The sequence below is a fragment of the Medicago sativa genome, chromosome 1, assembly GCF_051527215.1.
Source record: "Medicago sativa cultivar Bolivia chromosome 1, Bolivia_mono, whole genome shotgun sequence".
Classification (NCBI taxonomy): domain Eukaryota; kingdom Viridiplantae; phylum Streptophyta; class Magnoliopsida; order Fabales; family Fabaceae; genus Medicago; species Medicago sativa.
The window spans coordinates 18,160,903-18,232,991 of NC_140749.1; the positions used below are offsets into that span (position 1 = coordinate 18,160,903).

Here is a 72,089-nt window from a genome sequence, read left to right on the forward strand (position 1 = left end):
AGGCATGGATTGGATTTATGCTAATTTTGTGTATATAGGTTGCTGAGAGAAAAATATCTTAACGCTCTTGAAAAATTTGACATAAAAGAAATGGTGGCATTTAACATGGGAAAGTCTAAAACTTTCCCACCATGGGTCAGTTTGGATTTAGTGGTTTGATCAAAGGAAGACCACAGTATTATCATGTTCTTTCACCACTAGATTTTTTTCACTTTCTCTTTCCTCCATGTCTCTCACGCAACAGGCCAACACTACCACCACCGGTGACTCTCCTTCAAACACAACAATTTCAACTCTCCTTCAACCATTCTACTATTGAACGTCTTGATTTTGGGAAGATGAAATATGGGTCTTTCTCCTTTCACTTTTTTCCTCAAAGTTTTCATTTTGGTTCAAATTTCATTGTTTTAATGAATTTAGTTTTGTAGGTATTTGATTTTTAGTTGCAAGAATTACAGGAGAAGATGCAGAGTGCTCCTTGTTTCAATTAGATTTACTCTTGCCGTCCTTGTTGCAACTATATTTCTTATTCCATTTCCTTCATCTTTCTTTGTTTTCGTATTAAAATTCTTATCTTTTTTTCTTTTCTGATTTGGGTCTGAAGGGTCTATGTTAGTTTCTTCATTTTTAGAGCATGTTGCAAAAATCAATTTTGAATGCAATGAACTTGTTCATCAAGATGTTGAGCAAGTAAGAATAAGGTTACCCTTAATTCATTATTTTCATGATTTATTGGTTATTGTGATGATGATTATTGGACTTGTGTGGTTCTTGTTGCTGTTTTATGTTGTTCTTCTTCATTGAAAGTGACTGTAAAATTCCATAGGTAGAGGTTGAAGACAATGAAAGTGAAAGAAAAAAATCTAGTGCAGACAGACCATAATAAAATAGGTATTCTTTTTTAATCTAATGGTAAAAATCAACTGACCTATGGTGGGAAAGTTTTAGACTTTCCCATGTTAAATGCCACTTTTGGGATTATTAGACAATGTTTATAAGATGATTCAATGCCTTTTTGATAGAGGACAAAGTTTTCTTCTAATGCTTAGAGAGGATATTGAAACTGGATCAGAAATGAGTGTTATACTAGTGTTGAATGAATTTAAATGTTTTTTTTTCATAACGAAATTACTTCTATACCATCGAAAAGAGAGATAAGATTTTATATAGACTTGGTTCCAAGAGCATAACCTATTTCCATTGCACCTTATCTAATGCTTTTGTTTGAATTGAAGGAACTTAAGACGCAATTAGAAGATCTCATACATAAACACTTCATTAAACCCATTGTGTCTTCTTAGTGTGCACTAATTATGTCGGTCAACAAGAGGAATGATAGGATGCGATTATGTATGGACTACCATCAACTTAACAAACTCACAATCAAGAATAAATATCTCCTTACTGCAGATTGATGACCAGTCGGATCAACTTAGAGGAGCAACGATCTTTTCAAAGATTGATCTACGCTCAAAGTATCATCAAATAAAATAAAAATAAATCCAAACATACCAATAATTTAGACAACATTTAAGATTTGTTACAATAACTATGAATTATTGGTGACGCCGTTTGACGTAACTAATGCTCCACGTGTGTTTATGGATTACATGAATCGAATTTTCCAAATATATATTGATAGGCTCGTGGTGATCTTCATCAATGTTATTCTAATCTACATAACATAATTTAATTTTTGGTTACATACATAACATAATTTAATTGGATGCATGTTTAAAAAAAAGTTGTATATGATAAAAAAATATATACGGTAAAAATTATTAAAAAAAATATTATATAAGATAAAAAAGTACTAGTAATGGTAGTTATTTGTATTTGACCGAAAATCTATTTACACACATAGCCAAAATCGGATTTAACCGATGCGATACACTGAACTTGACTTTTAACGTTCCCAACTTCCGCTTCAACACTCCAAAGCTTAAACCCAGAAACCAAAACGAAAATTGAATGAAAGCGTGAAAATGGATCAATCTCAAAATCAAAGATCAATTACAACAACAACATCACAATCGCGTTCTCTTCAATTCCACCCAGCGCGTGGTCCAATTCTCGATCTCTTCAACCTCTACTTAGGACTTGGAGTAAGTTTCTTTCACTCCTCTTTCTTTCTCCGCATTTTCTTTCCTCGATATTTTCATCTTCCTCATTTTGTTTTCGTTTCTTCAGAGAAACAGTCGTAACAAACCTGATGACTCAATCCGCGAACCACCGTAAGTTCACTCACTGCAACAATGCTCAATTTCGTGAATCGTTTTTTGTTTTTGGTTTTGTATTTTAGAGAATTTGTTTAGGGTTTTGTAATGTGTTTTTGTGAATTTTTGATTTCAGGAACAAAACGCAGAAACGTGTGCATGCGATTAACAGAGAGCTTCCGCCACCGAATGAGCAATTCATTGTTGATTTTGAGCAGCTTCAGAGTCAGTTTCCTGTGAGTTTTTTCTTCCTCGAATTACGGATTTTCGCTTTGTTGTTTATTTCATGCTTTGTGTTAAGTGATGTGAAAGCCTGCAAAGATGGAATTGTTGATTTAGGGCATGTTTGGATTGAATTATTTGAGCTTATCTACTATATATTGTTTGGACTGACTTATTTGAGCTTATCTACTGTCATAATTTTTTGGCGACTTATTTGAGCTTATCCACTGTCATAATGTATGCTCGGATCTACTGACATGAGCACTTGTGAGACGGTTTGGGAGAACTGGTGAAAACAACTTATAGCTTATACGAAAACAATTTAACTATGTTTTATCTTTAGCATATGCGCTTTATTATGATAAGCAATTGTGCTATAAGCTGCAAATTAAGTTGTTTATCCAAACAAGAACTATTTAGGACAACTTATGGAATCAACTTATGATATGTCCATGAACTGTTTTTATCTTATGAAAACAGTTTATAACTTATACGAAAACAACTTTACTTTATTTAATCTTTTGACATATATATAACTTATACATAAGCACTTATATGATAAACACTTAATTAAACTGTTTATTTAAGTAGGGACTTATTCTTCAAAACTGTAGTTGTTGACTAAATCATTAATATTTTGAAAATCTTCAATCATATTTAATGCATGTTCGGATGACTGGTGACATTGGAAAATCACAGTGAACCACCGTGATTTTGTGAGGCTACAAAGTGTATTGTTTGCCAAAATCACCACGAGTCACCATGATTTTCCCAATCTCTCCTCTTATGCAAACCAAACATTCACTTAGTGGTCATGTACAATGTTTATGCGTTTTTGTTATCATTGTTGTATTTATTTATGTTAACGGTGCATTTTAATATCAGGACCATGAGCAATTGCGTTCCGTGACAGAAGCTATTCTTATACCGCTGGTCGTACAGTGTAGTGGTCATGGGCCACGGTCAGACTTTCTGCTTTTTGTTTTACGGAGCTTGTGCGGTATTGGGTGCATTAACTGGGACACCTTTCTTCCGGCCCTTGTTTCTTCAGTTTCTTCAGCAGAAATTCCGGTTGGTCAAACGAGTCAAGCAGTGTCAACAGTTACCTCCTCTAGCTTATCACAGTCGGGAATGCTGCCTCCGGCAAGCACAGTTGCTAATTCTTCTAATTTTCAGTCTTCAAATCCCGCATCTCCATTGACTTCTGTCCATACTATTGGCTCCCCTGCACAGTCATCTATTGAGCCGTTGTCTTGTGCAGCTCTATCTCCTGTAAAATCATCTGATATTTCCTCGGCTGGACAACAGTCTAAACAAAGAGGTAGCCCATCTGTTAGAAATAATGATATCAGTTACAGTAGCCTTCGCCAGCTATGTTGCAAGATTATTTTAACTGGTCTTGAGTTCAGTTTGAAACCCGTGACATATGCCGAAATCTTCAACCATATGCTGAACTGGCTGGTGAATTGGGACCAGGGACAACAGGGAGTTGATGAATCTGATATTCAAAAAACATGGAGACCTGACAAATCCTTAGTTGCATGGCTACATAGTTGCTTGGATGTGATCTGGCTTTTAGTTGATGAGGGAAAATGCCGGGTTCCCTTTTATGAATTATTACGCAGTGATTTGCAATTCATAGAGAATATACCTGATGATGAAGCATTATTTACACTTATCTTGGAGATCCACAGGAGACGAGATATGATGGCTATGCACATGCAAATGTTAGACCAGCATCTACATTGCCCTACATTTGGGACTCATCGGATCCTGAATCAGACAACACCTATTATTTCAGGTGAAGAAAAAGCACACTTGCGCCTATCACCGATCTCATATTTAAGTGTCCTTGGGGAACCATTGAACGGAGAGGTAAAAAATCTCATTTCTATTTCAAGAAACTCAATATTGATGAATGAGACTGTACTTGAATGCTCGGATACTATCATATTCTTCAGCAAACAAGATATTTACAATACCCTTTTTCATCTCTTGTTAAAAATACAAAATAATGACCGTCTTAAAATCAACACTACCTGTACTAAGATTTTTGCTATGAAAGTGAGGCAAAATGGTTAGCCAAGTAACCACTTGATCAACCAGGCCTTCACAACACGTCAAATAAAAAGTTGACTGGAAAGTTGTTTAAAGTAGGGTATCGATTTCATAATTCTGATAGATTTAGTTTGAGTTATTAATAGTTTATTTATGTGGCCCATTTGATGTATCTGTTCAGAACTGTTTATAAAAACGATTGAGCTAGTAAATCTAGTTACCCTGTTTGCTTCGGTTTTGGGCATCAATAAGTTAAATATGATCGTCACGTTTCCACTTACATAACAATATGTATACATGTACTGTGTTTCTGGCTTTTTCCAGATCTACCACACAGATAGAATATTAGTGGCATGGCATTTAGTCACTGTTTATTTCATTTATTTTCATTGAATATATCTATTGAATATATCTATCTATATGATTGATTCTAATGGACAGTCCATTAATAAATTTTCTAATACTCATTGATTTCTCCAATTTGAATGTCAACTATTATTTAAATTTTTTTAGTTTGTCCAATATTCTGCAGTCTTATTCTATCTTGTTGGAATGTTTGTCTTTGAGTTTGATCATAATTTGTCTCGAGTTGATAAATAGTGTCTTGATATTGTCTGTAGGATATTGCAATCTCTATTCAGAAGGGAAGTTTGGACTGGGAGAGAGCTGTACGTTGCATCCGGCATGCTCTCCGCACTACACCTTCACCTGATTGGTGGAGACGGGTATTGGTACTGGCTTCTCCCTACAGGCCTTCAACTCAAGGGCCTACCGCTGGTGCTGTTTTTTCTACGGAGATGATCTGTGAGGCAACTATTGATAGAATCGTAGAACTATTGAAATTAACAAATTCAGGCAATGATCCTCTCTCTCTCTCTCTCTCTCTCTCTCTCTCTCTCTATATATATATATATATATATATATATATATATATATATATATATAAGTTAGGATCCGCTGACACCAAATCTCATCCATTAAATTGGTTTAATGTAGAGGATATTAATTATTCACTTAAAAGTGCACGGTGACATCAAATTTATTTTCCACACCATAGTACCTCATTTTTTTTTCTCATCTTTTCTCTCGCCATATACCATTATTCGCATAAAATGGTTTCTTCTCCCTGATCTTAAATTCTACACAGCCAACTCCTTATTCACTTCAACCAAAGATAATAACTATTGATTCAAAGGGTTTTCTATATCCATAAGTCATGGATTCAGTCTTTCAGATATGCACTTGTTTTGAATGCTTTAAAACAGTTCAAATTGATTCATAAACTCAATTTACACACCTATAATCTCATTTTTATTTGCGACCATTTTAATAAATTTTACAGAAGTTGGGTTTTAACAAAAGGGGATGGATATATATGCATAAAGTTTACGATCCATATGGGGGGAATTAACCAATGGGGATCAAGGTGAAGAAAGAACACCGATGATTGGATTTGGAGGAGAAAACCAAATTTTCATTGTCTTTCAAATTGAGTTTTAGTAATTTTGTGAAAGAAAAAAACAATAATTTGAGTTTCAATAATTGAAAAAATAAATAAAAGCAAGGAATGGAAAAGGATTCGCTAAGTAATGCTCACATGAGTTAATTTCAAAAATTATTATTAGTCATTGATTCAGAAAAGATAGATGGTTGAGATTTGGTGTCAAACTATCCGTATCCTGACTATATATATAATCATAGAACTGTGTGCGCGCGCGCGCTTGTGTGTGCATTACAACTCACAAAACCCATGTTATATTGTCTTGGTGGGATTCAAACACTGATCGCAGAAGTAATGTGAATTCAAGTTTAGGTAGGAATCTTGTGGATACAGTTGTGTTTATTACCTTTCTACTATTAGATAGCTACTTCGCATCTTGTGCTACTTCCTTTTGATCTTTCCTTATCATCTCCCTCTGACATGCCTTCTTTTCTTTTTTCTTTTATAAGATAATCTTTTATCCTAATGAAAATGATTGATTCTAGGAAAGCATGTCTATCACATTTCAGAAGCTAATTTCTTCTGCATTTTGCAGAGATAAATTGCTGGCAGGAATGGCTTGTCTTCTCTGACATTTTCTATTTTCTTATGAAAAGTGGGTGCATTAATTTTGTCGATTTTGTGGACAAGCTGGTGGCACGTCTTGCTGAAGGGGATCATCATACACTTAGGACAAATCACGTGACTTGGCTGCTTGCACAGATTATACGAATTGAGCTGGTCATGACTGCTTTGAATTCAGATTCTAGAAAGGTGGTTAACGTTAAACATTATTATTGTCTTTTTCTTCAGTTGTGGACGAGCAAAATTTGTTACTCATTCTACTTTCCTAATGATGCAAAGAGAGAATATTTTTTGAGGTCTAAAACATATTTTACATACCCGGACTTTTCTAATTTTTCATCCACTTAAAAAAAAAAAAATTAATGCTGGGACTGCTACTTAACTTTGTGTGTTAAATTATTTTCATGAAATTATTCTTGCTGGCATTAGATGTATAATAATGTCCTAGGCACTACATGGCAGGTGGAAACAACCAGAAAGGTATTATCATTTCATAGAGAGGACAGAAGTTCAGATCCTAATAGTCCTCAAAGTATCTTGCTTGATTTCGTAAGCAGTTGTCAAAATTTACGCATATGGTCATTGAACACATCAGCCAGAGAATACCTGAATAATGAACAGCTTCAAAAAGGAAAGCAAATAGATGAATGGTGGAGAAGCAAAGGTAGATTAAATATGACTATTTGATCATTGTTTAATGTATGACAATGTTAAATCACTAGATAATGGTTTGCTGTTTGTTCAAGTTAAATGTGAGCCATAAATGGTAGTGTTTAATTGTCTTCAATATACAACGAGACTATGCATATTTATTTATACAGGAGAAAATCTCTCAAAAGAGGGAAATTTGGAAACAACTTAACAATCCAAGGAAACTATATATCAAATATAACAAAGAGAAGGACTGACTAATAATTATTATAATGTACACTCTTCTTCTAGTTGGAGTATATACATCATATGCATCCAACTTGTTACATATATAATCTATCTGAGGTTCCTATAGGCTATAGAGACTCCATAAAGATATCATCCAGCCAATTGTTGGAGCTTTAAGACGAAGTCTTGATGCCGCCTGATAAATAAAAAAATGGGTTTGGGGAAAGATAAAATACTGATTAGTTATCACATACAAGCTCCATAAGACCTATTTCACAAACCTTCAGCACTTATTTTAAGTGTTTCCGCCACAAAAGTTTATAAATATTGTGAGCCATAATGTGATATTATGCCTCTATATTTGCAACAACATTTTGCTTGCTTTTCCACAAAATTAAGTTTTGCTTAATAATAACACATTATGCCTCTATCACTCGTGGTAGTCAAAATTGCGCTCAAGTCGTAGAATCATATGATTTTATGATCTTGCTGGGGTTGAGTGAGTTCGTGCCGGCAAAATAATTTTCTCCCTTGTCATTCGATCCTTTCTCCCTCATCGTGCAACCCTTTCTGCCTTTTTCCTTATCGCGACTTGCTTCAGTTTGATGGAAAAAATAAAGGGAGAAAACGGTAACCAAAGAGAAGAAAGAAGATGAAAAAAATGGGAAACACGGGTACTGGATTGTTTCTTACCCTTTCTAGATTTTTGTCAACACAGGCCTTGTTTTTGGAGAATGTTAACAAGTGTTCTTAGGGCATTGATAAAGGAATCAAAAGAGGCAAGTTTGTATAGAAAAATGTTGTACTTACTACGTTGACAATTGGTTAACATGTAATCCCGAGAAAATCTTCCCTTTCTGTAGATTCCTTAACCAATGTCTTTTGGACACCCGTTAGCAAGACCCTTTTTTATAATAAAAGTGACAGTTATCTGCGTCACTATTTACTGTCAAGTAATTATGGTGTGTTTTTAAGTATTTTTCTTCATCTATTCATTTTGTCTTCTATGTAAATAATATATGAATTTGTGAATCTGGTAGGAACTTAAGATCTGTGTTACGACCACATGATTTACGATCTTGCATCTCCTCCCGATCCTACAATGGATCTCGATTTTGAGTACCTTATCAATTGCATCACCTGCCCGATTTGCAACTTTGTATCCAACAATACTAATATGATCTTGTTTGTATAAACAAGCCCTTGTCATGTGATCTTTTAATATATCATAGAATTTATTTTGTCTTGTATGTATGTATGTATATATAATATTTGTGAATCTAGTAGGATCTTCTGATCCCTATTACTATCACACGATTTACGATCTTTCATCTCCCTCCCGATCCTACAATGGATCTCGATTTTGACTACCTCGATATCATTTGCATCACCTGCCCAATTTGCAATTGTGTATCCAACAATATTAATATGATCTTTGTTTGTATAAACAAGCCCTTGTCATGTGATCTTTCAATATATCTTATAATTCAAACAACTGTATTTCAATGGCTATCGCAACAACTGATGTTGACCTAAACGGAAACGACTATGTGAACCTTATATAAGAGGAGAGAGGGTCGGCCACAATGCTCTTATACCTAGTTGAATAGTATGAATAATTGTCTTTATTATGTAGTAAATCTCTACAATTAAATATAAGGGGGGAAACAGAGTTTGAATACCTCAGGATTGGGAGCAATATCAGTAATGGCTAACTATGTAAGGAAACTAAATCAAATAATAAAGTAAAGAATATCATATAATTACATGTACAATCAACACTTCCTTTCTGTTTGACTTTTTTTACTATTTTCATGATGTTGAAAGCTGGAATCCCTCCTCCTTTGTACTTCAATCTTCTTTTATTGTTGGATATGATGGTAAATTGGAAATAGTTCATGGTTTACTCTAGTTGCAGCTTAGTTATAGACTAGTAGTATTTCTTTTCATAGTTAACACAAGTATAAGGAAAGTCATCCAGTTATTATCCTACTTTGTGTGTGTGTCATGGTGTAGCTCCTTCTCTCTGATTAAATTTTACACTATATTTTCTGTTTTTCTTTTGCTACATTCTCTCAGATCCTTACATTTGTTCTTTACCCTTTTCCATAGTTTTTGGCAGTTTGCTGAGTGAAATATTGTTAAATAGTAGTTAAACTATTATTCTTGTATTATCTGATTTTATCATTCTAAGAAACCCTTGAATTATCAGGAGACCGAATGATGGATTATATGAATATGGATGAACGCTCAATAGGGATGTTTTGGGTTGTGACCTACACAATGGCACAACCTGCTCTTGAAACAGTAATGAATTGGTTAAATTCTGCTGGAGTTATTGATTTGGCACCAGCAACAAATCTACAACCACCTGAAAGATTAGTTTGTACGCGAGAAGTTAACCCCTTGCCCATGTCATTGATATCGGGGTTTTCGATGAACTTATGTTTGAAGCTGTCTTATCAAATGGAAGATTCTCTGTTTTCTGGACAGGTTCAACCCCCCCCCCCCCTCCTCTCTCTTTTTAAGGATCATTTACCACCATGATTTATTTGCTCTATACTGTCGTAGTATGTCTTTTATCATACTATATCATTTAGACTTGAGAAAGGCCTGATAATACCATTTCAAGCAATGATTTCATCTTCAAAGAATTGGAAAGGAATAATTCTAATGTCCCTTCTTATCAGCCAAAGGAACAGCTCTTTTGATATTTAGCTTCTCTTTGTGTGCAGGTTTTTCCCAGCATTGCAATGGTTGAAACTTATACGAGATTGCTGCTTATTGCACCTCATTCACTTTTCCGTTCACATTTCATTGTAATTTCATTCTCCCTTCAGTGATAACCTTGTGCTACTTTTTTGTTTATATGTCAATATGTAAATTAAAATATCTTAGCTTTATGATTCCATTTTCTGCTTAGGTGAAACTACTTTTGCTCTTAACTTTTGTTGAAATGTTAAACTGGGTACTAAATGTGTGAAGTTCCATGGTGGAACTACACATCTAGTGAAAGTTAGCTTTTAGCTTCGGATATGTTTTTATATTGTGGAAATTAGTTATATGGAAAAATGAAGTAATTGATGTAGCTTGTTGTTACAGTCCACGTGAAATTAATAATAATTATTTGTTTTTGTGGAGTACTGAGCAGACTATGAATCTCGTAAAATTACAATATAGCCTTGTTTTGTCCCTCACATTTTCTTGGTCAGGTCATTACCAAGTCCTTGTCCTTTCCACTGTGGTTTCATGAAGCATTTTGATAAATTTTGATGCCCATTCATTTTTCTTATATACTTCTTATTTGTTTGTTTGCTGATGTTATGATTACATATCATGGAAATGTCACTCGCAGCATTTGGGGCAAAAGAGTCCTTCTTTGTTGAGCAGGCCTGGTGTAACACTTTTGGTGCTTGAGATATTGAACTACCGACTACTTCCACTTTACAGGTGATTGTTTCTATATGGACCGTTTAAATTTCTTTTTTCAAAGATAAGTATATGTTGCAATTGTAAGGAGTCCCTGTATTTTTTTCCCATGTTTGTTCCCTTTAGCTCAATAAGTGGTTTTAAATTTGAACACTACAAGATCATTTACCATTAGGGGTGCACATGGTTCATAGAGGAATCGAGCTTGGATTGTACTCAAACAAAAAGTGCTGAAAACGGCAAGGAAATTGAGAGGACTAAATTGCATCAAATAATAATAATAATTTAAATTAAAAAAAGAGGTCAACATTCATGGAGATTGTTATCGATTTGTAAGAATTTAGCGGTTGATAAGTAAAAGAAGAAAATAGGTTGGAGATTGATTTGGAGTGATGGCGGTGGAGAAGATATAAGAGAAGGTGTATTGATGCGACTGCGAATTTGTGCCATTTATGGGATTTGTGAAATCGGTGTAAACCAATCAAGTAAAATGGGTACACCTGTTTGTGCCGTTTACCGTTCTTGAAGTCATATGAGCTGGTTTGGTTAATTTAGTAACTGACATATGGAAAGGTTTGGTTAGGGGAAGCCAAATATTTTGCACACCCTTATTACCATTACATTTGGACCTTTTTACTCAATTGTGAATTTAGTTTTCAGAAATGGACTTAATTGAGGCTATATATTTCTAGACTTTAATATCTTTTTCATTTGCTTTTGGTCCTTGTTTGTTTTAGTTCCTGTAATAACTGTTAATAGTGGAATTAGTCCTTGTATGATCCATATTTCAGAGACTAAAATCAGTATGATCCCCATTTTACAGGGACTAGAACAATTGTTAACAACTAGTACATAGACTAAAATCAAAAGCGAGGATCAGAAGCAAATTTTCCCATGTTTTAGGGGCTAAAACAAATTTTTTTTTTTACTGGAAATAAAAGCCAAAACTGTGTATTTGCATGTACAAAAAAATGTTCAAACCTATATTCTATTTTGCTGGTAATTAGATATGCCAAAAGTTATGATTTAAATATAAAAATATAAAAAATGTTCATTTTGTGTAGGTATCAGGGAAAAAGCAAAGCCTTGATGTATGATGTTACAAAGATAATTTCTGCTCTAAAAGGAAAACGGGGAGATCATCGAGTATTTAGATTAGCTGAAAATCTGTGCCTGAATCTTATATTCTCATTGAGAGATTTCTTTTTGGTGAAAAGGGAAGGAAAGGTATTTGCTTTGGTATCAAAGTTGTAACTTTTTTTTTTGGGCAAAGAAACTTCTATTATATGCTATTTATTTGAGCCCCGTCATCACTCTATATGCATAACTGGTGTTTTATATCTTGTCTAAATATTCTTTTAACTATTTGCAGGGCCCAACGGAATTTTCGGAAACTTTGAACCGAGTGACTGTTGTAACACTTGCTATACTTATTAAGACTCGTGGGATTGCAGATGCTGATCACCTGCCTTATCTCCAAAACATGTTGGAACAAATCATGGCAACCAGTGTACATACCTGGTCAGAAAAAACACTACGATACTTTCCGTCTGTTCTGCGCGAAGCATTGAGTGGTCGACCGGATAAAAGGAGCCTTGCAATCCAAACATGGCAGCAGGTTTGTTATAGGTGTATTTTCATATATGCAGGCATGCCTTAAGTAAAGAACAAAGGCACATAATGCAAGGTGTGGACAAACTTGTGGGTTCAAATTAAAAAGGGGTATTGATAGGCCCTCAACTGATGTCATGGGCTTGGACAATCAAAACAGGTCCATGGTGTGGAGAGTTTATATAACATATAATAGAAAGGGAGAGAAGAATGATGATGTGATAGAGAGAGAAGGAGAGCAGTAAGTTTGCTAGTGGGAATTCGTTTATATGTGAATTTGTGGAGAGAGGAGAGGTCATGATGAGGGAATCATTTCTGTTAGGCAGAGAAGTTTTCATTCTTTGAAGATAGCTATGCTCTAGTGTAGTATGGGTTGTTTATTCCCTTCTGCATTTCTGTTTTCATCATCAACCATCAATAACATACATTGTCCATCATCTCTGTTGTTATTTTACTATATCTTTTTTGCACTCCAAATTGGGTTTGCAAAAAGATTCTTTGGTCAAGTTTATTTAAGTTCAAAGAATACTTGTGTTTTTCGTTCAGAAGTTTACAAAAATAGCTCTTCCAAAACACCTTTTTAAGCTTAATCTTGTTCCTTGATTTGTCTCACCATTAAGATTTTTTAGGTGCTGTCTAAGAGCCTCTTTACTTCTTGTTTCTCTTTGGTTACTTTTGTGAAATATCAATATAGTAACAACTAGCAGTGGTCCATAAATCTTGCTTAAGAATTACTGTATCTGGTGAATATGTTGTTATTTTTTATATGTTGATATTGTTTCTAAATATGGAAATTAATATTTGAGACATATGTGCAGGCAGAACAAACGGTTATACACCAGTGCAACCAGCTTCTTTCACCTTCGGCAGATAGTAATTATGTTATGACCTACATCAACCATAGTTTCCCTCAGCATAGACAGTATTTGTGTGCTGGTGCATTGATACTAATGCAAGGCCATGCAGAGAACATTAATAGTGGAAACTTGGTATTTATCTGTAACTGCTATCTTTGTCATTGTGCTGGTATCTTTTAAAATTTCCTGCTTTGAAATAAATTTATCTTTGTTAGTTGTCACAAGGAAGTTTTCCCCGACGTGTTTCATTGACACTTATATTCTTTCTTTGTATAAATATTTCCTTTTTATTCCCAAAACTCTCCTAAGTCACTCAAAATGCTTAACCTGTTTTCCATATTGGTCTAGGGACGTGTACTGAGGGAATTTTCTCCTGAAGAAGTGACATCTAACATTTACACAATGGTTGATGTTATGCTTCATCATATGCAAATAGAGCTTCAACAAGGACACTTGATTCAGGTTAACAACTGTGAATGAGGCTTTTTATCTTTCAATTCTGTAAATCAGTATCCTTTTAGCATTTTTTATATAGTTTTGTTTTGTAGGACCTTATGTTAAAAGCCATTGCAAGCCTTGCTTTTTTTGTTTGGACAAATGAGATACTTCCTTTGGATATCTTGCTTCTTGCACTCACCGACCGTGATGATGATCCACATGCTTTGCGTATTGTGGTACGTACATTCAAATTCTCTTTGATTATATATATTTTCTAATCCCTACACCAGTCATGACCTCTTTTTCCAAATAGAAAAATAAGTTAAAAGAATGAGATTGAAAATTTGAGAAAAGTAAGAGCCCATTTACTTTGTGAAAACATTTTCTATTTTCGTTTCCTAAAATTTGTGTTAGTTTTATTTGTTTACAAGGAGAAAAGAGACACTTGAAGTGAACAACTGTCTCGTGTTTCTGGAAAATGGAAATGATGAAAATGTCAAGAGAGCTATTTTCATTATATTTCTAGAAATGCATCATCAGTAACCTAGCATTTTATCTTCTCTCCATCACAATGACCCGCTTTAAAAATCTATTTTCTTCCTGTCAACAAGTAAAACTAAAACAAATTTTGAGAAATGAAACCAAAAATGTTTTCAGAGTTTTTTTTTTTTTTTTTTTTTTTTTTTTATGAATCAAAAGCGAAGGAAGGCATCAGGAGATAACTTGACAACTCAACTAGGTTGGGACCCCAAAGCTACCCCCATCCTCTATCACCATGCTCAAAAAATTTATTAAAAAGGGGAAAAACTATACAAGAGGGGGGACTAAACCAAAACCCTCAGAAAAAACAGGAAACAAAAAGCCAAAATCAAAGCAAGAGACCTAAGGATAACGGAAAATCCGTATAAGTCTATAAAAATCAGCTCTAATAAACAATGGGAAAGCCTCCCACCAAAAACAACATCCAAGCTGTGACCATGATTCGCAAGCTTATCCGCGCAACAATTCTCAGTGGCGTTTTATCCTATTTCTATGTAGTCGATTTCATTAATTCTTTGCATCTTGCTCCGTCTATTTCTTCCACTTTTTTCCATTTAGTTTCTATTTTTTTTACCGAAGAATGTAGATATTATATTTTTGTAGTGAAATTTCATATTTTTCCTCCTCTGTTTCACATCTTGAGATTCAGTGCTATTTCCGCTCCCAAATTTAGAATACCTGAACATCGCATTTATTAATAGAATGAAACAAGTATTGAAAGAAATCATCAGTATATCAGAAGTCATCAATCCCTTTGCATGTCTTGTGGAAATGTATCACGATCTAGCTGAACATAATAGAAAGGCCAAGTTAACATTCTCCTATAAACCAGGGGAAATTAAGCTTCTGTATCTTTCGTCTACGAAGATTAATAATATTTTGGATGTAATTGCAGATTAGTTTGCTTGATAGGCAAGAGCTTCAGCAGAGAGTAAAACTCTTTTGTTTAACTCGTGGGCACCCTGAACATTGGCTATACACAGGAATGTTTAAGCGGGTTGAGCTGCAAAAGGCTCTTGGAAATCATCTTTCATGGAAGGATAGGTACATTCCTTTGAAACAATGAGTTACAGTTTTCTTTGCTGTGATCCATCATCTTTATTTGTCACAGCGGTTGATAAACTCTTTCTTAAAATTGAAAACATTGAACTTCAAACCAAATTGTTGTGTTATTTGATGAAGATCTGTAAATATTCTTCTTGTGGTTGAAGCCATAAGAAAAGAATGAGACAAATAATAAAAGATTGATTAATAGCAAAAACTAGAGAATTATAAGACAAGTGAAGAAAACTTAAAAATAAGACAAGTGAAGTTCAAAATTATAAGAAAAGAATTCTTGTAGTAATATTTTATCAGTTGTTTGTTCTTGTGTTTTATACTTCAGAATTTTTTAAATAAAAGATGAAAACTTAAAAATAAGACAACTAGACAAGTGAAGTTCAAATTTATAAGACAAGACATCCCCATTAAATCATAAAATAACAAGAGAAATTAAAACCAAAGGCAAAAAATGTAAATAAATATTAAAAAGGCAAATACGACATTAAAAAAAAGTAACTTCTTATTTGAAATATCAGAATAAAGAAGTAATAGATAAACATTTATCCTTGAAAATTCTGGTCGTTCTTCAAAAAAGCATAAAAACTCTATATCTTTGTAAAGGCTTGTCCTATCTCTTGTACGATAATCTCAACTAATTTACTCCCTCTGTTCCTTTTTGATTGTCACATTTTGACTTTTTACACAAACCAACACAACAAATATTTTTACTACTTTTGATACAACAATTTATATTTTTCCTATAATAGCCTTAATCATTTAATTTCTCATTTCATATATTTCTCTCTCTGCAATAAATATCTAAGGTTAATATAGGTAAAACAACATTTAATGATGTATTGAACTTTGAAAATGACAGTTAATTAGAAACAAAAATTTTATGCAAAAGTGACAATTATAAAGGAACGGAGGGAGTACATTAAGTAGGGGAACTGTATATCTATGTATTTACGACTCCTTATTGAGGTAGGTAGAATTTCAGAGAGAAAATGGAAGTTGTATTTCTGAAAATTGGAACTAGAACTACAATTAACTTAATGCACTGTTCAGTTGTAGCTTTATATAGCTGAACTTAAAATACACTCACTGATTGATGAGATTTAGGCCACTCTACAATGTGACTATTGACTATTCAACACACATGCACCAAGTGTACAAACTAAAAATTGGGAGATTCAAATTACATGCAGAATATAACATGATTCAATCAAGAAGTAACATATCATGATAAGACTAAGAATTATGAAAATAAGTTGAATCTAAATTTGTTTAGTAATTTTTGAGAAAGCATTCCTAGTTGTTTTTTCTTTTCTTTTTTCGAAGAGGCTCCCAGTTGTTTGTAATGGACACCAAAATTACCGTATAAGCTTTAGCTAATAGTAGGTGCACTTCTTGTTAATTCATCCAGCATTTCTGCTTGCAACGAGAGAAATGAAGCTTCCTTAAATCAATTTTCGATTTAGCAAGTTTTTGTATGTATTTACATTTTTTATTTGGTATTTAAGTATTTAATTCATTTTTCGGGTCCATTACTGAAAAAATTGCATGGACTGATGCTGGCTGCTACAAATGTTCCAGGCAACCTGTGTACTTTGATGATATTGCAGCTCGTTTGCTTCCAATCATCCCCTTGATTATTTACAGACTTATTGAAAATGATGCAATGGATACGGCAGAAAGACTACTGGCCCTATATTCTCCATTGCTTGCTTATTACCCTCTAAGATTTACATTTGTTCGTGATATACTTGCATATTTCTATGGCCATCTTCCTGGAAAGCTCATTGTTCGAATACTCAATGTACTTGACATCAGTAAGGTAATGAACTTCATTTTATTTTGTCAGCAGTTCTTTGTTACCTTAAAGTTGTTTAACTTAAAATTGGTATTACTCTGAACAATTATTGGGCCTGTATTTCTTTCAGATTCCCTTTTCAGAGTCATTCCCACAACAAATAAGTTCGCCAAATCCTGCCATGTGCCCTCCTAATGACTATTTTACGACTCTTTTGTTGGGAATAGTAAATAATGTCATTCCTCCATTACATAACAACTCAAAATCGGGATCCATAGGAGATTCATCAAACGGTGCACAGCGTACTTCACAAAGCAAGCCACCAGCTGTCTCTCAGTCTGGGCCAGCAAATGCTTCAGAGAGTCAAAAGGCATTCTACCAAATTCAGGATCCTGGCACATATACCCAGCTGGTTCTTGAGACTGCTGTCGTTGAAATACTTTCCCTTCCTGTGTCTGCCTCTCAGATAGTACAATCACTTGTTCAAATTGTTGTTAATATACAACCAACATTGGTCCAGTCTAATGATTCTCTCAACGGCTCCTCAAATGGTGTAGGGCAAGGTTCAGCGTTGCCAACATCACCTTCAGGGGGAAGCACAGATTCCATAGGTGCAAGTAGATCAACTCCTTCAACTTCTGGAGTAAATACCACTAACTTTGCTTCACGAAGTGGTTATACATGTCAACAACTGTCTTGCTTGTTGATTCAAGCTTGTGGCCTCCTTCTGGCTCAGCTTCCTTCTGATTTTCATTCACAACTTTACTTGGAGACAACACGTATAATAAAAGAGAATTGGTGGCTTACAGATGTGAAAAGGTCTCTTGCGGAAATAGACTCTGCTGTTGGCTATGCATTGTTAGATCCAACATGGGCTGCACAGGATAATACCTCCACAGCCATCGGTATGGTTTGGCAAAGGGTTGTTTAGTGAAAAATTCCTTGCTTAAATTGAACCATTATAATTTGAATTCCCTATATCACTTATCTGTCTTAATATTCAAAATTGTGACTTATGTTTGACATATTTGCGTATCTGAAATTGTGTCTGACAAAAAGGATCTGTATGAGGTGTTTGGAAAAATACATCACACAGAACAGGGTAAAACTAATTGGACAGTACAATATTTTGAAAATATGTTATACCCAAAATGAAGTTTATGGCTATTGAAGTGTTGCCAACTAACAAATAGATGTTCTAGAAGATATTTATTACCTAAGAAAGTTAACATCAAAAGAAGATAACACTTATGAGATACTAGGATAGAGGAGAGAAACACTGTTACTGAAATTGTATTTTGTATTGAATGAATCTGCCGATTCTTATCCTAATCTATCAAGGACTTAACCTACACAAACTCTGCCGAGTTGTTACAGCTGTCACTAGTAAGGACAGCTGTCGTGGCGCCACTAACCATATTCTGATTATTACGAAGCTTCTTCTGTAATACACTCATAGCACAGCCTTATATTTTAAAAATCTTCGTTATTGTTTCTATGGTGTATGGAAACAATTTAATCATTATACGTAGATGATTATCATTTTCTAAGCATTAAACTCAGCAAGCATCTGAATAGAAACTGAAGTGTTATTATATTGATTTACGGTTACTAGGATATGCTGCTTCCATTGAATCTATGTGAATTTCATTCTATTTTTAGTGGTTAGTTGTGCCTAAAAGGAATCCTGGCCTTTTTTATTACAGGGAATGTGGTTGCTTTGCTTCATTCTTTCTTCAGTAACCTGCCTCAAGAATGGCTTGAAGGAACTAATGTTATCATCAAGCAACTTCGGCCAGTAACGTCAGTCGCAATGTTGAGGATAGCATTTCGTATAATGAGCCCCCTCCTTCCAAAACTTGCCAATGCTCATGCACTTTTCAACAAGGTACATAAAATTATCAATTCCACAGTTTTAATACAACTTGTCTGCTAGGTTGAATACTTTGATGTTGAGAACAATAAATGCTATACAAAGAGTCTGAACCTTCGATGCATGAGAGAGTAGTTTATTTTTGAAGTCATGATAGAACTATGAGTTCACTCGTTTCTGTTATTTATAGTTTATTGATATTGTAGTCTTTTTTGTTTCCCAAATATTTAGCAATAAACTTGAGTCTTTACACATTTGAGGATGAGACGTGAAATTTAATTTTCAGGGATTAACCGAGAAATTCTGTTCTCAAACTCAGGGAACTCAATGATTGAACGAGTTCCGGTGATGAAGAGTAAATTTAATAGTATTAGAGAGTTTTCATAGAGAAGAAGATAAGTTTTGTGAAATACGAGTTGATTCATTCAAGATGACTGACCTAGCTATATAGCTGAGGCAGTTACAAAATGATCCATTGGAATATTCTAGAACCCTTTCGACTCACAAATGACACATAAAGGGCAACCCGGTGCACTAAAGCTCCCGTATACGCAGGGTCCGGGAAGGGGTCCCACCATTTGGTGTATTGTACGCAGCCTTACCCTGTTTTTTACACAAGAGGCTGTTTCCAGGACTTGAACCCGTGACCTTCCAGTCACATGACAACAGTTTTACCAGTTGCGCCAAGGTTAGCAATAAACTTGAGTCTCTACACATTTGAGGATGAGACGTGAAATTTAATTTTCAGGGATTAACTGAGAAATTCTGTTCTCAAACTCAAGGAACTCAATGATTGAACGAGTTCCGGTGATGAAGAGTAAATTTAATAATATTAAGAGAGTTGTCATAGAGAAGATAAGTTTTGTGAAATACGAGTTGATTCATTCAAGATGATTGACCTAGCTATATAGCTGAGGCAGTTACAAAATAAATGACACATCACCAAAACAAATTACAAACTAAAAGTAAAATATTACCACCATAGTAAATTACTGTAACAATACCCTCCCCTTCAAACATCCTTGTCCTCAAGGATGAATGATCACAAGTTCCATGTTTAAGAGGCAAAGCTTTCCATCTGATTAGAACTTTAAGAGCAAAGACACTTCTTCAATTGATCATTTTCTATGTAGAATAGTCATAACAGGATCAATATTAGCAGCAAACTTTCAAGTACCATGCTTAGGAGGCAAATTCCTCCATTTGAGAATAATTTGAGTAACAAGAACACTGCCCCTATTAATCATCTTCCTATGCAACAGACACCAACTTCATGGGTTGAAAGAGTAGCAAGAATCCTTAGTTAAAACGTGGGAAGGAGCATAAAGTGGTGCGGCACATAGTTTCCAAGCAAGAAAATTTGTTAGAGTCCCATATTAGTTGGGAGATGGCCTGAACAAGTGTTTATAAGTGGGGACAGTTCTCACCTCATAAGCCGGTTTTGCGGGGTTATGTTAGGCCCAACCACAAATTATAAGATGGTATCAGAGCCTCCTCCAAGATCCGTTGGGCCACCTACTATCAGGTTTCTGCTATTGGGCCACCCACCATTTATATCCCACGCACCAAGCCCAATAATGCTAGGCGTGAGGAGGTGTGTTAAAGAGTTCCACATCACCAAAAGAAATAACAAACTAGAAGTAAAATAGGCTTAATACATCCCCAGGTCCCTTAACTTATTTTTTCTTCTCACTTCAGTCCTTTAACTTTTAAATGTGTCAATTTGGTCCTGTAAGTTCTCCTCCGTTTACTAAGTTGGTCCTTTCTGTTAACTTTTTTCAAAAAAACGTTAACTTTGTACAAAGTCATGTGACTTTGGCTCAATTCTGTCCGTTCGATCAATCACAAGCATCTAAATACGCCACGTGTCCTGCTCTTTATTCTTTCTTATTTTTTATTTTTTTTTAAATCTGTATCCCTTTTCCAGAAATGATTCCCATCGCCGGCATAGAGAGGTAGCGCACCATCACCGCCACTATTCCTCTACCGCCGGAATCGCCAATTCCTCAATCTTCCAAATAAACCATACCTCCGCCGTTTCTCTCTTCTTAAACAATTCCTCCACCGCAGACGTCATCCTCCGCCTCTTCACTGCACTGTCCTCCCTTCGATCTGCTTCCGGTGGTGCTGGATTTTTTAATTTTTTTTATAAACAAAAAATTAAAGAGAAAAAAAGAAGGAAAGTCGCCGAGAGAGAGAGAGAAGAAACTGCCATTGAAACAGCCTGACATGAGAATTTTGAAAAATGAGAACCTGGTGTGGAGGAGCGATAAGGGCAACCCGGTGCACTAGAGCTCCCGCATATGCAGGGTCCGGGAAGGGGTCCCACCATTTGGTGTATTGTACGCAGCCTTACCCTGTTTTACACAAGAGGCTGTTTCCAGGACTTGAACCCGTGACCTTTCAGTCACATGACAACAACTTTACCAGTTGCGCCAAGGTTACCCCTCGGTGTGGAGGAGCGATATCAGCTAGAAACTCCATTTGGTAACTGATTCTGCGATACCACCACCATCCCCTTTCTTCACCCTTAACAAAGTTCAAAACTTTATCATCAATTTCAGCAACCCTTTCATCAGAAAATACTCACCATCGTTAAAGTTCGAAACTTTATCACCAGTTTCAGCAACCCCTTAATCTTCAACCTTCATCCAACTTCTCATGAAGCTCCCCAATTTTTGATGAAAGTGATGTTACAAATTGGGGATGAAAGTGATGTTGCAAATTGATTGATTGAATCCTACCCTTTGAACTCTTCTTTTGATTTTGAAAAATTGGGGATGAAAATTTTATGGTTTTGCAGAATTGGGGAAAGAACCTTTTTTTTCTTTTTCTTTTTTCCTGATACAAGAGGGAGGAGCATAAACAAGAGAAGAGGAAGAAGGGAACAGAGAAGAGGACGAAGGGAAATGATTTTTTTATTTTTATTTTTATTTTTAGGAAATTCAATAGAAATAATCATATGTTGTGAGTTTATTGTATATCTGTGTGCTCTCTAAATCCAGCCCTTGATTACAAATCTTAAATGACAAGTGGATAAGGGGTTAACAGTTTTTTTAAAAAGTTAACGGAAAGGACCAACTTAGTAAACGGAGGAGGACTTACAGGACCAAATTGACACATTTAAAAGTTAAGGGACTGAAGTGAGAAGAGAAAATAAGTTAAGGGACCTGGGGATGTATTAAGCCAGTAAAATATTACCACCATAGTAAACTACTGTAAGAGAGGAACACCAAATATCGTCATATATAAATAACAAGTTTTTAAATTTCCTATTATTATTTTTGAAGGATTTAACATGGTTACATCAGGATTTGTCAGGTCTTGTCTCAGTATGTCCTTCCTTTTTTATCCATTGATTAATGAAATTATGTGGAGTGTAAATTCAAGTGTGCTAAAGAAGTTTTGAATTTTTGATTTATTTTCAGGTCTAGTTTACCTTTATTCATGGCTCATGGTCTTCTTTATTGTTTGGATAATATTATGCATTTTTACATAATTTATTGGAACTTTAATGTGTCATTAATTTTTTGGGTATTAACTGTTTTATTGTCATCTTCTGAAAAATGTCACAGACCCTATCTATACTCTTGAGTGTATTAGTGGATGTATTTGGAAAAAATTCCCAGACATCAACTGCTGTTGATGCATCAGAGATAGCAGATATCATTGATTTCCTGTAAGTCTTAACAATTTGTTTTAAAACGTCTTACCAGAAGTTATAACAAGTCTTGAAATCCCTATTTTCTGCGTTGCCACTAATTTTTATCACTTGGTGTTCAGTCATCATGTCATTCACTATGAGGGGCAGGGAGGGCCTGTGCAGGCTAGCAGCAAACCTCGACCAGATGTTCTGGCACTCATTGGAAGGGCAGCGGAGAGTTTACGTCCAGATATTCAACATCTGCTCTCACACTTGAATACTGATGTGAATTCTTCTGTTTATGCAGCTTCTCATCCGAAGTTAGTCCCAAATCCTACTTAGGTTCATGAGTATACTACTAACATATCAGCAAATGGCAAGTTCTCAGTCTTCCATAAGTATTAATATGGCAGAATCTGGCCTTTTGTTTTGGTTTAAATTATTTTAGAGAGAAAGGTTGAAGAAAAGTGTCAATTACTCAAATTAGAAATAGTTATTTTGTGTGTGGGTAGATATTTATAGGAGTAATGAAATTTTGAGTTCAAAATTGGTATAGAGAGACAAAGCATATCGTGGATTCATACATTTTTTTGTAGTCATTTGCGTGTGACAGGTGCATCATAGAATTTAGACATTGTAAGAGTCGTGAGTTGTATATAAATTGATGTATTGTATATTTCTTCCCAACTTTGTATCAGAAAATCATTTGTCTGTATTCAATTTCAGTTGACCTTCAGTGTTTCAAAAACGAGTTAGAAAGTGTGGAAATGCCGACAGACACCTGTTACGTTACGCCTGGCAAGTCCTTTTTTTCTGTTAACCAATTCTAAAAAAGGGATGATGATAAGATAAAAATTGGTTACCAAAAGGGATGATGATATTCATTATTGATACACTATGTCTACAGGATGTGGACTTCGATACTGAAAATTGAAGACGATGGCAACATAAAAACAGACTATTACTTTTCCCATTGCGTTTTCTCATGTGTCTTTTTTTTTTTCTTCTAAAAAAATACCTTTTGTACGGATTATATAATCCGAACCCCTTTATCGGGATTTTTTGAATTATAGAATTCGAAACATACCAAACCTAGAAATTATGTTTTAATTGATATCAAAGGTCTATGATGACCATCGTACGATCCCCACAAGAACTGCAAAATAATTTTTGGGATCTTATGTATGGTCAGTAATGGCCAACGATATCATGAACAACTCATGACTTAAAAGATAAGAATTAAAATTTTAGAATGGATAAGAAATGAAGAATGAATGAAAATGTTGAAGGAAGCAAGGCGATATATAACCCTAAAATGTTCCTAGTCCGTAACTATAGTTAAAGAAAACACTTGCAATGTTTAAAACGACAAAAAATGCAATTAAGACACCACAAATTGTCTAAACCTTGGATATAACGTCACATTCCATATATTATGGGATGATTCAGGTTATAATCCAAAATTTTAAGAGAATGATTCAAATTATATAATCCAAACCATCCTAGGTTGTGTTACAACTTGAGTTTTGGAGGATTTTGCAGGGTGCATAAAACATGAAAAAAATAAACGATGTAATTAAACAGGGTAAAATGACATAATAAGATAAAGATAAATGATGATGAAAGAGAATATGTTCCAAAAGGTTATTTTGAACTTGATTCAGTTCCCCTGCCAATTTACATATTTCTATTGCTAGGAAAGCAAGATCAAGTTAATAACAACCTCTTGGTGTTCAGATCCGCCAGAAGATTTTTCATAGTTTTTTCTTTGTTGTGTTTTACAGCAAATGAATCAAACACCTTATACAAGTTGTTGTGCGTCATGGACCAGATAAACTGTCAGTGCAATGTGGACCGCAGAAAAATTATGTACTTGACAGGTTTGGATTATAAAATCCGGACTGTCCTTCACCCTACAAAATACGACTTTTAACATAGGTAATTTAATTTCATCGACATACATCAAATATAGCAATTTCAAATACATTAAAAAATTAAGCGATATAATTCAACAGCGTAAAACACAACATAAGAGATTACATATCATACAAACTAACTTATTCATCTGGTTCCTCCATGCAAGCCCTGATTTCTTCGTATGCCAGAGTCCATATCAAATTTTTTCGAATATCTTCGAAAAATCTTACGAACGAAATGTCCAACTCGATTGGTTCTTTGGTATTGTATTGACCAAATATTGAGAACATGGTTCTCACATCGTTCTCGTTCCTAAGTTTCATTTGGGTAAACTGAACGCTTCCATTTGAGCTAATCGATGGACGTCGATACTCAACACTGTCCACCCGCCTTGTGTCTTTGTGGTTGAAGCGACAGTTGATTTGGTCCAACTGATCCTTCAACCCATACAACATGACATCATTTCAAACCCAGAACAAATTGGGTTTTCCGTGGTGTAGTAAACAACTAGTTTGGTGTTTAGATCAATGACTGAAGTGTCCATGCTTATTTGGTGTGGTTTACAACAAATGAACAAGCACACCAAATTATAGAATTTTTTGCGCGCAATGGATCAGAGAAATTGTCGCTGCAATGTGAACCATGGAAAAATCATGTACTTGACTAGTTCGAATTATAAATTCCGAATTGTCCCTCACCCTATAAAGTACAATTTTTAATATAGTCTTGTATCAGTTTGGATGATATAATCTGAATCAGGTCAAAGTATGGCCAATGACTTGGTTAGCAAAACTGACTCATTCAACACGGTCCACAAATTCTTCACAAATTTTAATTTTATCTCACATTCTCTCATTCTATTTTCTTCTACAATAATGTTTCATTGTTGGCCTTTCATAAAATTGTTTCTTTTATTTTTATCCATGGGTAGTATGAATGGTCAAAAATGCCTCACTCTACGAATTGGCACCCTCCGTTTGGGTGTAAGTTTGCTCTTTTTGGGTCAAAGGTTGCTCATCAAAATCTCTTTCTCCCACCATGTTTAGTATTACCCCCTCCTCTCCCTTCTTAGAACCAGAGAGGAAACAAGCCTTACCTCAGCCTGCGTCCTCCCCCATATTCATCTATTAGAGATTTAGCTTTAGGTGTATAATATTGTAATAATGCTAATGTTAATGTAAATGTACTATGAAAGTATTGAACTATGAATAAAATGAGAATTTGTATCATGCTCATCTCTTTACATTTCTATCTCTTTACCTTGATTTCATTGTTTGTCATTTTTAATTATATAATCTGGTGATTATGTAATATGATGTTCTTGGCAAAACAAGGTTTCAGATCATATAATTCAAATATCTATATAAATAAGTTTGTTATATAATCCGAGTAAAGAGTATTTAAAAAAAAAGTAGGGCGTGTAAGAAACACACAAGATAAAGGCTGTTTGGTAAAATTAGCGGATAACTGATAAGCTAACTGAAGTGTTTGGTAAAAATGGCGGTTCAACTAGATGATAAATGTAAAATGACATAAAGGGTATTCTTAATTCATAATAATATTTAAGTATTTGTAATTTCGTAATCTAAATTTTTCTTTAAAAAATACTTTAAATTTATTAATTTAATCTATCCATTGTATTATATATTAAATTAAATTAAATTTTATATTTATTTTCATTTAATTGTTTCTACTTTATAAAACGATTCAATGTAACAATAAACAAATACCGGACAGTATTATTATTATTATTATTATTATTATTATTATTATTATTATTATTATTATTATTATTATTATTATTATTATTATTATTATTATTATATGTATTATGCATGATAAATGGACGTAAAGTAATTTCATTTATATGAAAATAACGAAAAGTATAATTTCATTAAAATGTAACACAGCTAATGCTGTATTTTTGAAAGATTAATTAGAGAATAAAGAAAATTACTACTGAAAGTATATTGTAAGGTCAATTTTTTTTAAGGTGTATTGCATAAAGAAAATTACAAGGAAAGACAAGAGAATAAAGAAAAGGGGAATTAGTCACTTTAGTCCCTGAATCGGAAGGGATTCGTCACTTTAGTCCCTGAATGCAGATAAATTGCAAAATAGTCCCTGAATGTAGACTTTGTTAGTCAATTTAGTCCTTGAATGCAAACTTCGTTAGTCAATTTAGTCCTTTAATGTAGATTCCGTTAGTCACTTTAGTCCCTGAAATTGACCATGCAGGGACTGTTTTGCAATTTCTCTTCATTCAGGGACTAAAGTGACGAATCCTCTCCCATTCAGGGACTAAAGTGACTAATTCCCCTAAAGAAAATAACACTAATAGAGTAATGAGATATTGTTCCAAAAAAACGAAGGTATATTTTTTTGTAAAAAAATAGAAGGCCAGCTGGTATATGTATTAACAAGGGCTGGTAAGATACCAGAATATTTCCCCCCCAAAAAAAAAAGGATAGTAGTATTTATTACATAGCATATTATAATAAATTGTAATGAATAAAAATGGAATTTAAATGAAATAATAAGGGTAAAAATGGAAGAAAAAGTGAGAAGCTATAAGCTATAAGCTCAAACACTATTTGGAATAACTTCTGAAAAATAGCTTATAAGCTCGTGAAATAAGCTATAAGCTCGTTGTAAAAAACTGTTACCAAACAGAGTTTTTTTTGTCAGACGAACTTATAAGCTATAAGCTAGCTTCTTAGCCTTACCAAACAAAGCCAAAAAATATAATAATCTAATAACAATGTTCAATTTCGTCTCCCAATACATTAGCCTCATTCCAAATGAGGTGATCACCTTGTTGACTGAGAGCTGTCGACTAGCTCCAATGACTAGACCCACAATCATCATCAATCTTAGACTATGTGCAATGGTGCTGTTGAACCTGACATTAAACAAGCAAAAGCAGTCCAATGGTGTGTTTAGAGGCTGTTGAATGGTGAGATGGATGAGAGAGATGATGAAAGGATTCAACACAATTGAAACCTGCACCGTGTGCCACGCGTCACTCGATTATTGGCTGAAACAGGGCGCGTGCAATACACGCGGGGACAAGGCGCGTGGGCGCTGCAGAGGACGGTGAGAGAGAATGGGTTATGAATAGATAGGGACACGTGGCGAGATATGATTGGCTGTTCGGATTCTTTTTTTTTTAATAATTGGACCTCAATTATTTAGTTGTAAATTAATTTTTTTAAAAAAATAAAAAATACTAAAATTCATGATTTTTTTTTCTCTATAAATAGAGACTTGGTTCATTTCATTTGGACACAGAAAAAAATACCAAGTTTTTCACTATCTTCTTCTTATTATATCTTTCTATTAGCAAACTAAGTGAAGTTTTAATCTTCTTTTTAAGTTAAGAAAAATAAAAATAAATATAAATTATTTAAATAAATTTTTTTTCAATTTTTTTTTAGTTTTTCTTTATTTTAATTTAATTATAATCGATAATTGTAATTTTATGTAATTATAAAAATAAAAATATAAAATTAAATAAGAATAAGAAATAAAAGGTGGTGGGGTAGAGTGTTGAATGAAAAAAACCATTGGAGAGGTTAAAGTTGAATGAGTGTTGAATTAAAAGAGAGAAGATGATGTGGAGTGTTGGGAATTGAAAAAGTGGGTGTTGAAGGGTGTTTAATGTTGGTTACCATTGTAAATGGTCTTACATTTCATTTCTCTTCTAATTCCATACATAAAATAAAATAAAATAAAATAAATTTAGGAAGGAGTTAGTAAGGGACAAGTTGAGACATGTTATATTTGTCCTTAACTGAATCTTAAATTTTTATCTGGTCACTTTCTTATCACTAATCCACCCTTATGCCCAAACAAATTTGATGCTCTACGAGTCAAAATAAGATTAGGTTTATTTAAAATGAGATCAAGTTGGGCGAAGAACAATTGAAATAAAACTAAGATGATCATGCAATTATAAGTGAAAGTTGAAAATGAAATATTGATTTTGTAGTATTTTATTTTGCAATGTATTGAAACTCAAAGCATAACTCTTATGATAATACTTTACTACAAGATTCCTAACTAAATTTGCGTAGATTTTACATTGAAAATTTGACTTATAAAAACCTCAATAACAATGTCATAAAGATAACAATTAAGGGTAAGAGACAGGTTGATATTGTGTTATACTCTACCATAACTCACCTCTAAATTTTGGTGGGGTAATTTCTTTTGACATTAACTTATCTCAAACCGAACAAATTCAATACTCGTGTGTTATTACATGTAGGGGTCGGAGTTCTAACCCCTAACATTCTATTTATTCATATTAAGTAATATAAAAAAATTGTTTTACTAAATAGTTGATTAGAGAATGTTAATATTTCTCAATTATATATAATATGTATGGTATAAGATGACTTTATCCGAAGAAAAGCATAACGTTCCTATATATGATTCAATCAATGTGAAAAACCTGAATTCAATCTACAAAATATAGATTAATCATTTTCTAATACTATTTTATTTATTTTTTGAATAATAGTTTTTATGACAAAAACATATATAATGAGTAATATGATATACTTATGAATAATAAAAGGGAGTACATAGTAAAATTCCTCAAAATAAATCCTCCAGAAAAAATGGGAGTATATAAAAGGCGGACATGATCACATGCCTTGAAAACGACCTTAGAATTGGAAGGTAGCAACAATTAAAATATGACCTCAAAAGCAAATCACTTTGATTATTTGGTTGAAGCTTTGACACATTTGCACGCCATGTCTATCTATATACCAGTAATATATTATTCTTTCGTTGAAAACGTGATTGATGGTTCACATACCATACCCATGTAGCTGGTAGATATTTCTAGATATATTGCTATCTTTTCTGCTACACTTTTTTTGGTTACAATCTTTTCTGCTACACTTTGATTTAAAGTGTTAATTTTTTATTTCTTTGGTATCACTAAAATGAGAAATATATTTGTCCAACCATTTTGTGACAACTTTTAGACAACTTTCTCTCTCATACTCACATTATATTCTTACTCTCTCTCTTCTTTTTTCTCTCTCCATTGTTTTTGACCAATGATAAGAGAGAAAATGAAGGTTGTCAAAAAGGTTGTACCAAATAGTTGTTCAAATATCATTGCTCCACTAAAATTATCAACTTTGCATGTAACGGATTTATGTTTTTTATTTTGATAAATTGGCAAATTTGCAAGTGGAGACATGTATTAATTATGGTTGTAGTAGAAATAAGTCATTATATATCATCTTTCTGTTTCACGTGAGTGTTAATGTATGATAGTGAAACCTGTGATTTTCATACACTCGTGTTTACCTTTCTTTGTAGGCTACAACAATAATAATTTAATTTTTTTTAGGGAATAATAATTTAAATTATTGTGAACTTACTTGACACTATTTTTTTTTTCTATCTCATCACCACTTTCCATTGTAACAACATTTTGTTAATTTGGTATGAACTCCAAAGGTTGTTTGCAGTCTGCACCACTGAATTGTTTGTACAAATATCATTTCTTATATTAGAGTGTAGTTTATATGCAATTTCCTAATATTTAGATATGTAAATTTGAGACTTTGGGGTGAGCTCATCTCAAGATCTTAGATTTGATTCTTTCGAATGTTAATTTCAATGAATTAGTTTGACTTCATAAAAAAATGTAATAGATTCCTAAAATATAAGTGGACATTTAGTCCCTAAAACGTTCAATGTCTAATAGTTCGACTTCATTAAATTATTAAAAGTTAAATGTTCAAACGTTCCATGTTAATCCATAAAATATTAGTCCGATAAGTACCGTATTATGATGATTTGGTTTAGCAAAAGTGTAGATCAAACCTTTTTTTTAATAACAAATGTAAGTAGTAGTTCTGTAAAAAAAAAAAAAAAAATGTTAGTAGTTACTATGTTATGCTTGTGATTAGGGATGGCAATACGGGCCAGCCCGCCCCATTTAGGCCCAGCCCGCTATTAGCCCGCCAAAAACGGGGTGGGGCGGGGCGGGCCAATTTGAGGGGGTGGGCTCAAACTCATACCCCGCCCCACCTAAAGGCGGACTAGCGGGTTGGCGGGCTGGCCCGTCTTATTTTTTAAATATTTTTTTGTCGATTGTTATTAACAAATACGTTGTTATTATAAAGACAATAAATTCAATATAAGGACTCAAATATTAAACAAATCACAAAATAAATCCACCATACATCCAACATAAAACATACAGAATAAATCCAACAACATGAAATAAGTCTCAATATAATGCAATGGTGAATCAGTTTTTTTCTAGAGGTAGTGGACAAGTGGTGAATCAGTTATCACTTATCACTATCGGAGAGAATGGGACAATTTGAGGTTGGCTGGTATCAATTGGCCCAGTTGTTTATGGGGTGTGTAAATTAAAAATTTGGTCATTAATAGTAAAAAAAGAAAGTTTAATAAGCCCGCGGGCCAGCCCGCCCCACCCCGCTATGACCCGCTTTTTCAGCGGGCTTAATAGGGGCGGGCCAACTAGAGAGATGGGCTCAAAATCTCACCCCAGCCCGCCTAAAATGGCAGCTTAAACGGGCTGGCCCGACGGACCGAACCCGTTTTGCCACCCCTACTTGTGATAAAAATTCAACTCATTATGACCTTTTTATCGCTATGACCTCTTTGTCATCCTAACCATTTTGTCATTCTAAATTTTTCTTCAAAAGATACTTATAATGTTGATTAGCTTTTTTTTTTTTTTTTTGAGAGGATGTCAATTAGGTAATTGAAAAGTAATCCTCTTATATAACTTACTTATTGCATGACAATTAGATCCAAATAAAACATAACACCATAATGCTTTTTTTTTTTGTTGAGAAAATAACACCATAATGCTATAATGTAAAAAGTATCACCTTACTATCATTTACTATCAGATTGATATTCTAAAGATATTTCAGGAGCCTAATAAGAGTTTACTTTTCAAACTAAAACCACCAAGCAATGAGGTAAGTTTCAAAACTTTCCCTCAACCACATCCCTATTTTCTTTAAATAAAATCCAAATATATCCTCCTAACAGAGATATCCTACTTTTGTAAAAACTAAATACAAATGTATATATATCTGATCTTGGTTTGAATTCTCTAACATATCTGTAACAGATTGTCAGATTTAGTTACATAACGGTCTATGCTAATGCTATACTGTTGGAAGCTATGCTAGAATCCAACCACTTAATATAAGGTAAGACCCCCCACAACAAATTATTTAAGGGAAATGCCTACCTATGTATCAAACATACATATGAATCTCAGCATAGGTTTTAATCATGGAAGAAGAATAGATTCATCTTCTAACAATATTTTAAGTTACATGTTGGAGCAAATGTTCTCCATCTTATGTAGTCTCCTTCTATAAGAAGGAGTTACTCACTGTTATCCTTGGTTTGCTACCGGCATATTAGCAGTACTAGTGGTCGCGGAGATGTTAGCACCTATTGAATTCGGCATTTGTGCATCCTCAGATTTCTTGTTGAGGTTATATGGTGCTGTACTCATCACCCTGTATTGACAGAAACACATAAGAATCTTAATGATGTTTCACATAATTTTGATGATACTAGATGTATAAAATTATTTTGGAAGGGGAGTTACTTCTTCCTCTTCCTTCCAACACATCATACCAATTATTTTAGAGGCAAACGAGCAGTATTGACAATAAAAAAGTTTAAAACCATGAATATACATCTTATAATTTGTGTTGGCCCAAACTCAACCCCACAAAACTGGCTTGTTAGGTGTGTGACTCCCACTTTATAAAGACCTTTTCAGTCTATATGACATCTGATTTGGGACGCTTAACAGACCCTCGTCACACCATGAACTTGACATCTAGAGTGTGATCCAATAAAGGGTCGCCCAACAAATTTTGGATAGGCACTCAGACAGACCACCTTATAATTTGTGTTGACCTAACTCAACCCTACAAAGCCGACTTTTAAGGTGATGTATGCCTCCCACCTATAAAGACTTTTGAATGGGCTCTGAGACCATCTTATAATTTGAAGTGGCCTAGTTCAACCTTACAAAACCGGCTTGTAAGGTGAGTGATATCTCCCACTTATAAAGATTTTTTAGGCTACATCACATCTGATGTAAAAGTAAAACTCTCAACAATGAAAAACTCATAAAGAAAAAGAAATCAACATGTTTCAAGTTTCAACAATTTAAAGATGATAACTTGTTGTATGGAAAAGGTAATGATGAGAAATAGAACCCGTGTATTAGATCTAACCTTTCCTTGCGCTTCTCCAAAAATCGAGCCAATGATGCTTTGCGGGCCTGCGGTATAGCTGCATAAAATATTATATGACAGTAAAAATGATCAAACACATGAATAACTCCATACTACAAAAGGATGCATCCTATATTTATTATAACTTTTGGCAAAAGAATATGAATAAGTAAAATAACATCATGTAGCAAGAAATTATACTGTTACATACCTGATGGAACCATGGTGGTTGCATTGACTACTTTGGGAGTCACAACTTTGCAAGCAGATGTGGTAGGAGTAGGGCCTCTAGATGTTTTAGCAGCCATAAACTCATCACTGCTACTTGAGCCACTCCCTGGCTGTGGACCAGTATGTGAAGAAACAGATAAAGGACTTGAAATACCAGAGCAGGGTGGTATGTCTACAGGTGGACTTATAGGCAAACCATCATCACCTGATGCGAATTTCGAGCTAGATGCCTGAACTTCAGGTTGAGCCCTGTTTGAAGCTGCAGATAAGCCACTTCCAGCCAACAACATGATGGCTTGTGCCTGAATACAATTGATCAAACCTATGCTTAACTTCAGTCAAAATAAAACATACTTAAGCTTAACTCTGAGATGTATGATTTCCTTTATACTTGGGCCTTGTTTGGATAAACAACTTAATTTACTTTACAGTAAAATAAAATAGTCATATTGTTTTTATTGAAGCTATAAGCTGTTTTCATAAGCTATCCTAATGAGTTAGTTTATGACAATAACCTGAAAACAGCTTATGGACGTGTCATAACCTGATTCGATAAGCTCTCCAAACAGTCTCATACTCTCATTAGTGCTTATGATAGTAGACAAGGTCAAATAAATCAATCCAAGTAGAATAGGGGAATATATATGAGAGAAAAATACCTTCTCAGGAGTGATATCATTGAAGATGTTCACAGTACCGCCATAAAACATGGTAAGTTGAGGAGCAGGTGCAGATGGTTTCTCACTGTTGAAGCATAATATAAATGAGACAAACAAGTTAGTTGAATTCAAACCAAAACTCCTAAGAAACATCTCAAGCATTGAACTAAAATTACCATGGTTCAACCAAACCAGCAACAGTACCAACGATCGGAAGAACTGAATGAGGTGCTGGAACCGGTGATCCACCAAGTAGTGATTGCTTCGCATTAGCACCGTTCATATTCTGACCAAAAGTTACAAGATGATTTTTTAGGAGCGGATGTACTGCAGAAAGTGAATTTGCTTGATTGGAAACTGGAAACATCTTCACATCATGACGACGATTCATAAAATTCACATTGTGTTGTACAGGATACTGATTCACAGAAAAATGAATACCACCTTGTCCATCGTGTTTGAAAGAGTTCTAAATGGTAAGAACAAACAATGGAAGGAAGTGGGAAAAGACGTCAGATTATACTTATTAAATGTGTGATCAAATGTATGAGAACAACAGACATGATATGTTGCAAAACATCCTAAAATTATGTTCGGATCCGAAAATCAATTTCATATGAATCATATCCTAAAAAGACTTGTATGATTAATAGATACCGTAAGCAGATTGCACTGAAAATTAAAATGCCTATCTGCTCACGCTCGAGTCCAACGACCCTCTAAATGTGAATTTGTTTTAATCACTTAAATTTGATGAATTTGAAATCCTGATTAACTGAATGTTGTCCTAACTTCACAATTTTTTAACAAAAAACAGAAATTGAGAGAAAGGATATTATCAAACCTGTATGAAACCAGAAGATATCATTTTAGCCTTATCGTCTTCAGAAACTTTAAAAGGCGTCAAATATGAATGAGCAGAGACTTTGTTCAAGAAGGGCCATTTTACTGCTGAAACATTCGTAAAACCTACACATAGCCACAAAGGAATCATTAACATAAGCTAAAATAACTTCATATTCATAATCAAATTAATCAAGTGATTGAGTTCAAGTTTTTCTTTGAAACAATCAATGTTAATAATTAGTTGTCAGGTTAGCATTTTTCTCGTTCACCGTGGTTTGAGCCCAAGTCCTCTTACTCCTTAACCCTTAGCCAAACCAATCGAGCTACTCAACCCCCCAACGAACTCAAGTTCTTAATGAGCTTCGGTTAAGCTCGAATTGATCAGGAGTACCTAATTTCGAACCCGAGTCCTTTATTTACCTTCCGACCAAACTGTAATTTACCAAGGCTCCTTTCCTTATAAACCGGAGGATTAAAACCAAATTTAAACCATACTACACCCTTTAATAATTAATTTGGTGCACTATTACTACACCCTTCAATATGGACAAGGAAACAATTCAATTTTATATCTTAAATTTCACCTTTTTACATCTATATAAGTATCTGTGTTGTGAGGATTTCAAACTCATCATCAACAAAACTAGTTACAAATTTTATACACACTAAATACCAAAACAACTTCAGAAAAATCATAACTAAGAAAAATTTAGTAACTTCTTCAACTATTTAATTATTCCACAAACCATACCAAAATTAAAGCTCAAAGAATTCCAAAAAAAAAAAAAGCAAAGAAACATGCCTGAATTTTTTGACCCTTCATTGTTAATCTCAGGTGATGATTCTTTTGAGCAAAGACTCAAGAAATCTCTTTCCATAATTTGAAGAAACCGAGAAACCAATGAAAACACAGTTTGGTTTGGTTTGAATTACAACTGAAAAGTGTCTTTCTTTGTTAAACCAAACAAAAGGAAAAGCAAGCTATGTTCTTCATATTGGCTGGTCCCAACAACGTAAGAAAGAAACACCATAAATACACAATTAAATTAATAGCACAAACAATAATAATTAATAAAATTACTACATTAAAAAATCCACTTTTTAAATTTCATTCAATAAATGACGTATATGAACTTATGTTCAAAACGATATAACCGTATATTTTTTCTTACAATAAAGATCGGATATAGAGATAGGAGGATGTAATAATAGTAATAATAAACAAAAACTCAGTCATTGGATGTAATAAAATTAATCTCTCGAGTCTTGTGAAAATCAAATGGACGACAATTTTTTTTAAGAGTTTTAACGTTAAGACTTAATTCAAATTAAGGGTTTTAATTAAATTAAAAGAGACTCGTATCTTCTCGTCTATATGCTCTTGAGTTGTTTGTAAGAGTTTTAGATGTCCTTCCTCGATAAACAAAAAGAATTAGATTAGTAATAATTAAAACAAAAAACTTTGTGCCAAAAAATAGATAATAGGCATGTTCCTACCATGTTGCAGGGCAATAAAAACTAAAAGAAAACCACAAAAGTAGGTTGTTTGATAGCGACGACAACAACTATTTTAATTGTGAATTTATAGCACCATCAATATTTAATTTTTTGTTTATAAATATGGAGGTATACTTTTTTTTTTTTTTGAAGGAAATATGGAGGTATACTTAAAAGAGTGACAATTTTAATATCTTTATCATTTTTATCAATTCCATCTATATATTTGTGGTTCAAATCCTATGTAAGTAATTTAAATATTGTCTCTTGTCACTACCAAAAAAAAAAATATATATTGTCTCGTGTGTCGTGTATACGTGTAAATATTGTTTTGATCTCTCAATCAATTGTAATCAATGAATCATTAAAAAGTAGTTAATTTAAAACGTTGATATGAAATGCCAAAAATTAAAAATCATTGTAATTACAAAGTTTAAAGTAATACGTACTACTTTTGAATTAAAAAAAAAGTTGTTTAATACTATTAAAAAAATATACTTAAAACCATAAAATGATTGAACATAAATGATTAATAAGTTTCACTAAATAACGAATTGAGTTCAATTTTCCGTAGAATAATTCTTGATTAAATAATGGTCATGCTAACATATACTTTCATCTTAAGATTCTACAAATAGCATTTATTGTGAAAAATTAATTTTCATCTTTTTAAAAAATAAATTGACATAAATTCTAATACAATTTTTTTTTATTTTTTTGGTATAGTAACATATGTCTTTTTAAACACATATTAACATTCAAAACAATTATTATTGTAGAATGATTAATCACTCTAATTAATAATAATTCTTAATTTCTCAAAAGCTTTAAAAAATAAAGGATTTTGATAACAATGTATATGAACACTCGTTAAACATTCTAAATTAAGTAACTATTTTTTAAGCAAGTTAAATAGATCAATTTTTAATGAATCAAATACTTAAATTTTCATAAAAAATTATCATTTAATATTCTTATGAGTGACCCGAGACAAATTTCTAGAAAATAAAATAACAATTTGTCCTGACCAAAATAAATAAATAAAGGCAAATGTTAACTTATGTCCTCAAGGACACATGTTAAAAACTCATTATAGAAATGTACGCATCAAAAGTCGTGTAGTTAACTTTTAAAAAGTTAAAATATGATGTTTTCTAATACAAAGTTGTTTTTTTTTTGTTACTAAACATATGCCCTTAGGGCACAAGTTAACATGACCATAAATAAATAACAATTTGTCGTAGGATAATGATCCATCAAGTTAAGACCCACGTGCATTATACCCTACCACGTTATCCACTTGTGTAACGTGTCGACCCCATTTTTACATGCCACCGACCCTTAAGGGGAATGTATATGCACGTGTATATATCCATGAATATCGACTCTTATATATGATGTTAATTATAGAAGCCTAGTTTCTTTTACTAATTATAGATATAAATAGACAGTTAGAATCTAGAGAGCGAAATATACAATTTAAAATGTTTTTTTTTCTTTTTTAATGAAGTAAAGTTGGATTGGTAAGTTGTACCAAAAAAAGGAAAAAAATAACTGGATTGGTACGTACGTGGAGTTTACTCAAAGTTTTAATTTGAATAAAGATGAATGAATTAGTTGGAATCCACCACGTTTTTCTTTTTATCATATATGTTTCTCTTTTACCTGCCTTTTTATAATGAACTAATGAAGATAGAAGATGGAATGTCCTACGGATCTATTATTATTAATTGGAAGATAGTCATACAACTCTAATTTTCAATTTTTGTCATATGATTTCAATTTTGTTTTCAGATTTCTGTTATGTAATTTCAATTTCACCCTCCCACTCTAATCTAGCATATCTCACAATTAGTCTTTGATGTCATGCCTTTAATGCCTTATATGTAATTGATCTAACATACTCCCTCCGTTTCAAAATGAGTGTCGCTTTAGCCAAAAAAAATTGTTTCAAAATGAGTGTCGCTTTCAGTTTCCAATGTAATAATAACTTTTTCTTTTCAATTGTACCCTCCAATTAATACTTTGCACACTACTTCCAAAGTATTACTTTTAAAACTAACCAATAATTAATAAGGATAATTTGGTAAAACAACCATTCTCTTTCTCTTAATCATTGCATTTCTTAATATGTGTGTAAACACCTAAAACGACACTTATTTTGAAACAGAGGGAGTATCTCATAGTTATTCTTTAATGTCAATGTCTTTAGTGCATTGATATAGCCTTTAATGCAAATGATGCTACGGAATACATTTTCACGTTATTGAGCCTTTTTATATTCCTTAAAACTAGGGATGTTTAAAACCGAACCAACCTAATAGAAAAATCGCAAATCAAACCAACCTAAATTGAAACCGCATTTAGTTCGGATGTAATCAGATCATTTTCTTACTCAACCACATGGTTTGGTTTGGTTTTCGGTTTTCATTTTACCAACCGAACCAAACCAAACCGCAACATAAGAAAAATGTTAATTAAACATATATCACCTAGACCAATATTCATATAAACTTAATGGAAACTTTTATAAAATGACATATTTTTTCTCTTATTAAGTTCTTTCTTTGCTTTTTATTTCAAAAACGTATTTATGCACTTCTTGAACTTTTTGAGAATGATAAAATGTTAGTCTTTTGCATTTCTTACAAAATAGATTACATTTTGTCCATGTTTTTAACTTGGTATTTGTTGTTGGAAACATTGTAAAATGAAACTTAAATTGTAATGTTCGATGAAATTTAAAATATTGCTGAAAATATAGTGTTTCAGCTTTTTAACTTGATTTTAAGGTTGGAAACAAAAAATTACATCGTCTCGAAAAAAACCGAATCAAACCAAACTGCATGCTTTTTTATCTTGCGCTTTGAATGACTTTTACCATCAAAACCGAACCATACCGCACCACGTACACCCCTACTTAGAACCACTTTATATTCTTAGTGGATCAATTAATTTTTCCTTTTGGAAGCAACAAACATCAAAGTGAATTAGCCCTCCATTTTAACAATGGCTACTCTCTGCAAATACAAGGTTTTAACAATTGCTTATTTCTAGAGATTATATGAATGCTCCATAAGGCTCTAAATGCTTATGACATACTACAACATTAACGTTGAAATACAGTATTCGAAAGATGTAATGTCTTTACACATGTTACTTACTTTGAATGTAATTTTGGTTCGATATACGTTGATGCAAAGCGTATCATATTGAATTTGATATCAATGACGTAAGTTGCATACAAGAATTCTTTTATATTTCTGTTATAATTATCTTTTAAACTTTGATGAGTTCTCTGCATATAGATTTATTGTTCGATTTTTTAGACATTGATGCAAGGTCTTTTTTATTTAAGTACTGTAATTTTCTTTTCCATTTGAAGGGAGTTGGAACTGGAAATTTTATCCCTTTTTTCTAGCCCAGTATGTTGTTTCAATTGATAAAAATAGGGTTTTGTTGTACCACCACACTATGAAACGATCTTGATTTTGTTTTACGTCCTCCTATTGATGGCTTTCTTACATGTAATTGATTTCTACTTCCGTTCACATGTGTTGATGCAATGAAATTTGGCTCTATAAATCCAACAGATAAAATTTTATCGATTTACACACAACCATCTTTTTGTCTCAATTTTAAATGTATTGTGGAAAATAATAGTATCATTACATTTGGTTTTATTAAACAGTTTTGGGTGGACGTGAAGGATTACTTTATGCGATTTATGTCAGAATTTCATCGGAATGGAAGGATGCCAAATGGTGTGAACCAGTGGCGTTGCCAGGACCCTGGTTCAGGGGATGCAAACTTTTTTTTTTTGTTAACACTGACAGAGTGATAAATACTACATAAAAATGTCCCGTGAGCATAGCTCAGTTGGTAGGACAATGCATTATTATATGCAGGGGCCGGAGTTCGAACCCCAGACATCCCACTTATTCACCTTATAAGGTGAATTTCACAGAGAATATAAATGGTTAAATCAGACTTAAACATGAATAACTACAAAGAATATGTAGCTTAACAATCTTGACATTGATGGTTAAACCAGGCTCTAACATATGAGTGTAAACATTTTTTTTTTGTTGTCAAGTTTTAATGACTAAAAATCGCTTCTAAAAAGTGAATAAGTGAAGAATCTGAGGTTCGAACCTCATACCCTGCATACTGCAATACCTCTATCAACTAAATTAAACTCACATAACTGTGTAAACTTTTTAACATCAATTAATAATTACTTTTTAACATCAATTAATAATTATTATAATGTATATAAATTAAAAGATACATATTTAAATTATGAAATTTTAGTATATGTATATTAAATTACCTAGAACATTTTTTTTTAAAAGGAAAACTATCTAGTGTAGAATTTGAATTATATATGTATGTCAAATTGCGATAACCTTAGAATAGAATCATTTTTACAATTTTATAATAATAACTAAATAACATGCGAATAATGCACAACCCATTGACACAATTCGTTCAGTCAAATAAAATGTAATGCGTGGCAGTCATTTACACAGTTCAATGAGAGAGCAAAGACAGAGGGTTCATAGTTAAATTTCCAGGGGGTTCATTCAACAAAAAGTTAGAAAATTAGGTGCAAATATAAAATTTGAGGGGATGGCCACAAAGATTGAATGATTTTCGACCGATATCTCTTGTGGGGTGTATGTATAAGGTGTTGGCGAAGGTCCTTGCGATTCGGCTTTGTGGTGTAATCAATAGTGTTAGTCAGCCTTTGTCAGAGGGAAGCAAATTTTAGATGGTATTCTTGTACCTAATGAGGCAGTTGACGAAGCGCGTAGGTTGAATGTAACGCCCTATTATATTATTTATTTGATTGAGTTTAGAGCCTTTTTATAATTTAATTAATTTATTTGATGAGTGATATATTTGTTGTGTGTTTATATTTATTAGTAGCCCCTATTTTATTATTTAGTGGAGAAATATAATTAAATAGAATTATGAGGCTTTGGGGGCAGAATTGGAAATAAGGGAAAATAAGTAGGTTAAGGAATTATATAAAGAGGAGAGTCAGAGTTAGAAAATTAGAATATGTGAAAACAATTTTGGGAGAAAAAGGAGAAACCTAGAGAAGAGAAGAGTCAGAGAAGAGAAGTCTGGAGAATCCTTGCAATCAATCAATCCAAGGTAAGGGTGGGATTAACCTTCTCTAATTCTAAGTGGTATAATTCTGAAACTGGGTTCAACATGTTTTGTTGTGAATATGTGAATTTGTGAATTAGGGTTTGAGAATTGTAATAGGTTGTTAATAGATTAGAAAACCCATTGAATGTGTTCAGATCATAGGTTATTCATAGTGCAATGTTCTAATCAGTATTTGGGATTTGGGTAGATGAAATTCGGGTTTTTCGTGTGAAATATCGTTGTTTAAGCGTTTTTGCAAATAAGAGACTATGTGAGGTTCTGGAAAACGATTTTGGGGTGGTTGAAACTTGAATTTTTCTGTAGATTATGATAGAGCTAAGTGTCAGGAGCGCGTAGGCGAAAACGGCATCGTAAACGGGGTGTTACAATTGGTATCAGAGCAGGTCGGTCCGTCCGGCCAAGTAGTTGAGTCGTTTGTGTTGTGTGACAGTTGAATACTATCGTTGTGTTTCCTAATCAATGTTCGTTGTGTAGTGAACCGAGAATGGTTATGGTTATGTTTTATTATGTGATCATGTTTAACTGACTAACTTTAATGTGGTTTTTGTGGATTGTTTGAAGTTTCTATTTTGTTATATATAGTTTAAGATATTTAAGCAATAATTAAATTCATTTTCTCCTGTGCTTTGAATTTCGAGGACGAAATTCTTTTAAGTGGGGGAGAGTAGTAACGCCCTATTTTATTATTTATTTATTTGATTGAGTTTAGAGCCTTTTTATAATTTAATTAATTTATTTGATGAGTGATATATTTGTTGTGTTTATATTTATTAGTAGCCCCTATTTTATTATTTAGTGGAGAAATATAATTAAATAGAATTATGAAGCTTTGGGGGCAGAATTGGAAATAAGGGAAAATAAGTAGGTTAAGAAATTAAATAAAGAGGAGAGTCAGAGTTAGAAAATTAGAATACGTGAAAACAGTTTTGGGAGAAAAAGGAGAAACCTAGAGAAGAGAAGAGTCAGAGAAGAGAAGTCTGTAGAATCCTTGCCATCAATCAATCTAAGGTAAGGGTGGGATTAACCTTCTCTAATTCTAAGTGGTATAATTCTGAAACTGGTTTAACATGTTTTGTTGTGAATTTGTGAATTTGTGAATTAGGGTTTGAGAATTGTAATAGGTTGTTAATAGATTAGAAAACCCACTGAATTTGCATACAGTTGGTGTTCAGATCATAGGTTATTCATAGTGCAATGTTCTAATCAGTATTTGGGATTTGGGTAGATGAAATTCGGGTTTTTCGTGTGAAATATCAATGTTTAAGCATTTTTGCAAATAAGAGACTATGTGAGGTTCTGGAAAACGATTTTGGGGTGGTTGAAACTTGAATTTTTCTGTAGATTATGATAGAGCTAAGTAACAGGAGCGCGTAGGCGAAAACGGCATCGTAAACGGGGTGTTACATTGAAAAAAGAGATGCTTTTATTTAAAGTGGATTTCGAGAAGGCTTACGATTCGGTAGACTTGGATTATTTGGATTATGTTATGATAAAAATGAATTTTCCTACTCTTTGGCGGAAATGGATTTCAGCCAGTATTGGTTCAGCCACGGCGTCTATTTTAGTGAATGGGAGTCCTATTGAGGAATTTCCGATTGAAAGGGGGCTTCGTCAAGGAGACCCTCTTTCGCCGCTTTTATTTTTGTTAGTTGCTGAAGGGTTTAACGTGCTGATGACTTCCTTGGTGGTGACAGATTTGTACAAAGGCTACCATGTGCGGCGTGAGGATGGGGTTACTATTTCTCATCTTCAGTTTACAGATGACACATTATTACTTGGTGCAAAAAGCTGGGCTAATGTCCGATCCATAAGGGCGGTTATGCTTATTTTTGAACAGATGTATGGGTTGAAAGTGAATTTTCAAAAGAGTATGCTGACGGGAGTTAATGTATCAGACTCTTGGTTGTATGAGGCGGCTTCAGTGTTGCATTGTCGAGTCGGTTCTTTGCCTTTTGTGTATTTGGGGTTGCCAATTGGTGGGGATGCCCGGAAATTAGAGTTTTGGAAACCAGTAGTTGATCGGATTGTTACTAGACTGTCGAGTTGGAAATGCAAATTTTTATCATTAGGTGGTCGCCTGATTCTCCTGAAATCTATCATGTCCTTTCTTCCGGTTTACTTTCTTTCCTTCTTCAAGGCTCCCACAGGTATAATTTCCTCTATTGAATCTATTTTTAACAGATTTTTTTTTGGGGGTGGTGAGGACTTTAGGAAAATTTCTTGGGTTGGTTGGGACACGGTGTGTTTACCTAAGGAGGTTGATGGGTTAGGTGTGCGGAGGTTACGTGAATTTAATATATCATTGCTAGGGAAGTGGTGGTGGAGGATGTTAGTTGATAGAGATGGCTTATGGTATCGAGTTTTAAAGGCTCGGTATGGTGAGGAGGGAGACCGTTTGATGGAGGGGGGCGTGATTGTTCTATGTGGTGGAGGATGATGCACTCTATATGGGCTGGTGTGGGGGAGGGAGTGGGGAGTGAAGTGGAAGAAATAGTCACAAGAAAGGGGGGGGGGGGGGGGGGGGGGGTTGAATTGTGACCCTTTTAAAATTTAATTCTGAAAAGAAAAGTAAGTAAATATACTCAAGAAAATTTCTTGGTAAAGTTAGATAAAGAGATTAGTATAATAATTGTTTTATGAAGGACCAAAATGTTCTGGAGAATAATTCTTTAATTAATATTTAAATGAAAATATTAAAGCAGTATTAATAATTATTATGGACCAGAGAACTCTGGAAACTATATATATATAGCAGTTTATATTTGGACCAGAATATTCTGGAGAACAATTAATATAAGAGCTGAATAATAAAGTGTTAATATTTAATCAAGGACCAGGGAACTCTGGATTAATATAAAGTAGTTAATATTAATTATTAATTAAGGACCAAAGAACTCTGGATATAAGTTAGCAGTTAGTTAAGGACCAAAATGTTCTGGATGGTTAATTAGTTATAGTGATAGTGTGTGTTTAATGTTTAAACAAATAAAGAGAGAAGGTTAGAATATGACACAGGATATTTATCCTAGTTCGCCCAACGTGGGCTACGTCTAGTCCCCACACTTTGTGTGAGATTTTCCACTATAGTTTCAAGCCACCAAATCATCCTTAGTAGCACTACAGTTCTTGATCACACCAGATCAGTCTAGTCACAATTCTTGATCACACCAGATCAGTCCTATCTCAAACTATTAAGCCCAATAGACTTGAGATCTAAATACAAATTGTTTATTAGAGGTTTAGGTTGTGGATCCTATTTTCTCAACACTTGTTTGAGATTATGATAAAACAAACTTAAAAGATTATTATCCAAATCTAGTGATCGTAGAAGTTTGTTTGTTGTTGTAGTTGAAGAGCTTGATGAATATTTTGATTGATATTCACGTGAGAGAGAAATAGATATTTCTTTGAGAGAGTTTGTATTCTTCTTTTCAAGCTCTTGAGAAACTAAGTGGAGGTATGCTTGTATTTATAGAAGCTTTGAGCTTCATGCTTCAAAGACAAAGCCAGCTGTGTCCTCCTTTCATAAAACGTCCCATGTGCGTGTGTTTTTATTCTTTGGAGTGCAAGGATGCAAAAAATGAACTCTTTATGAGTTGCAGAATGTTCTTGAGAACATTCTTTGAGTTCCAGCTGTTTGCAGCAAGCATACGTGTGATAGTGAACCAGCTGTGATGTGGTGGCAATGTGAAGTTGTCCTTATCTTTGTTGTACCTTCACCAGACCATTCTGAGAACGTTCTTCTTGTGTAAGCTTAGATTTTTTCTTCTTTCTTTTAAGAATCACTTGAAATTATACATGAACATACAGCTGTGAAGCTTGTACGTAAAACAGCCCATGTGCTCTTGCCTTTTGTTGCTTGATGCACAAGTGTTGCAAAAAATGTGTTCTTTCAAGTGAAGAATGTTCTAAAGAACATTCTCTTCATTCTTGCCTTTTGAGACAGCTAGCATAAGGTTGTAATACAGCTGTACGTGAGATGTAATTGACTGTGATTGAATGACTTCATCCTTATCCATATTTGTAGTTTCACCAGAATGTTCTGAAAACATTCTTTCTTTGTAAAACAACTTTGTTTCTTCTTTTTCTTTGGCACGTGCTTTTCCATTTCTTTTCTAGGTGCAAGGCCTTTATGTAATCATATGATATTCCGGTTCATGGGTCTATACTCCAGAGATAGAATCCGACCCACTCGGTTTGGACCCGAACCGGAAGCTTATCCACTCGAGCCTATACAATTCACTCCGAACCAATTTGCCTCGGGAGAGTATGGGTTTCCGAGATTACCCTTTTAGAAGAAAAGAAGAGAAAGGGAGAGATTGTAGAAGGTTCCCGAGTCATGGAGAGGTTTTGATGTATTTGAAGGATTTTGCTGAAGATTTTGAGATTGGTGATTTGGTGAGGTTGAAGACAGAGGTGGTGTTTGCTGGGGTGGGTGAAGGTGGGAAATGGACGGTGAGATCTAGATCGGTGGAGAGGGAATGTGTGGATGAGATTTTATTTATGTCATGTGTGCCAAGTATCTTCTTTTGGTGAGACATAGGGAATATTTTGCTTCTTGATTTTGTACCAAAAAGTCCATTTATGTCCTTTTGCTTATTTGCTTTGATAAGGACGTTTTTAACTTGTCTTGTGAGCAAAGAACCTTCTTTCTTATGTTAAGAACATTCTCATGAAACATTTCTCACAAAATTCATTAGTAGATAACAAAATAATAATTGTAATATTTTTGTTACCTTTTAAAAACATCAAATGAGGATGTTTTCTTCCCTTTGTATGACCAGAATGATATTTGTAGGAACATAAGAAACTTTTCTCAAAGTCAAACTTCCTCTGATTGATTTCTATTCTCCAAATCATATCTTGAATAGTGATGGAAGATTCTTGGACCATCATAAGTCTTTTATGATAGAATCTCCAAGTATGAATTTTCTTCTTGAATTATTTTGTTGATGATGCAATTTTTCTCATAATTTCTCTTGGTGATTGCACACAATGTCTCTTGTCCATTGAGTATCTTTGAGATGTTTTAGTTTATGCATGCCTTTCAAATAGTAACCCTTTACTCCTCGAATCTTTAAGGCTTTGTTGAAAACCATGTGGTGACAAGGATGAGTCAATTGATAAAAATTCATCTTGTTGTTGAATCTTCAATCAACACTCATTTGATTCAAACAATATTCTTTTTATATCTTCTTTGAGCTTGTGATACTACTGTTTTGGTATTCTTCTAATAAGTATATATAAGCACTTGTAAGAGATTTCTTTCTTGTCAACTTCTGTGAAAAGACTTAAGTGCAAACGTCAGTAGATCACTATTCATAAAACTTAGTGTTTATTCCATAAGGTTTGTTATCATTAAAACATTCATCAAAAAGATTTTTGTTTCAACAGGGAGTTGGTTCGAGGATAATGTCCGTCGAGTTGTTGGAGGAGGTAGAAGTACTTATTTTTGGACGGACAATTGGGTGGGTGGAGTGCCTTTACGGGTCAGATTCCCTCGCCTTTTTGACTTGACGGTGGATAGGTGGGTGACGGTAGAGGAGATGGCAAGGAGGGGGTGGGAGGAAGGGGGAAGTGCTTGGGTGTGGAGAAGGCGACTACTCACCTGGGAGGAGGAGAGTGTTTCCGAACGTACTGTTTTGCTGCAAGATATTGTTTTGCAGGATAATACTTCTGATAGGTGGAGGTGGTTACTAGATACCATTAACGGTTACTCCGTTAAGGGCACTTATCACTATCTAACGTCAGCGGATGTACCTCTAGATAGGGGATTGCTTGATGATATCTGGCCTAAGCAAGTCCCTCTTAAGGTTTCTTTGTTTGTTTGGAGACTTCATCGCAACCGGCTGCCTACCAAAGATAACTTAGTCCGGCGGCACATACTCATTGCGGAAGACAATACTTGTGTGGGAAGATGCGGCTCACAGGAGACCGCGGATCACCTTCTCTTTCGTTGCGACACTTTTAGCAGCGTGTGGTCCGCGGTGTTGCAGTGGTTACGTCTCTCTTTTGTTGCTCCTGGTAGCTGCCGGGATCATTTCACTCACTTTGGTCATCTGGCGGGGTTACCACATTCGTCTTATTCTTTCCTTCAGCTAATCTGGATGGCTTGTGTCTGGGTTATTTGGAAGGAACAAAATAGCAGGGTTTTTCATCAGAAGATTACAGATTATCAGACCTTAGCCGACAAGGTTAAACTGCTATCTTTCCAATGGCTAAAAGCAAATATGCAAACCTTTGATTTTAGTTATCATGACTGGTGGGTGCACCCTTTGCTTTGTAAGGGCGTCAGGTTGTAGTCTTCTTGTTCGGTACTTTTTATTTTGGTGTCTTCTGTTGATGCACCTATGATCTGACATTGTACTTTTTTGGGTGGTGATTCTCTTTTGCACACCTTGTGCGGGATGAATCACCAGTGTTAATATATATTCCATTTTGGCTTGTTAAAAAAAAAATAGTATCATTACATGTAGAAATTGTTTTTTTATTTATTTTAAGGAATATAGGTAGAAATCATTATTATTAAAAAAAAAATTAAAAACCCTTTCCGAATAGCAACATTTTTATTTATCCTTCATTAGATATTATTGGGACATTCTTACTTCAAAAAAATCAATAGCCCGTGAGTCGCACGTGCCAAAGATCTAATTATTTTTCTTTCTATCCGAAGCCCGATTTGTTTTGGAGACCAATTTCATTTTGTGTGGTAATAATAGAAAGGGTCATGTTAACCGGTGCCCCCGGGGCATTGGTTAAGGAAACTAAAAAAAGAAAGTTTTAAAATGAAAGTTACACTTTTTATACTTTCGAAGAGTTGACAACACAAGTTCCAGTGTAATACTTGATTCCTTAACCAGTGCCATGGGGCACTGGTTAACATTACCCTAATAGAAATAGTTAACTATTGAAAAGGGGAAATACTTCAGTGACTTAGAAATGGTGCCATTGGTGCCATAGCAGAGATCCTGGCCGTTGATGTGTGTGGGTCCGCGTGGGGATGTGTGTGTGTGTGGTGGAGATGGAATTGGATGGTGCCATTGGTGCCATTAATGGCACCAAAGTGGAACCCATTGAAAAGAGGACTACACAAGTTTTTGCAATCTACGAGAAGCAAATATAATAAAGGAAATAATTCTCAATATATTGCAAGGGCAAAAGAGGAGATTTTCATTGTTTGCGTGAGTTTATCTTAGCTGATAGGGACATTGTTATGTCGGGGTCGAGATTCGACCTCGAATACCACACTTATTCATCTTAAAATGTAAATTTCCAACTACTAGACTATTTGTCAATAAAAAAAAAAACAAGAGGAGATCTTCATCAAATCAACGCGCTTGACTAAATGCATCAAATGATTTCTATTAAAAAAATTTAAAGTCGTTGAGCCTCATCAAATGATAAAAACATTAAAATGATGAAATCACCACGGAAGAGTAAAAAAAGAAATGACACAGTTAAAAAGTGTTTGTGTGCAAGAAGAATTGCATTAGTCAAGATCACATCAGGGCCGTTCATAGAGTTTTAGGGGCCTTAAACATAATGAGAAAATGACCCTTACATAACACATCATAAAATTTGTTAACTCATTGTTGTAATTTTATTAACTTTTCATTTCATTTTTTTTTCCCGCTTTCCACTACCAAATAAATGTTTTTTTAGAACATCTGAAAATAAATTAAATACTTCATAGACACCAAAAGAAAATAAAATATTGTAGAAGTATAGAATAATAACACATGCGAAGTAGGCTGAAATTTTAGCACCTAAGAACAATAACAACAAAAAAAGTAAAAGTATATCAACACGTAATTAACTAAATTTTAAACTTTTGGATGCAAAATTCTCCAATGTTAAACTCATAACAACAATAATACATGATACAAAATTAGTGTTAGACTTTTTAGAGGAATCATAGATACAAGAACTCCTTTGTATACTAGAAGTACATCATTCCTCTTTTTATATGCAATAAGTATCTCTAACAAGTTCATTATGATGATAGATGAATGTGTCTCGCATGATCTTGCATTATAAAATTCAACCATACAATCCTTTCAATCAATTCAAGAAAGTGAACATTACAATATTGATGTAATTTATTTTTTTGGAACCTTTGAAAGACAAGATTAAAATTAATTTCTCTAATAGGTTCATTTTCAACTAAAAAATAATTTGTTTTGTTATGAAAATTATCTCAATTTATTGGATAAATATCACCAATGGTCTAGGGGCGGCCCTAGACCACACAAGATTAGCTATTAAAGCATTAATGGAATTTAATTTTCAATAGAAATAATTTACCAAGTTATCGAACTCATTTTGAGTAATCCTCTCTATTGAGGTTCTTCTGTAATTAGACGACATAAAAGAATCATCAATGTTAATCTTATAATAACTGAGAGGAGGATTTTTCCAATGAGTTTTAGCAACTTTTCAACCCTCATTACAAGAATTAGTTTGGTTTACAGGTGTACTCCCTCCGTACCAAAATGCAAGGGAAAAAAATCCACTTTCTTTATCCTAAAATGTAAACAAAAAAGACAAATTTTTATCTTATTTAATCTTGTTTTTTAAAAACCATTTTTTTTTCAAGAAAATTATACTTCAAATTACATTCAATTTTCTCTATCTTCCATTTTCTCCATAACCAATAGTCAATGAAAATTATTTTTACATCTTCACATAAAACTTATTCCAAAGAAAACAAAAAAAAAAAATTATACTCCAAATTCTTATGTTTTACTTTTCTAAAAAAAAAACAATACAACACATTTATTCAACAATATATTTGCATAATAAATAAGGGATATGTAGGGCACACGTCAATGAACTAAAAAAGTGAATTAAAAAACAAATTTTGTATTAAAAAGATAAATTTTTAAGATATTATACACACAAATTCCAAAAAAAGGTATACTTTTATATTTAATTTATGGGTCTTGTTAACCAGTGCCCCGGGGCACTGGTTAAGGAAACTAAAAGAGGAAATTTCAAAGTAAAAATAACACTTTTTAAGCTTTTGATGAGTTGACAACACAAGTTCCAATGCTAGACTTTCTACATTACCAGTGCCCCGGCACTGGTTAACATTTCCCTTGATTTATTAACTTGTGTCATAACATTTCCCAATATTAATGGTACAGTGACCATTTTACTTTTTGAAGAAATTAGTAAATGATTTGCCATCAAGCTCTTTGTTGAAGAACCTTGTCAAAAATTCATTGAGCGTGAAATCTTTATAAAGAGCTGGTTTCTCTGCTGATGTTAGTTCTGGTAAAGGTCCAAAAAGCTTCTCCCTGTTACCCGGGTTGAAGAAAACAGCAATCGAAACTCGCGGCTCGTTAGAAGGATTGGCTAATACTCGATGATCAACACTCTTATACTCCTCATTAGAAATTATCTGAAACAAAAATCATTGGATGTGAGAAATCCAAATTAAAAAGAAAGTAAAATAACTTAGCATTATGAAAAGAAATGACATGACACAAAGAAAATGTATTTGACCTGTAGAAAATCTCCAATGTTGATAACCAAAGCTCCATCAAGAGGCTTGACATTAATCCAACCATGTTGGGTCCTATATGATCCTGCAACAATACCGTAAATGCCCCTGGATCTGTATGGGAATTGATTCCAACAGTAAGATCAGGCTGAGGGCAAAACGGGTAATAGTTGCCAACCATCCCCCTCCCTTGTGATAAACCCATTTCAATGAGTCTTTCTTCACCTAATCCCAATCCTTCACTCAACAAGCCCAGCAAAATATCTCCCACACGCTTCACTTCTTTATCCCACTCTTTCACCTCCTTCCTGCACACCTCCGGAATCTCCTTCTCATCGGCTAGGACCGGTCCCATCTTAATCTGCGGAATCCCATTAAATAATTACTAATATTTGTCATTCAAAAAGACGAATTTGTTGATTGATCCAATTGAGGATTTCAACTTTTAGACAAATTGTTTGTACTAGCAACTTTATAAACTAAATTGATGATTCTTTTAAAAATTAATTTCTACTTCTGCACAAATTAATCAATCAAAAGCACCTATTTAGTGTGTGAGTGAGTAACACATGATCAAAGGCTTCATAATGCATATAGATAAAAACAAGAAAAGCATCTTGAGCATAAGAACTTGAAAGAGTGATAAACTTTCAAGATGTAATTAAAGCAACAATTAACGAACAGAGTTAACTAACATGAACTAATTCTTACATGTTGTATGTTTGGATTGATGGTTTATTTTTTGGTTGATATTAACATGGAATTGGAAACTACTATTCCAACAGATTTTTTAGTCTATACGTGTAACGTATTTTCAATATATATCTTACTTACATTTAAACAATTTTTCTCTTGCGTTCATAAATTATGATTTAGTCGTTATAAATATGTATTTGTTTATTCTCAAATTTTAAATATCAACGATTATGAATATTTTAAAAATTTATAACAAAACATTTTAATATAGATATTACATTAAACACAATAGAAAAAACGGATATAGAAGAAACATTTTAGCAATAAACACGTGATTTTGTCCTAATTAACCTGGAGCGTGTCGCGCCAGCTGGCAGCTTTAGAAGCGAAAAGATCCACGTTGGATATATAAGAAACACCCGTTTCCATTTCTCTACGGTACACCTTTGCTTTCTCCTCCGCAGGCTGTTCATGAAACGCCTTCATAGCACCAATAACACTTCGTAGCAAATCTGGTGCCACACCGTGGTTGATCACTCGAAAGAATCCAAACGTGCTTGCTGCCGAACGAATCTGTTCCACAACAGTGGAGCGGGAATTGTGGACGGTGGAGAGGTCGATGGTGGGGATTTCCGGTTGGGGGAAATCTGATCGTGATGTGAGGTCGGATAGAGTTTCGGGTGGATGGATGAAGAATGATGGGATGGTTTTGATTCCAGAGTCTATTAGGCCTTTTACCCCTAATTTGGTTTCGTCGAATTCTTTCACCGCTTTAACACGGTCATAAGGTGGTGATGGGATGGTGGTTGTTGGTGGAGAAGGGGTGGTGATTGTTGATGATGACATTGTTAGTAATTGAATGGAAATAAAACTGAGGAATGAATGAATGAATGAAGGAATTGAAATAAGTAGATTGTTGATATTGATTTTTCAAACAAACCATTGCATGTTTTATGAATAGTCAAATGAGACTTAGCTAGCGCGATAAGATTCAACTATTTTGGTTTTTGACTAAACATGCGATGCAAGAGTTTAAGATTCCTAGAAATTGCTTGAGTGGAGAGTACCAAGCTTTGTATTCAAACAAACCACTGCAGTCAAATGAAAGACATATTATGATTCAATGCAGTCATGTCGTCGAGTGTTTCATAACCACTCAATCAAAAATTGGACATGCATGCATCTTTTGACTGAGTTATTGCAAGTAGGGTGTGACTTTCTCTAAGGAAAAGGGGAATTGATAAAAATCACATGCATTCACCTCTCTATTTCTTTCTATTTATCTTTTTCCTTTCTTTCTTTCTTTCTTTCTTCTAAACAAAATAAATGTCAATTTAACTTGAGTAAGAAAGTAGAAAGAAAGAAAATTATGGTAGGTTCATGGAATCAAATTATTTACCGTTAGCTACAGCATTCAGGGAAGAATCAAAATCTATGACAAGTGATTATGTAACATAGATCATCAATGAAAGAAGTTTGATACATATTATCCATTTTAAACATGCAAATTTCTATATCTAAATGTATTTGGTACACAACTGCGTTGAGTATAGCCATTTCAAGTCTCCATGCTCTAAAAGGATAAATAAGTTGGTATTTTTTTTAATGGCAAATGTTACTTGTTAGATTGATATATACTCATTCGTTTGAGTTTGAACTCAGAACTTCCAACTCCTTATCCTTTAGATCAAACTAGTTACCTAACCTCCGAGAAATAAGTGTGATTAACAAGGGAACCACGGTTTGCATAAATCATCGAATTTCTTCAAACAAACATGATAGTTTCTTTTTCCACCCTTCAACTTTCTCGCGCACCCTATTCAGATTATAAAATCCAATTTTTTTTTGAGGGTTTTGGAGGATATTTTACGCTTTTCGGATTATATAATCCGAAATCTATAGGACGTGCAAAAAATTAGTGTGGGAAAAAAATGTTCATTAAGCATTTGCGTTTTGTTATGGATTTTGGTCAAAGACCTACAATTTTCATTATGTAAGGCCTAAATACAAATAGGTTCGACCAAACGGCTTTGGATTCTCACTACTTTGTAACATCTCAACGGCTAGCTCCAGATCCTTACCATTTTTGTAACGCCTCAATGTCTAGTAATATTCAGCGAAGCCAAACATTGATGAGTGCAGTCAGTAAAAGATCTTCCATCACACCCCCTAACAACTCATTATCAATGCTTATAAAATGCTTTTTTCGCTACAAATGGGAAGTACACAACTTCTATCCACTTAATTCATCACACTCTTTGATCTCTTATCTAATTTTCGTTCTAGTTTTATTTTTTCAAGTTGTTAAACATATTAATCTATAAATTAGTAAGTATGATTTTTTTTTTTGTAACAAAAGGGAAATAAGAAAAAAGAAAGAAAACAAAACGAAGAAGAGACCCTAACTAGAGTTGAACGAACTCAACGTCCATGTCATCCACTAAGAGAATAGATGACATGTTAGGAGGGGCATCATGGAAGACAACAAAATTAATCATTGTCACTTAGAGCACCCTTCTTAACTAGAAAGTCGGCTGCAACATTACCCTCACGCAATGTGTGTTGCAAATTAACCACCCAATTTCTAAGCAGAAGTTGCTTTTGATAGCCCATATCAAATTTTCATATTTGTGAAACACAATCCAACCTTTCTGAACAAGGTCAAGCGCGATACTTGAGTCTGAGAGACACAACACTTGCTTATAGCCTAAGTCCCAACACATTTTCAAACCATGATACAAGCGAAGATCTCAGCATGCAGAATGCAGGGTCTACTAATGTTGTCGAGAAACCCATGCAAAAAAGGCCTTGTACTATCACAGATAAGACCACCGAAACCACCCAAATTAGATTCGAAGAACACGCTGCCATCTACATTAAGAGCCACTGAGCCAAAGTTAAGTCAAATCCAAGTGACGACTCGCACAGCCGGTTGAATACGATGGGGGATTAGGATAAGCAAATGCTTTAAGAACATAATGCAAAATGGAGAACACTTGAGCACCAATTTCCTGAATATAATATGCTTGATATTTTCAAAAATACATTTGTTGCGAGAGAACCAAATCTTCGAAAGAATAATGAGACCAATCATACCTAAATTAGTATTGAAGTCTTTTAACCGAATGCGTAAGTTATCATGATTAGGAGGGGTGATCGACTAGTGGAGACAAAAGGACCACACACCCTTTCTTCGAAGGTAAAGAAACAAGACATGAAAGATATCTCGCTCTTGGTGTTACATATGATTTAGTTAAACGTAAGAGTAAATTTACAATTTAGATGGAAATACAAAACTTATAATATAAATTGTCATTTCAATATATTTATTACAAGCATAGCATGATAGATGAGTAGATACATAGAGATACATTAACAAATAAATGAATGATGAAACCGTAATCAAATTACTGTGTAAATTATGTGTATGAGCATATATTCTATAAATTAAACTTTTGTATACATGATAATAACTTGTGCCTTTTGCTTTGTCGATATAGAAGCATCCTAATTACCAACCGAATTAGGATGAAGTAATTCTTTTTGTATGTTCCTTTTTCAGTAATTCAAACAAGCTTCCATCATAAACTCCTCGGATTGTTTCTTTCTGAAGCAAACCATTCTTGTCTTTGGCAAGTTTGTAAAGAATTTTCCATTCAACAAAGCTACCAACCCTGCATATACGAGTATTAATTATTACAAAGAAATGTTTTTCCATGCATCGTACACCATCCGGTCATCTATGAAGCACGGATACGGACGCGGACACTGGACACAACACGGACATTGACCTGCCGACACAACTAATAATTTGAAGAAAAAAAAAATCACATAATTCAGTGTAATTACAAGTGTCGGTGTCGGACACGACATATGTTCGACACCGGGACACGCCTAGTCCGAGGAGTGTCCGTGCTTTATAGCTGGTCACTATTATATGAAAACTTCAATATTTTAGATTTATTTATTAAATGATGTATGTGGTTTATAATAAAGACCATATACACAATTAATTGTTTAAATCTAAAGTATTAATATTTGCTTATAATAATGACTAGAGACTATATATATAGGAAAATCAACAACTAACCTTCCTTTGACATCTTTAGGCTCTCTGTTTGTCTTTATCAACTCATTTAGCTCATCATATGTTAAAGCATTTGGATGTGTATGTGCATGTTTGATGAAGATTTCCTCAAATTTAGATGCAACAAACCTAAAAAATATATATTTTTACTCGAAATGTTAAGAAAAACAACTCAAATTTTTTAATAATTAGATGAGTAATGTATTAAAGAATTTTTTTTATAGGAGATTTTATTTTTCTTATATATAACAACCTTCCTTCAGAATCATATGCTCCAGTGTCACTCCCATGTTTGCCCCGTTGGATATTCTTAACTTCAATTGGAAAAAGTGGAGATGGGAACTTTCCCTACTCAACAAGAACCATATAAATGATAGCATAAGTAATTACAATGTTATTAAAAGCTCTTGTCATTTTTATGACATTGCTAGCAATTATCCTATATGTTCAGTGAGAGTTGGTTTAAAATTAAAATTTTCATTCAGAATCTGCATTTCATAAGTCAAGTTTTTATTGGTTAAGGGTCATTAATGTTATACGACCTTATGGACAAAAGTAATGTTCGTTTAAAAGAGGCTTGCTCAATAGTCTTTCTACTTATAAATTTAATGAAAAAAAAAATCGAAAGAAAATTTAATGAAAAATAATTAATTTTTCTACTTATAAATTTAATGAAAAAAAATTCGAAAGAAAATTTAATGAAAAATAATTAATTTTTTTTGGTAGTGGCCGGGGTTTGAACCCCGGACCTTCCATATTTTATGCATTGTCCCAACCAGCTGAGTTAAGCTCACGAGGACATGAAAAATAATTAATTGATTGTAGATCTAAAACTCCTAGGGTTTTAGTAACCTTAGTCTTGGGACGACTCTCTTTTAAAATACTTTTGGAACGACTCTCTTTTAAAATACAGAATTTTCAATATACTCGGTGACATAGCTGGTTTTTAAAGGGGTGAAAATAGCTCAAGAGAGCTGGACCTCCAAAATTTTGAGACCAAAATATTATTATTTTTTAAATATTTACATAAGTATCTTAGTGGTACCATATATCCTCAAGACTCTCTTTTACCTCTAATTTCTCACAACTCTCTTCAACATATAGGAACCGCCCTACACGCAAGGTGACATAACTCTTGCCGAAAGTGATACTTCTAACTTTTTCAATATAGCCAAATTATAAGATATAATCTTTCTTTTTTACAAATTATAAGATATATAATCTTGTAGCAGATATTTATTTGTCATCGACTCAACATCAAGATATCCTCATTCGTGGCATTTGCACTTCACCGCTCAAATATCTTTTTTGAGTCATCGAATCAATCTTTTTTTGGTTGAAACTGAAGTTTTTTGGTTGATACATCGAATCAATCTTTATTCGAAAAGTCATGCTCTCTACCAAGTAATATTTTTTTTTATTTTTTTAGTTTTATTGAATAACCAATATATTTGGTCGATATATTATAGATTAAATATATTAATTATTCGATAAATCTAAAAAATTAATATTTATGTATATAGTGTACATACTATGTGCTATTTTTTATTTTTTATTTTTACAAAATATTATATGCTGAGTTAGAATAATAAAAAAGAATAAATTATTAAAAAAATATTATTTTTAAAATAATTTTCCTACAAATTAAAGTTTCACATTAATTATCCATAAGTCATAGTTCAACCAGAAAAAATATCAAAATTGCTAGCTCAAACGCGGTGATCTAGATTCAAACTCTAATCACTTACTTATGTGTGTTAGCTTTCAATCACTATTATAATTTTGTCTTCTTTAAAAAAAAAAAGTTTTACATTAATTCGAAAACATTTATTAAGTACACCTATCCAATTCAAGAAGAAAAAAAAAGATATTAAAGAACAAAGTAAGAAATTTATTTGCACCGAGAAGAAAATTATAAGATGTCATAAAGAGATTTACTTACAGGGCGAGTTGTCTGACTGAGGGCCACGTTGATGAAAATAGCAGCTGCAGTTGATAACAACACCCCACTCCCAATTTCACGCATTGCTGTTGTTAATTCATTAAGCAAAATTGTTAATACCACTATCAAATTCCTTTTTTCTCCTTACAAAATTTAAGTGTTATTCCAATGTATTAATCTTTTCAAGTGTTCTTAACATGTTAATTGTTATGGACTGTATATATATATAATAATGTTAAATTAAACTGTTTTGATTTTAAGTTTTATAAAAGAATTGTGATAAGTTAGTTAGTGAATGATACAATAAACTATTTGGCTGAAAATTGATTTGGCCGAATTTATTTCGGTTCTGTTTGCTAAAATAAATAGGTAAAGAATTGTTCAATTAGACATTGAATTTGGGTACTAACTAAACTTGACCTAATTATGAAGCTTAATTGGCTTAAAAATAAAAAATAAATTACTTGAGCTAAACTATTTGGTCATGGAAAAGTAATTAAAAGCCTTTTATGTAAAAAAAACCTTGGAAAGTCTCCCATGGATAAATAACACCATCATGATTCAAGTCAAAGAAAGCAGCATGTTTCTGAAGAACATTTTCATGATCTGGAATGGGTTTCTTCTCCTCAATACCATCAACAAATCCTACATATGAATTGAAATTTAAATAAACATCAATACATGAAAGAATTAACAAAACAAAAATAGAAGACAAATTTTGTAACATAATACCTTCCTCTAGTTTCTTGTTATCATATGATACAGGAGAAGAAGATGCCATATTAGTGTAGAAAACGCTTAAGCAACAAGGAATGAATTTTACAAAAAAAGTGCTTTTTAGTATTTGGCCAAATTAACTTATAAGTGTTGCTTTTTGGTTTAGTTTGTGTTTGTGTATATATATAGACTATAGGTGTTGGAATTTGGAAAGCGTTGCGTGAAGGATAATGTCACATTATTTGTTATGGTTCATCTTATCTTGCTGTTTTGATTCTGTTACAGATAATAAATATAATGTCACAATTATAACGAATATACGTAAGACACTAACTAAGCACATGTTTGGTTTTTGTTTGTTTCTGCTGAAAGTTACAATATTTGGTCAAAAACAATTCATAAACAAATCTTTAAAGGGCAGTAATGAATTCTTAAGGTTTTGTCAAAAATATTTTGTGTTGTTAATCAGTACTATGTTGCCAAAGGGTACACTCTTTTTTCTTCTTTTTTTTTCTGGTAGAAACAAAGAGTGCACTCTTCAACTATACAGCCTAATTTTTCTGGTTTTGCTTTGTTATGGATCAAACAAGTAGTGCAAAATGGACATCTGATATGGCATTGTAATCGACCACCTAAACACATGTGATGATGTGAAACTATATTTGATTTTTCTCCGATTAACTCGAGTCTATAATTTGGTCATGAAAAATGATGTTTTAAAAATCGGATTGAAAATCAAAATTTATTAGACTGTTATGGTTTAATTCATTCAATCAGCGAATTGGTTAATTTTTGGTTCAATCGGTTAAACGGACGATTCAGTCTAATATTTAATAAAATATTGATAAATAATTGAAATTATTTTCCGCATAAAGATAAAAATATGATAATCTCAAATCATGTGACAATCTCCTAAAATGTAGAAAGATAAAATATTTTTTAAATGTGTTTGAACCAATTAGCACCCAACTTTAGTGCCTAATTTTTACATAAAGTGTAGAATCTCTTGTTACATGTGATATACCATGGAAAAATATTTATAAGTTAGAGACACCTCTTACCTTATAAGTTGGGTTTGTAGGGCACATTGAGCTAGGTTAAATTTTAATTTTAAGATGGCATCAAATCCTTATTTAATATTTGTTGAGTTGCATGTTATTATACCATGAGTGTCATGCTTCATGTGTCAAATCTTGAGTGCGAGATGATGCGCTAACCCCCCACCCTACTACATATATGTGTAATACTGGTGGGAGTACCCGTTCAACGCACGGGACACCAACAATGTCCTAAAATATATTGTTATAATTTAATAAAATAAACATAATCGCTTTTTCATTATTAATTATAACACTATCATAGTTAAAAACATGATTATCTTCGAAGTGTTTGAAATGATAAATATTACATATCCCCTAAAAAAAATATTACACATAAAACTCAATGGATTTGTGTAAGCCTTCACTTCTTTTTGTGAAATGTGAAGTACAAACATCAATGCTTAAAATTATGAGTCACTCTAACAAACTTAAACATTGAAACATAAGAGAAAAATCAGCTGAAGTTTTTCAATCCTGTGATCCTTTAGCATCTGCTGTCTTCACATGTTCAAAGGTTTTACCTTGGTTTCTCTATAGTCTTAAATTTGATAGCACAACACAAATGCACGGTTTGTGTAAATTCCACCAATATGGACCACCATTGCATTTGTTTCTCTAGAAATATCATGACACAGATTACAAATTCATTGGAATGTAAAATGTTAACAAACTTTGATTGACCATATGCATGAACTAATGGACACGATTATCTTCGAAATATTTTCATTAACTAATGAGAATTGAGAATATTGAATTACAATTATTTGCATGTATCTCTTTCTTCTCTCAATTTCTCTCTAAATCATTCATTTCTTGAGTAACAAGTAATTGCTGCGCTAACAATAACACCCAACTTCAAATCCACGACCATCCTCTACAAAACAGAACAGCAGCGATTTGGGAACATACAATGACAATTATATACGAACTCACCCATTCGGCTTCAACTCCAAACAGACTAACGTCTGATAACTCCACGTCGAAATTAAATCCTTTTACTTTCACTTTTAACCAACTCCATGTTAACAATTTAATTCCATCCACCACTTTAGATACTTCCACGGATTCATCTTTGAAGATAGACTTGTTCTGTGCTGTCCAAACCGTCCATACACATGCAAACCAAATTGACATGAATCTCATTCTAAAAATTTTACTAACATTCAGCAGTCCTTCAAATTGTTCGAAGTAAGCATATCCTTCGAGAATGAAAGTTGAAGCAATTCCTATCCAATTCAAGATCTTGACCCACAATTTTGCAGCCAGTGGACAGGCAAAATAAAAAGATGGTTTATGTTTTTCGGTTTTCCACAGTCGAACGCACACTAAGCTTGCCTCGAACTAGGCACATTATTTCTTCTGATAAGATTGTCTTTCATTGGCAACCTGTTTTGCATAATTCTCCAGACCAAAACAGAAATTTTCAAAGGATTTATAGGGTTCCAATTTTTTTTTATGAGCCAGTGTTACCAATTTCTAAAGAGTAAGTGATAAAAATTAGTCCGAGATTATATCACTTACTATCAAACAAGTTCTTACAAATTAGAAGAAGGACAAAGTTACCTGCCCTATTCCCAAATTTAAAATTAGAGTTTTTCTTTTTTCGCTTATTCATAAATTTCAATGGGATAAATGTCGGACCCCTGCAATTTTAAAAGACGAATCGGTGATTTACTCGTTAACAAAGATTGACAACAGTGTTCGGATCTCAGCAGCACTCCTACACACTCCTCTACAAGTCAAACTCTGAGATGCATAAACAAACAGTTCCAAATCTATAATTGTTAACCACAAACGTGCTTCTGAGCTTAGCAGAGAGACTCCATATTGGAGCCTAGAGCTTACACAATACACCATTTTATGCAAAAAAGTTAATATATATATATATATATATATATATATTCAGAATTAATCTGCACACAATGATACTTTGTAGAGTCAAAGTAAAAACATGATCAAATTATCTATGTCATAACATAAAATGTAACAAACATCAATTCTTAAGATCCACACTCACAACATACCCATAGGAATATCACAGTGTCTATAACTAAAACTACATTTTATTACTAGATGAATAAAATAACTTGAAGAAACACAAATAGAAATTCAAATAGACACATGAATCCTAATTTCACAATGTGAATAGTCGATATTTATTTATTCTTTTTCTTTTCTGAGTGCTCCTTTTCCATACGTTCAAACAGACTCCCATCATAAACAGCACGGATGGTTTCTTTGTGTAGTAAACCATCCTTATCTTTGCAAAGAACATACAAGATCTTCCATTCTGAGTAGCTAGCAAGCCTGAAAATCAAATTGCAACAATTTAGTATACATCTAGTGTTGTGTATTCACAGATAATAGATACAAAATTCGATAAATATAGTATATATATGGGTGCTTCTAATGGTAAAGTCTTTTTTCCTCGTCTGGATGGGTAAATCCGAACGAGAACCGATTTTAAAAATCATAAGAATGAAACTATGTGGTCTATCATTGGATCATGTGTATATACTAGAAAACATGGAATTTGCAACCAAAAATAAAATAAAGGATGCATATCTAATTATTTCGTTACTTTAGATTATTCCATATCTTCTCTTTTTAAATTGTCATTCATCGTTAAGCGGTGGTAGAAACTTCGTATCAATATATCATGGTAACAAAAAAATTTACATCGTTAAATTTTTTTGTTTATGAAAAAACTTACCATCCTTTGTAATCCTTAGGCTCTCTATTGGCCTTGAGCAGCCCCATCAATTCATCAGAAGTTAAAGCATTTGGGTGTTTTCGTGCATGCTTGCTGAAAATTTCTTCAAATATTGAAGGAACAAACCTAAAATTCACAATCTAACTATGTAAGCAACATATTGAGTATGTATTAACCTTAAAATGACTATAATACACACTAGTTAAAACTATTTACCTTCCTTCGTTATCATAGACACCAGAGTCACTTCCATGTTTTGCTTTCGTTATGTTTTTAATTTCTACTGGTAGAAAGATAGATGGAAACTTTCCCTACACCATCATAAAATATAAGTTACAGTCCAACAGCATAAGCAAATTTTATTATGGAAAAAGTGCATCAAATATTTTCAAGATCATAATAAAAATATACCATCTTATTTTTAAATAACTAGCAAGTGTTAGTTCACTCATATTTTTAATTTCAATAGATATTTAAAATATAGTGTATATGATTAATTTCAACAAAGATAGAAAACTTGGAAACGTATAATCATAATAATTTCAATGAAATAAATTTCAATTTATGCTGAACAAAAAATCTACATAATTTTTTTTTAAACAAGAAAAAAATCTACATAATTATATTAAGGCTTTGTTTGGGAGTTTGGAGGGGAAGGAAAGGAAAGGCTTTGAGGGGTGCAAAATATGAGGAAAAATAGAGAAATCTTTCAAAAATTTTAAAAGAGTAGTTTTTTAGAGAATGATAATTTAATGCATATGATTACTTTATTTTTAATTTTGAAAATATTATAACAACATAGATTAAATTTGAAAAATTCTTATTAACCCTCCTCCAATACAATTTTTTAGTTCCTCCAAATGAGGAGGGTTTTGTATCATGAAGAAAAATTAACCCCCCAAAACCCTCCTCTCCCTTTTTCCTTTATTTCTTCCACTTACTCATTCCTTTTTTCCCAAGCCTTCCCCTCCCTTCCCCTCAAAACTCGCAAACAAAGCCTAAGAGACCAAGTAAAATGATTAATTTTCTCTGGAAATAAAGTATCTAGTTAGTATGAAGAAATAGATAACAACAATTAGTCTAAAGTACAAGACTTGTGATGATAATTTGTTTCTTCCTATTATGATTGTAAGAGATTGCAAATGCAAATAGATAACTACGATTTTTTTTTTTGAAGGTAAACTATATCTCAGGTTGATAAAAATAATTTCCTTCCTTGTCAAAATCATCAAAGTATAAATTTAATCCATATAAACTGAGTTATTTAGAAATATTTTTAAAGTCATTCATTTGATTGATTGTGGAAAAAAAGAAGTTTTACAACAAATCACAAAATCACAATCAATACAAAGATTTTTGTAAAAAAAAAAAAATGATATAAGTTTTGGTTCCTTGAACGGGATACAAAGTTTTTTTACAAAAAAAAAATGATACATACTGAAATCATAAAGAAAGAAAAATGAGAATTTTTTTTTACCTACAATATATATTTTAACTAAATTATTCATCTATTTTTTTTTTTTTTTTTGGAATTTTCAAGTCTTTGTCTTGACCGCAAATTGTTGTCTCAATGATTTTTCCAAATCATGACCTCTTTGTAGGGATGGGAATAGGCTAGGCCGAGCTAGGCTTTGCAAGGCCTAAGCCTGGCCTGCCATATTTTTTTAAAGCCTAAGACTGGCATGCGGCCTGTCATAGGCCTACTTTTTAGGCCTGAGTCTGGCCTTCTCAAAGCCTGATACAGCCTACTAGTCTGTTTAAAAGCCTATATCTTATGAACATCTTTAAATAAGCAATGTGATCTAAGTTTAAATGGACTAGCGAACTAATAGTTCAATTATATTAAACTCTCTTTTGATAATCAACACGAAGTTTTAGGGAATTCGACTATATATTGTATCATATTTCTATTCTACTTTATAATAATACATTTATATATGCAAAAAATTAATGTATACTAATAAAGCTTAAATTATTGAAAAAGTTTACAAATTTATATTTTAATTCAAAGTACAAAATATAATATAATAATAAATAATATTATTCATCTTACTTAAATATGCCGGCCTAATAGGCTTAAAAGGCTTTTTGAGAGGCCTGTGGTCTGGCCTTTTAAGCTAAATAGGCTTTAAAAAAAAACCTAGGCCTTCTCTATTTAAGAAAAAAGTCTGGCCTAGCCTGATCTGTCGTAGGCTAGGCCGTAGGCCCCTGTAGGCCGGCCTGGCCTATTCCCATCCCTACCTCTTTGTCTCCTTTTTGGGGAAATGACCTCTTATCTCATATGGTGTGTTGCACGTTTTGGTTTTATGTGCCTATTGCTTATCAACACTTCAATTATTGCTGTGGAAAGAGGATGACTAATGGATACTAAATTTTTTGTGAACCAGAAAATTGATAAATTTTGAGTTTAATTCCCACTTAAATTTGGTCCCATTAAAAGCATGATATTTTAAATTTTTTAAGAAATAAAAATGAATATGTATCTGGCAACGCATATTCATTTTGGTCAAGGTTATCACATATGGTGGTCGAGCTTGTTGGTTTGTTTGGGCATCAACTAATTTTGCCAAAATGTGTGTTGTTTTTGGCTTGACTTTGTTGTAAACTTTTGCGGGCTTCTATGTCCTCCTTTGGTGTTAATATAATCCATTTTTGTTTGTTAATATATCGTTCCACAAAAGGATTAAATATTTTTTCCCTTCAAAAAAATATTGCAGGCAGCAGGGCCGTCCCTGAGAATTCGGAGGCTCAGCTCAGGGAATGAAAAGAGGCCAGTGATAAAATCAAAACGTATTTTTTTTTTAAAAGAGCAATAGATAATATAAAACGAGTTTAGGCGAATACCTTCAAAAAGAGTCTTCATTCGCACTAAAACGAGACTTCCTACGCATATTTACTGAAGCAAATTCATCAATCAACTCTTCGTATTGTATATTTGGTGAGGTTAGACATGTAAGATTATTAAGAGGTCAATTTGGTGATAATTATCTAGAGTAGATAATGTGGCAACACTAATGCTTCTTGTTCACCACCTCTGTTCTTGTTGCCTTGGATTATGAACAAGAGCTTGAGACTGCAAAGAGAAGTTTTTCAATTGAGAAAAACTATGAACGGACAAGTTATCATAATTGGGGATGAGAGGTTCCGTTGCCTAGAAGTCCTTTTCCAGCCATCTATGATTTGAATGGAAGTTGCTGGAATGGAGGGGGCCTAAAAAGCAATACTCATTTTTTTATTGGAGGATACTATTACTACTGGGTATAAAAAAAATTGAGGTCCATCCTTGAGGGAGGCCCAGCTCGTTTGAGCTGTTTGCACCCCCTCATGGACGGCCCTGGCAGGCAGATGAATCAAATCCTAATGTTTAACTTTTTTTTTTGGTAGAGTCCTAATGGTTAACTTTAAAGTAAGCTAAATTAAATCATATTTCACCTGCTGCAGATCCTCCTATTAAATGGCATGGCTTTTTTTCTCAATTTGCACATGCTTCAGCTTTACTTTGGCATGGCAATTTTTTTTTTCCTTATACCAATTATTATTGCACCAAAAGCATAAAGATAAACCCATCAGGAATCTGATTCCTATTCCACTTCACATTTCCTGTTTTTTATACGTATTCGTTTGTTCAATGGAATCGGACATTAATTTGTTGTACTCTTCCTCCTCAACATGAATCTTTTGTTTAAAAATTTCTTAATAATAATTATCTTAAGGACTAATCTTAAGGCCTAAGAGTTTATTTCTCCTAAAATATAAATGCATTGGCATGAAATTAATCACAAAAACATATGGATATAAATAAGTTCGACTATTTTCCCTCAAAAATAAAAGTTCGACTATTTATTTATCAACCATGTGTTGTATATTTGTAAAAAGGAAGAGAGAAATACCGGGCGAGTTTTCTGGCTAAGACCAAAATTTATGAAAATAGCTGCAAAACTTGACAATATAATTCCACAACCTATTGCTCGAAATCCTGCAATCAAGGGTAACCATGCATGAGATTTATTTTGGTAAATCCATATATCTCTCTACAAAACTACAAGGAAATATAATTCTATTAAAAAACGGTTTAAATGAGAAGAAAACGGTTCAGATGGAATTTTTTATTTTTATGGATGAGAAGTTAATTTTAGCATACAATGAGAAGAATTAAAAAAATAATATATTACCTTGAAATGTTTCCCATGGGTAGACGATGCCATCATGGTTCCTATCGAAGAATGCAACATGTTTTTGTAGAACATTTTGATCATGTTCTATTTGTTTCTCTGCATAATTTATATTTGCAAATTAACATGTGAAAAAAAAAATAACGTATATATCAACAGAAAATGAAGAAATAAATAAATAAATAAATAAAAAGGAAATACAAAAAGGTTAAGATTTTCAGATACCTCCATTGTTGTTTGTGGTAGAAGATGAGGTTGCCATAGCCATAGGTATTTGATGCAGAGAGAGAAAGAAAAGAAATTTTGAATGCTGGGGAATGGAGAGGAAACAAAATAAGAGGGAGAAAATATGAATTGTTATGATTATTATGATATTGATTATATAGAGATGGAAAAGTTAATTATGATAATGATGATTATGATGGTGGTGTGAACCTGGGAATTGGTTTGATATCTGTTGTGTATGATTCCCAATACTTGCGTTTCATTCTTTCCACCAGATTCTTTCTTTATTAGAAAGCATTAATCAGTTTCTCTTAAAGGCATGGGAAAACTAATTTCTTTTTCTTATTTTTTTACTAGCGAAAAGACGGGCACTCGCGTGCCAGTCTTTCCATTCTTTTTATTGCGCTAAAGTTTAAAAACTATTAGCGGTGTTTTCTGTATGAAATTTTGATTTGGATTAAAACTAAAAATATAAATGCTTGTTACTTTAAAGTTATAACAAGTCAAACTAATCATGATTATTTATTTCAATGACGTCCAACAATATAAAAAAATATAATATAAATTCTTTTTTTAATGACACTAACATCGATCTTTATCATAGAAAAAATTGTTTAAGGGTATAATTGGGTTAATGAAAAAGTAAATATTTTTTTGGTGGTGGCCGGGGTTCGAACCCCGGACCTTGCATATTTTATGCATTGTCCATACCAACTGAGTTAAGCTCACGAGGACATGAAAAAGTAAATATACTCATCTTATTTGTTACATTTTTTAAATGATAAAGAAAAAAAATATAGACATATATATTTATATCGTGTTTGTTACATTTAGTTTAATATTTAAATTTATTCTTATCTATTTGTTATATGTGTTATTTGTATTGAAAATTGAGAGTATTTTTAGAAAGGAAAAAGTCAGCCAAAAAGTGTTGAAAGGCGTAGTTTTCTTTATATATAGTGTAGATTTACGTGATTTTCCCCATAACTTGTAATTCTGTATTTATATTGTTTCGTTGTATCGGTTATGTTTTTTTAACCGCAAATAAAGATTGTTACAATTTTTCTAACAAATCAATATTTTTCTTTAAAAAAAAAAAAACACAAAGCAATATTTTGTTTGCCTAGAATTAAGGCAACAAACTTTATCCAAATTGTAAACACAAAAATAGGGTTCATGGTTCACACAAAAATTAGAGAGAACCTAAAAACTCCAATCGTGCATGATTTCTAAACATTAATTCCAACATATCCCAATAAACCAAATAGAATGGCTTGCTCTATACTACTGGTTAATTTTTTTTTTTTAATAATCATAGATAAGTTCTTAGAGGTTTATGCGTAAGGGGTTTGATTTATTTTCTTTGTTGTAGTTGTTGTTAGGCATGTTAATAGTGGTTGTTGTGCATGTAGTTGACTACTCAAAACAAATAACACCATGAAAGAAAGCAATTGAAGAGTGCAGAGCGGATTCATCACTCAAACTCGAAATTACTATCAAACTATTGTTGCGTAAACAATTTGAATCATAATCGCTTATAAACCAGCAAAGTCAAATAATCCATAAAATTAATCGACTTTAATTATTTGTAACATGAAAGAAAAAGAAAAAAAACTTACAGGTTAATTATGAATTCTGATGTAGAGGACTGAGAGAGGTTGAGAAAAACTAAATGCAGGAACGAACTATGAACTGCGAGAACCCTACTTATTAATATTTAATATAGTGCTAACAAATCTTTCTGTAAAATATTTTGCGTCCTAATCTTTTTCTAGAGGATTTAAAATCCAATCTTTAACATTATTTTTTGCTCACGTTTGTTGCTAATCTTTTTTTTAGAGGATTTAAAGTCCAATCGTTAACATTATTTTTTGCTCAAGTTTGTTACTAATCTTTTTTTAGAGGATTTAAAGTCCAATCTTTAACATTATTTTTTGGTCACGTTTGTTACATTTGTTTTAATATTTAAATTTACTCTTATCTATTTGTTACATGTGTTATCAATAGTATATCAATAATCAATCAATCAATCAATAGTATATATATAAAGTAAGGTTTTTATGCCACGTGTCGCTTTCAAGTTTATTCTCAATATTTTTTATTTTCTAAAACAAATATTATATTTGACATAAATATCTCAACAAACTTCATATATTATTTTTTATTTGATCTTATCAATTAGATATTTTATTTAAGTTTTTAATTCATTTTTAATATTTATGTAGCATAAATATCTCAACAAACTACTCATCATATTTTAAAATTTACTAATCATCAATAGTTTATCATTTTTTTTTGTTTAAGAATAAATAGTATATCTTTTTTTTGAAAGATCAATAGTTTATCTATGTTTATGAAAATTAATGGCCAGCAGAAACACAATTTTTTTAATCCTAATCATTTCACTCCTCGACATATTTTTACCATTTTATGTCTTATGTAACGAAAAATCCTATATAGAGAGGAAGGGGGGTTGAAATGTTTTTGCAGCAAAATATTCCTTTTATATATTTGTTTTAAACAAATTAATTTTTTCCCAAAAATTATTTTACTACAATAAATAATCACAAATAGATTCTAATATTTTATAAAATGTAAAAAAAAAAAAAAAACTCTAAATTATTGAATCATTTGTATTCTAATCTGTAACAAACAGGTTCAAAAGGGTGTTTGTTATAACTTAATAAAAACCACTTTGAAGAGCATTATATATGTTTGTTATAGTTGTTTGCAAAAACAATGATCTACAAAAAAATCCAAAAACAATTTCAAATAAAAAGATATGAGTAAATAGGCAATTAACTCCCTGAAATTGTAAGTTTTATCAATTACCCCCCCTGAAATTAACAAAACGTCAATTATCCCCCTGAAATTGCACAACATTAATCAATTTACCCCATCCGTAAAAAATTTCTGTTAGTCAACATGACGTTTTGCAAATACCCCCTGAAGTTTTGCACTTATGTGCAAAATGCCCCCCAAATTTATTACTATTTTATCTTGACTTCTTTTTCCCCAACACTCTTCAACCATTTTATTTGTTAGGGTTTTCTCCTATTTTGTAATATTTATTTTTCACTACTTCCCTCTTAGTATAGTTTTTCTTATGTTTATATTATTTTTTTCATCTCATATGTTTATGTTTATGGTACTTAATTTTTTTTTTCATCTCATATTCTTTATTTTTTTCATCTCCTATTTTAATTGTGTGATATGTTAGTTCTTGAAGAGAGATAAAATCCTTATTGTACTTGCAAAAAAAGTACGGTAAGGAATACTAGGATTCTAGGGTTTAGACTGACGATTAGATGCCTTGAGAATGCTCTCATGAGCAGTATTTATAGCCTGCTATGGGCTTGGGTTTCGGTTGCTTGGTTCCCAAGCAACATGGGTATTTGTGTATTTTAGGCGGTTTCTAGAGGTTTCTAGAAGCTTAGAAGGGCGGTGCCTCAAGGCGAGAGCGCCAAGGTCTCAAGAGCCCTTATTGAGGGCGCCTGAGCCCTTCTGGAGGTCTTAGAGCCTTTCTGGAGGGCTTCTAAGCCTTTAGGAATATTATGACGGTTCACAGCCCCCCAAGCACGAGTCTTGGGACAAGGCGAAGTGATGACAACATGGGACTGGATCTCCTAGAGATCATTAAGTCTTTAGAAAGGTTTTGGTGGTTCACAGCCCCCCAAGCACGAGTCTTGGAACAAGGCGAAGTGGTTTGTCTCGTTGTGACGAGTTTACTTTTTTATGGCGATTCCTCATTAAATTTGCGTCGGTTTTGTTTGCTGAATTCGTTTTTGGAGATTTACAAACGATTTTATTACTTTTGATGCTTCGGCGATTTGCAACAATTTGAATTTTGTCGTGCTTATTTTCTCGTATGCTCCGGTGACTATGTGAGCTCAGATTCTCAACATTTGGCGTGATGTCCTGGCGACTTTTATCGGTTGATCTTCATTTGTTTGGTGTTTGTGACTTTGAATATTTATTCAAGCTTTGTTTGATGCGGTATCCCTTTCTTCCGTGGCTTGATTTTCCACGAATGTTAAGTAATTTCATGATTTTATACGTTGCTTTGATTTAATTCTGCATGTTGGTGCTTCTGGTTGATTGTTGATGGGATGCGGGAGTCGTTTCTTTAAAAGTGAGCGTTTCAGCGACTACGTCTCTTTTGTAGATCCGATTAAATCCTTATCAATCAACTGGTACCTTTCGGCGTCCTAAAATGTTGACATAAGCACTTCGGCGATCGTGTCGAGACGCCTGGCGTTTATTCTTTGTTTTCAAGAGAAACCCTGATGGCGGGCTGTCCGATTTATTAGTTTACACTTCCAACTCTGATGGAAGGCGCTTCCCACTCTGAGGGAAGACTTTTTTGTTTTACACTTCCAACTCTGATGGAAGGCGCTTCCTACTCTGAAGGAAGACTTTGTTTTTTACACTTCCAACTCTGATGGAAGGCGCCTCCTACTCTGAAGGAGGACTTTTGCTTCCCACTCTGAGGGAAGACTTTTTATTTTACACTTCCAACTCTGATGGAAGGCGCCTCCAACTCTGATGGAAGGCGCCTCCTACTCTGAAGGAGGACTTTTGCTTCCCACTCTGAGGGAAGACTTTTTATTTTACACTTCCAACTCTGATGGAAGGCGCCTCCTACTCTGAAGGAGGACTTTGTATTTTACACTTCCAACTCTGATGGAAGGCGCCTCCTACTCTGAAGGAGGACTTTTGCTTCCCACTCTGAGGGAAGACTTTTTATTTTACACTTCCAACTCTGATGGAAGGCGCCTCCTACTCTGAAGGAGGACTTTTGCTTCCCACTCTGAGGGAAGACTTTTTATTCTACACTTCCAACTCTGATGGAAGGCGCCTCCTACTCTGAAGGAGGACTTTTGCTTCCCACTCTGAGGGAAGACTTTTTATTCTACACTTCCAACTCTGATGGAAGGCGCCTCCTACTCTGAAGGAGGATTTGTATTTCACACTTCCAACTCTGATGGAAGGCGCCTCCTACTCTGAAGGAGGACTTTTGCTTCCCACTCTGAGGGAAGACTTTTTATTTTACACTTCCAACTCTGATGGAAGGCGCCTCCTACTCTGAAGGAGGACTTTGTATTTCACACTTCCAACTCTGATGGAAGGCGCCTCCTACTCTGAAGGAGGACTTTTGCTTCCCACTCTGAGGGAAGACTTTTTATTTTACACTTCCAACTCTGATGGAAGGCGCCTCCTACTCTGAAGGAGGACTTTTGCTTCCCACTCTGAGGGAAGACTTTTTATTTTACACTTCCAACTCTGATGGAAGGCGCCTCCTACTCTGAAGGAGGACTTTTGCTTCCCGCTCTGAGGGAAGACTTTTCTCTAAGAAGGCTTTAATCATGCTTCCCACTCTGAGGGAGGGCTTCACTCTGAGAAGGCTTTTATCCTCGTTAAAGACCTGCAAAACAAATCTCAAAGTTTGATAAAGTTTAGGATAACTTAGAGTTTCATATTCCTGTTCTTAATGGCGGGACGATTGCATCCATATGCATTATGTCGTGTTGTTTGGCGAGTACTCTCCTTTCGTTGATCTTGCCTTTGGCGGGCTTGTTAAGCCTTATTTATATGAAATATAACAATTCTTCCATACTTCCAAGAAATCAATATCGTAAA

General features: G+C 33.4%; 4 protein-coding genes and 1 pseudogene across 7 annotated transcripts; 1 reads left to right on the forward strand and 4 right to left on the reverse strand.

The window, feature by feature from the left end:
* Window positions 1-1,908: 1,908 nt before the first annotated feature.
* Window positions 1,909-23,433, forward strand: LOC146953290 (mediator of RNA polymerase II transcription subunit). Its single transcript, XM_085708521.1, has 21 exons — window positions 1,909-2,105; window positions 2,191-2,234; window positions 2,353-2,452; window positions 3,324-4,313; window positions 5,117-5,351; window positions 6,533-6,750; window positions 7,024-7,225; window positions 9,653-9,933; window positions 10,176-10,259; window positions 10,796-10,890; window positions 11,934-12,096; window positions 12,242-12,487; window positions 13,299-13,469; window positions 13,686-13,799; window positions 13,886-14,011; window positions 15,211-15,359; window positions 16,953-17,193; window positions 17,300-18,074; window positions 18,876-19,057; window positions 22,618-22,721; window positions 22,826-23,433. Exons 1-21 carry the CDS (start codon window positions 1,986-1,988, stop codon window positions 23,025-23,027), a joined length of 4,842 nt encoding a protein of 1,613 aa, XP_085564647.1. The 5' UTR covers window positions 1,909-1,985; the 3' UTR covers window positions 23,028-23,433.
* Window positions 23,434-31,675: 8,242 nt separating this feature from the next.
* Window positions 31,676-35,618, reverse strand: LOC146953291 (protein TIFY 7-like). Of its 2 annotated transcripts, none has more exons than XM_085708524.1 (7): window positions 35,417-35,618; window positions 34,613-34,737; window positions 33,945-34,054; window positions 33,769-33,853; window positions 33,090-33,411; window positions 32,879-32,936; window positions 31,676-32,146 (listed from the first exon to the last, which is right to left on the reverse strand). In XM_085708524.1, the coding sequence occupies exons 1-7, from the start codon at window positions 35,490-35,492 to the stop codon at window positions 32,020-32,022; spliced, it is 903 nt and encodes a 300-aa protein (XP_085564650.1). In that variant the 5' UTR covers window positions 35,493-35,618; the 3' UTR covers window positions 31,676-32,019. The 2 variants fall into 2 exon arrangements, with proteins under 2 accessions (XP_085564650.1, XP_085564649.1); XM_085708523.1 differs by having other exon boundaries at window positions 33,945-34,237.
* A 14,516-nt stretch (window positions 35,619-50,134) lies between these two features.
* LOC146953292 (1-aminocyclopropane-1-carboxylate oxidase homolog 4-like) lies at window positions 50,135-52,987 on the reverse strand (annotated as a pseudogene). Its single transcript, XR_015009593.1, has 3 exons — window positions 51,845-52,987; window positions 50,800-51,158; window positions 50,135-50,695 (listed from the first exon to the last, which is right to left on the reverse strand). The product of XR_015009593.1 is annotated as a 1-aminocyclopropane-1-carboxylate oxidase homolog 4-like (transcript).
* A 1,783-nt stretch (window positions 52,988-54,770) lies between these two features.
* On the reverse strand, window positions 54,771-58,391 carry LOC146953293 (putative peroxygenase 5). The gene is made up of 6 exons (XM_085708522.1): window positions 58,255-58,391; window positions 58,045-58,167; window positions 57,523-57,608; window positions 55,834-55,928; window positions 55,584-55,709; window positions 54,771-55,167 (listed from the first exon to the last, which is right to left on the reverse strand). Exons 1-6 carry the CDS (start codon window positions 58,301-58,303, stop codon window positions 55,017-55,019), a joined length of 630 nt encoding a protein of 209 aa, XP_085564648.1. The 5' UTR covers window positions 58,304-58,391; the 3' UTR covers window positions 54,771-55,016.
* Window positions 58,392-61,291: 2,900 nt separating this feature from the next.
* Window positions 61,292-66,760, reverse strand: LOC146953294 (putative peroxygenase 4). Of its 2 annotated transcripts, none has more exons than XM_085708526.1 (7): window positions 66,660-66,760; window positions 66,450-66,534; window positions 66,225-66,323; window positions 65,943-66,028; window positions 62,269-62,363; window positions 62,053-62,178; window positions 61,292-61,646 (listed from the first exon to the last, which is right to left on the reverse strand). In XM_085708526.1, exons 2-7 carry the CDS (start codon window positions 66,490-66,492, stop codon window positions 61,496-61,498), a joined length of 600 nt encoding a protein of 199 aa, XP_085564652.1. In that variant the 5' UTR covers window positions 66,493-66,534; window positions 66,660-66,760; the 3' UTR covers window positions 61,292-61,495. The 2 variants fall into 2 exon arrangements, with proteins under 2 accessions (XP_085564652.1, XP_085564653.1); XM_085708527.1 differs by having other exon boundaries at window positions 66,450-66,532; window positions 66,657-66,727.
* Window positions 66,761-72,089: the final 5,329 nt, after the last annotated feature.

What these genes read in the sequence shown, in the direction of transcription:
- LOC146953290 (XM_085708521.1), top strand. Translation starts at nt 1,986, where the DNA reads ATGGATCAATCTCAAAATCAAAGATCAATTACAACAACAACATCACAA. An exon ending in TGGTGAAAAGGGAAGGAAAG is followed by an intron (nt 12,097 to 12,241) that starts GTATTTGCTTTG and finishes AACTATTTGCAG; the next exon opens with GGCCCAACGGAATTTTCGGA. An exon ending in GCAGATATCATTGATTTCCT is followed by an intron (nt 22,722 to 22,825) that starts GTAAGTCTTAAC and finishes CTTGGTGTTCAG; the next exon opens with TCATCATGTCATTCACTATG.
- LOC146953291 (XM_085708523.1), bottom strand. Translation starts at nt 35,492, where the DNA reads ATGGAAAGAGATTTCTTGAGTCTTTGCTCAAAAGAATCATCACCTGAG. An exon ending in GCTGGTTTGGTTGAACCATG is followed by an intron (nt 33,854 to 33,944) that starts GTAATTTTAGTT and finishes ATGCTTCAACAG; the next exon opens with TGAGAAACCATCTGCACCTG. An exon ending in TTGGAGAAGCGCAAGGAAAG is followed by an intron (nt 32,147 to 32,878) that starts GTTAGATCTAAT and finishes CTGTCAATACAG; the next exon opens with GGTGATGAGTACAGCACCAT.
- LOC146953293 (XM_085708522.1), bottom strand. Translation starts at nt 58,303, where the DNA reads ATGGCATCTTCTTCTCCTGTATCATATGATAACAAGAAACTAGAGGAA. An exon ending in TCCATGGGAGACTTTCCAAG is followed by an intron (nt 57,609 to 58,044) that starts GTTTTTTTTACA and finishes AATTAACAACAG; the next exon opens with CAATGCGTGAAATTGGGAGT. An exon ending in TCAGTCAGACAACTCGCCCT is followed by an intron (nt 55,929 to 57,522) that starts GTAAGTAAATCT and finishes CTTGTTGAGTAG; the next exon opens with GGAAAGTTCCCATCTCCACT.
- LOC146953294 (XM_085708527.1), bottom strand. Translation starts at nt 66,712, where the DNA reads ATGAAACGCAAGTATTGGGAATCATACACAACAGATATCAAACCAATT. An exon ending in CCCATGGGAAACATTTCAAG is followed by an intron (nt 66,029 to 66,224) that starts GTAATATATTAT and finishes CCTTGATTGCAG; the next exon opens with GATTTCGAGCAATAGGTTGT. An exon ending in CCTAAGGATTACAAAGGATG is followed by an intron (nt 61,647 to 62,052) that starts GTAAGTTTTTTC and finishes TTTGATTTTCAG; the next exon opens with GCTTGCTAGCTACTCAGAAT.